Source organism: Phyllobates terribilis, unplaced genomic scaffold, assembly GCF_046119375.1.
Source record: "Phyllobates terribilis strain yellow unplaced genomic scaffold, ASM4611937v1 Scaffold_121__1_contigs__length_5197421, whole genome shotgun sequence".
NCBI lineage: Eukaryota > Metazoa > Chordata > Amphibia > Anura > Dendrobatidae > Phyllobates > Phyllobates terribilis.
The window spans coordinates 4,976,137-5,048,225 of NW_027362881.1; positions in this window are offsets into that span (position 1 = coordinate 4,976,137).

Sequence of the window (72,089 nt, forward strand, 5' to 3'; positions counted from 1 at the left end):
AAGATTTGAGAAGAATCAAATGTGAATCGTCCAGGGCCCCATTATCCTCCAGTGCTGTCATATTCCAGATCTGCAGTCTCCTGAAGGCCCAGAAGTACAAAGTGCTCAGTGTTTAGAGACACGGCCGAGGTAAGGAAGCTGAAACCCGACCACCACTGAACAAGACACAGAAAGGGAAACATCAAGACTGGACCGAGAAATATCTGAAGACGGATTGTTCAAAGGTTTTATGGACTAATGAGATGAGAGGGACTCTTGATGGACCAGATGGATGAACCCATGGCTGGATTAATAACGGACACAGACCTCCACTTTAACTCAGGTGCCAGCGAGGGGGAGGTGGGCACTGATCTGGGTTGGTATTATTAAAGAGGAGCTAGTTAAACCTTTCCAGGTAGAAGACAGACTCAAAATAATCTCTCAGTTTTTAGAAGACACTTTCTTCAAGTAGTGGTACAGGAAAAAGTCTGCATCTTTCAAGAAAATCATAATTCTTCTACAGGACAATGCTCCATCAGAGCACTGAAGTCTCCTTTGCTTGGTGCCACTAAATGCCTTAAAGAATAATGACACGACCCCTTCTTCACCTGACCTAAACCCTATTGAGAACTTGTGGGCCCTTCTGAAATGGGAGATGTACAGGAAGGAAAAACTCTCCCCTGTCTTATAAGTGTCTGGGAGGTTGGTGCCGCCCATGAAGTTGATCGGCAACAGATTAAGAAACTGACTGACTCCAAGGACGGATCTTATGGCTCTTATTGCAAAGAAGGACAGCTATATTACTATATAGGTTACTGATATCATTTTTGAAATGTCAAATATATGTTGTACATTTTGAGTTGTTTGGTTATTATTCTTACTTTAACAGATGAAAAAAAATGAGATGGAAAATATATATTTTTATTTAGTTGCCCAATAATTCTGCACACATTGTTATTCTCCTAAGACAAAACTCTCACTTTTACATTCTTAAATATTCAGGTTTTAGGTTTAGTAACCCTTTGCTCTGACCAACAGCCCTGCAGTTGTTTAATTAAATTAATCATCAAAAATACAAATTGTCTAATAGTTAAGTAAGTTGAAGATGAAATGGTCTAAAAAAAACCTAAAGTTAAAGATGACACACTTCCTTTGCATTTTTGGCTATATATATATATATATATATATATATATATATATATATATAGTAATTTGTTTAATTTTAAAAATTACAAAAAGGGAAATGTGTTGATGCAAAAGTTTGGGCACCCTTGGAGATCTGTGTGCTCAGATAACTTTGACAAAGGTTTCAGACCTTACTTGGCCTGTTAGGGTTATGGCTTGTTCACTATCATCGTTAGGAAAGGTCAGGTGATGCAAATTTCCCAGCTTTATAACACCCAGCCTCCTCTAATCTTGTGCCATAAAACAGCAGCCATGGGTTATTCTAAGCAGCTGCCTAGCACTCTAAAAATGAAAATAGTGGAGGCTCACAAAGCAGTAGAAGGCTATAAGAAGATAGCAAAACATTTTCAAGTTGTCCTTTCCTCAGTTCGAAATGTAATTAAGAAATGGCAGTTACCAGGAACAGTGGAGGTCAAGATAAGGTCTGGAAGACCAAGCAAAATTTCAGTGAGAGTTGCTCGTAGGATTGCTAGAGAGGCAAAACAGAACACCCGCTTGACTGCGAAAGACCTTCAGAAAGATTTAGCAGACTCTGGAGCTGTGGTACATTGTTCTTTTGTTTAGAGACACCTGCACAAATATGGCCTTCATGGAAGAGTCATCAGAAGAAAACCTCTTCTGTGTCCTCACAATAAAAGTCAGTATGCAAAAGTATGCAAAAGAACATCTAAACAAGTGTGATGCATTTTGGAAACAAGTCCTGTGGACCGAAAAGCTTAAAATAGAACTCTTTGGCCACAATGATCAAAGGTATGTGTGGCGAAAAAAGGACACAGAATTTCAGGAAAAGAACATCTTGCCAACCATTAAGCATGGGGGTGGATCAATCATGCTTTGGGGTTGTGTTGCAACCAATGGCACGGGGAACATTTCACAGGTAGAGGAGAAGAATGAATTCAATGAAATTTCAACAAATTCTTGAGGCAAACATAACACCATCTGTATAAAAAGGAAGTTGAAAAGAAGATGACTTCTGCAAATGGATAATAATCCTAAACACACACCAAAATCCACAATAGACAACCTCAAAAGACGCCAACTGAAGGTTTTTCCAATGACCCTCACAGTCCCCTGATCTGAACATCATTGAAAATCTGTGGCTAGACCTCAAAATAGCAATGCATGCAAGACGACCCAGGAATCTCACAGAACTGGAAGAATTTTCCAAGCAAGAATGGATGAAAATCCCTCAAACAAAAATTGAAAGACTCTTGGCTGGCTACAAAAAGCATTTACAAGCTGATACTTTCACAAGGGGACGCTACTAGGTAATAACTATGCAGGGTGCCCAAACTTTTCCATTGGCCCATTTTCCTTCTTGTAATTTTTAAAATGTAAAAGATTAAAATATATATATTTTTTGCCTAAAATACAAAGGAAATTTGTCATCTTTAACTTTAGGCCTTTTAGAGATCATTTCATGTTTTACTTGCTTAACTTTTCACAATAACAGTAAATTTGACCAGGGGTGCCCAAACTTTTACATGACACTGTATGAAAAGTAGCATCTTACAATGACAGGAAAAGAAGAAAAAAATTCTGGAATATAGAAGGATTACATTGGTAAGAGGAAGAGCTAGTAAATTAATAGTATTAATTTTTGTATGTTTTTTTTTTTTTATTCCTGATGTATATGGGAATAGATTTAAAAAAATCACTAACTGTCGCCATGAAGTTCTGTGCCATTGCTCTGGACTCTAAACTGTCACCTCTGACATCACCTGCACACGACCAACTGCCGTTTACTTTCTACTGTCGGCTGAAGCGATCGGACGGAAGTTTGCGGTTTGGAAGAAATTTATGCTAATGGAGTCTACTAGACATGGAGAGCAGAGCATGGAGAATAGAGAAGGCAAGAGGAAGCGAGAAGATGACAGTGATATCACTGGATTCAAGAAGATAATCAAGAAGCGTAGAGGAGTCCACAACAGATTGGAGGCACCAATACCTGGATGTAGCGGAGACGATGGATCATTCAGCCCCTATGCCAGGCTTAACTTCAGCCGCTTCAACATCTACCAGGTCTTGGGTAGGGGCGCCTTTGGCAAAGTAAGTCCCACATCTGGGGGGTCACAGCTGTAGGGGGCGGGGGGACATTGTTTTTTTTACATGCCATCGTTTATATCGGCTCCTATCAGGCGGCCATATTGTAAAGAGATTGGTCACTGTGTTTTTATTAAATCTAGATAGACAAGGAGATTTGGACCACACTAATGCCAACTCAAAGCATGACAGTTGGTGCTGATAGTACTCTATGTAGAAGGGAGAGAGGGAAGAGCTAAATGCAATACTTCTCCCTCCTCCCGCTTACATAGCATATTATCAGCACCAACTGTCATCTCCTCTCAGTAATCTCAATCTGCCTTCATTGAATATTGATTTTACCAGGAAATAGAGAATTTTGAAAACTGAGAATCTGTCCTGGCAGAGAAAAAAGCAGATTTCTCTGAAAAGATTTATTACAAAATTGCTTATTTTCATGTGTATTGTTGATTTATGAAATGAAAATTAAAATGATGATTATTTTTTAACACCTCTCCATAGCCCATCCATGGATCAGGCAGTGCATTATGCTGATAGATAGATTTGTCCATCCGGTCCTGATCACCAGCAGATTGAGCGACCACTCAGTTTTCTCATGTGCCTTGTGTACTATAAAATCCACATCCCTTCCACCCCCTGCAGACACCTTCTAAGTATTCTCCATTTGTCTTTCTCAGGTGGTCCTGGCATCAGTCCCCGGCCGTAACATCAATGTGGCCGTCAAAATGATCACCAAAAAAGAGGACAATGAGGATACCATCAAGAGAGAGCGGCGGATACTCCTGGCGGCCAGAGACTGCCCATTTCTATGCCACCTCTATGCCGCACACCAGTCTCAGCACAGGGCCTTCTTCATCACGGAGTATCTGTCCGGTGGCAGCCTGGAGGACTTGATCAGGATGTGCGGCTGCCTGAACATCGGCAATGTGAGGTGAGAAAGCGGAGAATGTGCCTACAAGAGAGCTAAGGAGATGGAAAAAAAAACTGAGGTCAGGGTGCAACTCAGGGAGCACTGGCAGGGCATATATTTAGGGTTCTAGATGCAGAAGGTGGGGTACCAGGGTATTTGGGGATTGCTAGAGAAGGGTTTGATGACATTGATACTACACTCTGTTCTCTTCACCAGATTCTACACAGCAGAGATTGTATGTGGCCTCCAGTTCCTCCACGGACACAACATCGTCCACCGGTAAGCAGTACTTTCCTCCTTCTCTCTGTCCCCTTTACATTCTGGAGATATGGCCCCCAGCTTTGCTGGTGTTCTGTCCCTTATTCTACCTGATCTTGTAGTGACCCATTTTCCATTTCTTGTTATCAATGGACAGATTTCTTAATTGGTATTCTTCTTTCTTTGCAGAGACATAAAGCCGGATAACATCATGCTGGATGCAGATGGCCACATCCGTATGATCGACCTTGGGCTTGCCCAAGATGGCATAACATCCTCCAAAAACATCTCTGGAGTGACGGGCACTTTCCACTACATGGCCCCTGAGGTGTTTCGTAGGAAACGATATGGCGCAGCAGTGGACTGGTGGAGCCTGGGGATCGTGGTGTCCAGGATGGCAGCAGGACGATCCCCATTTTACAACGGCCCCGTCAAGCAAATGGCTTTCAAAGCTATCATCAACGACAAGCCAAAATTTCCATCTTGGCTTGATGCTGACGTGAAACATCTCATCAAGAAGCTGCTGCGCAAAGACCCTCAGACACGCCTGGGTGTGAGCGGGAACATCCGACAGCATCCATTCTTTACCACCATCGGCTGGGAGGAACTGAAAGAAAGGAGAGCAGTGCCACCATTTACACCATTCAGGCCTGTTCTGGAGAACCACCATCTGCAGTGGCCGGAACATACAGTCCTTCACCCCGTGGCCGGATTTACGTACGTGTCACCAAGTTGGGCCCGGTAAGTATCTCCTACTCTGGGGATAACTCCCATCAGGTGTTCTCACATTGTGGTAATTGTCATCATCCATCTTGTATTTTTTCACTTTCCGGTAATGACTTTATATCTCTCTTTTTCTTAGGTGGATGAAAAGATCTGGACTGTGAAAGAATCCATGACCATCTGGTGAGTGACCGCTGTCCACACAAGACACCTATTATATCAGTACATTGTATCTGATGTTACATAGCGGAATGGTTCATTATAAAGACCATTCCCCTAATAACAGAAGATGCAGTAGACAGAAGATTTCATGTCTTCCCCTTGTGTCTTGCAGGATGAGCCCGTGCCAACTGCCCAGAACTCCATGCCTCCTGACCCGTACCGCGTCTCTGCTGCTGTACGTCACCTCGGCTGCCCGTCAACATCAACTCTCTCTATACCATCTTCATGCCGGACCACTGCCATTGTTTTGCTGCCCCAGACTCTTGATTTGGCCTCCTCCAATCCTGGGCTGGCATCTGACATCCCTCCAGCCCGAAGATCTTCTACCCCAGGAGCGGCCTGTGCTAAGTTTCCATCTGGTGAGTTCAGGAACAATAGTCCTGGGGCAGGAGAATGTACGGAGCGACCATTATCCCTGAACTCACCTTAGCACAGGCCTGGTAAGTACCGCACCCATCACACATCACATCACCCACACTACATGGTCAGTATAGAACCTACACTACATGATCAGTATAGAATCTATAGGCACATACACACAGTAATTTATTTTCAGCACATAGTTCGGCTTTTGATCCTGGGATTTAATCTGATCGCCATATTTGGGGTCAGGAAGGAATTTTTCCCCCTAATATGAGGACAATTGGCCCATTCCTCATAGGGGTTTTTCGCCTTCCTCTGGATCTACACGGCCTTAAATAGGTTTAGTATCAAAAATTAATAAGTAGATTCACACACTGGTAGCGTAACAAAAAAAGTTATAAAAAATAAAATTTTCTTTGTTCAAAAGAAAAATTAATTCCTACAAATATAAATGATAATTAGTCCAAGTAACTAAAAATTATTTGTATTTTTTTTGTATATTAAACTTACATTACGCAGGTTAGGTACATTACACAGGTCACGTACAATACATAGGTTAGGTACATTACACAGGTCAGGTACATTACACAGGTGGGTTTTATCCTTTGATCCTGGGATTCGTTCTGATCGCCATATTTGGGGTCAGGAAGGAATTTTCCCCCCTGATATGAGGACAATTGGCTTATTCCTCACAGGGGGTTTTCGCCTTCCTCTGGATCAACACGGCCCATACATACATTTAGGGTGATAGGTTAATAAGTAGGTACACACTTTGAGAGCATAAGAAATAAGGTATAAAAATACAATAATTTTAATTGAAATTTTTTTTTATTTGAGACATAATCAAATCCAAATAATTGATATAGCTTGTTTTTTATTTGCACTTACATTACATTAGGTGTCAGCCCCTGATCCTGGATTTTATTCTGACCGCTACACTTTATTTGGGGTCAGGAAGGAATTTTTTGCCTTTTCTCTGGGTCAACGTGGCCTTAGTCTGATTGTTATAGTCACAAATTAATAGTGTAATATAGAGATAAAAATAAATAGTAATTTGTATTTTATATAATTTATAACTGACACACAGATATAGAAATAAAAACTCATTAGAAAAAATTAAATTAAATTCTATAAAACTTTTAACAAATTAACTTTAGTCGGTGAAGAATCAGCCCTTGATCCTGGGATTTATTCTGACCGCCATTCTTTATTTGGGGTCAGGAAGGAATTTTCCCCCCTGATATGAGGACAATTGGCTGATTCCTCACAGGGGGTTTTCGCCTTCCTCTGGATCTACACGGCCCATAAATAGGATTATTCTGAGAGATGAATAATTTACACATATATATAATACTATAATATATAATAACCCATCTATAAATAAAATCTTCTCTTTACCCCCTATATCGTTGTGCTTGTCTTTATTCCATTGCTCGTCCGTGTAGTCATTATTATACAGCCCCCTATGTCTGAAGGTCCCATACACATTAGAATGAATATGGTCGAACCCCCGATATCATGACTGTCCTGTGGTGATAAATCAGCTGATTGCTCTGATTCCTGGGAGTGTCGGGTCTGGAGCAGGAGATGCTGTTGCCTTTCTCCATTCGGCTAATAAATGAGAACACTGAGCCGGTTTCTTCTCTAATTCCCATAGGAAAGACTGGGTTTCGAAAACCAGACATTAATTGTACTGGTCATTTAATAGAGGAGAGGGTTTGTTGCAGTGTGTCAGAGCAGTTGGGAACTATTCAGCTTACAGAGCATAGCCTGTTCTGGATACATTGGATGCGGCACAGTGGGGTATAGAGGATCTGCTACAACGCTGCCCCCTGAAGTCAGGACTCCCCCCCACTCCAAGTAATCAGATCCTCCAGAGCAGTGGTCCCCAACCTTTTTTGCACCAGGGACCGGCTTGAAGCAAGATCATTTTTCCATGGCCCAGCAAGGAGGGGGTGGGGTGGGCGGGGCTTTGGTCATATGGGGGCGGGGTAATGGAGGGATTTGGAGTTTAGTGCATACTTATCATATAGTGTAGACCAGGTCCCCGCCAGGAGCTATGCCAGGAGCCCCACATAATGTGCTGTGCCAGGAGCCGCATCACTGAGGCCCCATCACGCCCTGCAGCAGGACAGGGCAGCTGTCCTGACAGCTGCTGTTCAGCTGCATTTACTTCATCCCAGGGGCGGACACAGACTGTAGTGGGCCCCTGTGCAAGAAATTTTTGGGGGCCCCCCCCGCCCTTCATAAGGCAACAAAGTTATGTAAATGACGCGCCCCCTGGGCCAGTGCTGTAGTGCGGCGCACGTGTGCGCGGGGGAATACCCGGAGCCGGATCCAATGGGGGTAGTAGTCTCCGAGTGGCGGGGACCCGGTCCGTGCCCAGGGTGGTCAAACTATGTGTGTGGCAGTCTTTGTAGATGTTGTTTAAGTGTCGACTACGCCACCCGTTGATTTGCGGTCGCAAGGCCGCCGCTGCAGAACAGTCCGCTGAGGCCGGTGGTATGTGTGCAGCAATGGTGGTATAACCCCCAACGGGAGAGGTATGGCCTCAGGGCAGCTGGTGCGGGTGAAGGGAGTGATAGAAAGGGGCGTCCCGGTACCTTTAGTGCTGGTAGTGCGATGGAACACAGAGACTGATTGCAGTTTTCAATGCTTTACTCACAGATGTTATCAGTGTCAGTCCTGCAGGTGATGACGACCCGAGCCGTGCTGCGTCCACCAGGTACGGGGCTCGACCAACCCCCAGGCAGTTCCAGAGTGTGACCTTGAACTCCTTTCTCCGTTCCTTTCTCTGGCCGTCCCCACATGTCCAGCTTCCTCGGGCCTTCTGGTGGCGAAACCTATCTCCGGTTTCCCTGACCCTATGTGGCGTGCCTTCGTGGTGAGTGTAGTGAGTGGTCACGCCAAGACGTGGCCACGACCTCCGGTTCCTGGCTGAGGATAAGTGACCTCCACCAGTTCGGGATCCGGTACCCTGATCTGCCAACCCTTCACCCGTTTTAGTTCACTCGTGGGATCTCAGGGTTCCCTCTTCCTTCATGTCTCTGGGCCTTTCTCCAGGTTCCATTCCTTCCTTGTTCCTCGTTCCTTTCCTCTTGTCTTTCTCTCTCTTGCTCCCTTCAGGAGCAGCACCCAGACAGGGCTGCTGCTCCCTGTCACTACTCTTCTCCTCTTCTTCTGTCTGACTGAACTCCTAAGATGGTGCCCACCTTTTATACTCCCTCTGACACCCGAGCCCAGGTGACTAGCCACCAATGGGCTCCTTCCTATGCCCAGAGTCCCTCCCTTCTCTGCTCCTGCACCACTGGGATATTCCTCCCCCCCTCCCACTCCAGCCAGGGACAGACGCTGTCGTACCTGCACATCTACCTGGTGGGAGTACCGTTGATCTGTCCCCCGGAAATGGGATGTATGTGGTGCATGCAGCTAACTGAGTTCTAGTCCACACTCCATCCTTACCCGGGAGTGGAATACCACACCTCTGGTTCGAGGTGCAATACCCCTGTAGCAGCCGAGCCCTCGGGGTGCTACATTCCCCCCTGGTAAACCACAGCACGTCCTCGGGCTGAAATAGAGTAAAAACAATTTTTAAAGTGTACGTACACATAAAACACATCAACTTTCATCCATCCCTTTATGGGAGGTTTTCTCAACAGCTGGCTAATGCCACCGGAACTCTTTTACAAAAACACTATGTAAAACTTTGGCATCATATCAAATTTCACATTAAGGCATTCTCAAATAAAACATTCTTGAATTCTCGGGTTCTTGGGATCTTGGGATCTGGCCGCTCTCAGTCTTCGGCCAGGTAGAGGGAAGGGATGACCGCTCTCAGTCCTCGGTCAGGTTAGGGATTAGGGCAAAAATAGGCAACAGTTCTCTTTCTGTCCCAACGGGGACCACACTCTTAGTGGAAACAGTCCCACAACAGTCCTTATACCCGGTCGGGTAACTATTTACATCTCCTCTTTTACCGTTTACGATTAACGGTGTGCTCCACACGCTCCTTTCTCTTCCTCAGGTTCAGACCCGTCCGGGCCCTCTTTCTTCTCCTCCTGGTACGATAGCTCCTCCTCCTCCTTGACCCGGTGGACATGAAGGGCGTACCACCCCTTCACTCCCTTATGCCTGGTATAGGTGACGGTATCTCCAGGCACCAGGTCCCGTCCACTGTGCCCCTCCGGTAGGTGGGACTCTACGTCGCTCCTGTTTACAAACACCTGGCTTATGGTCTTCGGGTCTTGGATGATGCCCCAGCCACATGCCATGTGAAACTTAACAACAGTCCCGGTGACTCGGGGACCGTGAGATGTACGGGGGGGTCCTGGCGGGTCCTTGTCTTCTGCTCCACGTTTTTAATGTGGAGCCACTCCTCCTTCACTTTCCTCTCTCTCCGCTCCCGCTCAAACGTTGCCAGTTGTTGGCGGCAGGTTTCATAGCGCCGGGCGGCGCCCGCCCGGGTCTCCTGAGTGAACCCCATCAGGTCTTCTCCAGTGGGGTCCCCCTCGAATTGGGCGGGGTGAAGAGAGGTCCACGGGCTCCGGAGCTGGGATTAGCGGTTCATCTGGGGCCTTTGCTCCTACGGGATGACTCTTCCTGGAGCGGGGGTTGGTGTACTCAGGCGGCCAGACGAATGGTGTCCCATCCGGGCAGGTGTGCTGCTCATACAGGTCTTTCCCCAATGGTGGCACGACTGGGGGCCCCGGCTGGGGTGCAGCGCCCGCGGGCACTCGGCCTTTTAATCAGGCCGGTGACTTTCTGATCGTGCCCGGTGTTGGGGAGCACGGTTCAGGGCGAGGCTCCGCTGCAGAGCTTGCTGCTGGAGGGCTGACTACTGGTGGTGGAGGTACGGTGGGCGGTGCGGCACCCAGAGCTTCGGGTCCCGCGGCGGGAGGTAGGGGCAGGTCCGCGGCCTCAGGGCCCGGAGTAACGGCGTTCCCCTTACTTGTCGTTGCGGCCTCCCCCGCGGCGGCGTCCCCGGCCTCCGGTCCGCTTCTGCTGCCTCTCGGGATCGACGCGGTGCTGGATGGTGGCTGCACCTCCGGTTGGCAGGTCAGCGTGCGCCGGGTCAACTCCTCCTTCCACCCGGCGAGCACGTCTCGTTGCGCCCAGATCATCCTCCTGTTCAGCTCTTCCAGCGCGGCCTGCGCGTACTCCGGTTCTTCCTTCTGGAGCACCGCTAGCAGCTCTGCAATCTGGTATGGCGGCTGTGGCGGTGAAGCTCTCCTCCGTATCCGACATTCCCCTCCCCCCTAGTGGACCGTGGCCTACCTGGCGATGATCCTCTTCCGTAGGCCGCGGCTCCACAGTGGATCGTCAGGGTTGAGGACCTTCCGTCGCGCTCCTGTGACGTCGGCGTCACTGGGCTCCTTCCAGGACCTTACGCAACGTCCGGACGTGAGGCGGGGCTTCAGTTCTCGCGGGCTTTCGGAGTCCACACCCCTCTTCTTCCCGCGCGGCATCCTCAAGATGGCGCCCAATGGCGGGAAAACTCCACGGATGGCGGGAAGAAGGCAGAAGATGGCGTCGGATGGCGGGAATCGGCTCCGGATGGCGGGAAACGACTCCGGACAGCGGGAAACTTCACCACAGGTAAGTAAAAAGTCTCTTTTTCAGGCACGCAGTACCCGGTGGTTACGGGCACGAGATCCTGCCGACTACGCCAAAAGTTGACGCGCCCCCTGGGCCAGTGCTGTAGTGCGGCGCACGTGTGCGCGGGGGAATACCCGGAGCCGGATCCGATGGGGGTAGTAGTCTCCGAGTGGCGGGGACCCGGTCCGTGCCCAGGGTGGTCAAACTATGTGTGTGGCAGTCTTTGTAGATGTTGTTTAAGTGTCGACTACGCCACCCGTTGATTTGCGGTCGCAAGGCCGCCGCTGCAGAACAGTCCGCTGAGGCCGGTGGTATGTGTGCAGCAATGGTGGTATAACCCCCAACGGGAGAGGTATGGCCTCAGGGCAGCTGGTGCGGGTGAAGGGAGTGATAGAAAGGGGCGTCCCGGTACCTTTAGTGCTGGTAGTGCGATGGAACACAGAGACTGATTGCAGTTTTCAATGCTTTACTCACAGATGTTATCAGTGTCAGTCCTGCAGGTGATGACAACCCGAGCCTTGCTGCGTCCACCAGGTACGGGGCTCGACCAACCCCCAGGCAGTTCCAGAGTGTGACCTTGAACTCCTTTCTCGGTTCCTTTCTCTGGCCGTCCCCACTAGGGACCCACCCATGTCCAGCTTCCTCGGGCCTTCTGGTGGCGAAACCTATCTCCGGTTTCCCTGACCCTATGTGGCGTGCCTTCGTGGTGAGTGTAGTGAGTGGTCGCGCCAAGACGTGGCCACGACCTCCGGTTCCTGGCTGAGGATAAGTGGCCTCCACCAGTTCGGGATCCGGTACCCTGATCTGCCAACCCTTCACCCGTTTTAGTTCACTCGTGGGATCTCAGGGTTCCCTCTTCCTTCATGTCTCTGGGCCTTTCTTCAGGTTCCATTCCTTCCTTGTTCCTCGTTCCTTTCCTCTTGTCTTTCTCTCTCTTGCTCCCTTCAGGAGAAGCACCCAGACAGGGCTGCTGCTCCCTGTCACTACTCTTCTCCTCTTCTTCTGTCTGACTGAACTCCTAAGATGGTGCCCACCTTTTATACTCCCTCTGACACCCGAGCCCAGGTGACTAGCCACCAATGGGCTCCTTCCTATGCCCAGAGTCCCTCCCTTCTCTGCTCCTGCACCACTGGGATATTCCTCCCCCCCTCCCACTCCAGCCAGGGACAGACGCTGTCGTACCTGCACATCTACCTGGTGGGAGTACCGTTGATCTGTCCCCCGGAAATGGGATGTATGTGGTGCATGCAGCTAACTGAGTTCTAGTCCACACTCCATCCTTACCCGGGAGTGGAATACCACACCTCTGGTTCGAGGTGCAATACCCCTGTAGCAGCTGAGCCCTCGGGGTGCTACATAAACATAACCCCCCCCATGTGCATCTCTCACCCCCCCATGTGCAGCTCACCCCCGTGCATTTCTCATCCCCCTCCGTGCATCTCTCATCCCCCTCCGTGCATCTCTCATCCACCCCCCGTGCATCTCTCATCCCCTCCGTGTGACGCGCCCCCTGGGCCATATTCTTTTGGGGGAATACCCGGAGCCGGATCAGATGGGGGTTGTAGTCTCCGAGTGGCTGTGACCCGGTCCGTGCCCAGGGTGTCAAGCTCAGAGTGTGGCAGTCTTTACAGATGTTATAAATGTTCTTTGTGTCGACTACGCCACCCGTTGATTTGCGGTCAATACGGCCGCCGCTGCAGCAGGGTCCGCTGAGGCTGGTGGTGTGTGTGCAGCTCTGGTAGTATAACCCCCAACGGGAGGGGTATAGCCTCAGGGGGTCAGGTGTAGAGGAGGGTGGTTGTGTTGGTGCAGTGTGGACGGGAAGAAGACTCAGAGTCGGGCTGTGCAGTTCAGGGTTTTTACTTACTGCTGTTGTGCTGGTCACTCCGGCCTTGAGTGACCACCCGAGCCGTGCTGCGTCCACCAGGTCCTGGACTCGGCCAACCCCCAAGCAGGTCTGGAGCGTGGTCCTGAGCTCCCTTTCTCACTGTCCTTTCTACGGCCTTCCCCACCAGGGATCCACTTATATCCGGCTCCCTCGGGCCTCTTGTTGGGTAAACCTTTTCTCTGGGTTCCCTAACCCTATACTTGGTTTGCCTTCTGAGTGGATTTAGTGAGGGGCTGCTCCACTGGTGATGTTGCAGCCTCCGGTTCTTAGTCGAGTGTAGTTTCTCTCCTCCACTAATTTGGGATCCGGTTCCCTTGCGTGCCAACCCTTCACCCTCCTGCTTGTATTCTGGGCTCTTGGGGTTCCTTCTTCTCCCCCTCTGGGTCCTTCTTTCTCCTCTCTCTCTTCTTTCAGGACTGGCTCTCTGACCTTCCCTCTACAACAGGCTGACTGGTGACTGTCTGCCTGTCTGACTCTACAAAGACTGACCCTGATCTTAGATGGTTCCCACCTTATATACTCCCTCTATGTGTGCGCTCAGGTGACCAGCACCCAATAAGCTCCTATCTTTACCCAGACTGCTCCCCCTATCTGCCCCTACACTACTGGGATGTTCCACCCCCCTCCCACTCCAGCCAGGGACAGACGCTGTCGTACCTGCACATTTCTCTAGTGGGAGTACAGTAGTTCTGTCCCCCGGAAATGGGATGTATGTAGTGCATGCAGCTATCTGAGCTCAGTTCCACACTCCATCCTTACCCGGGAGTGGAATATCACACCTCTGGCTTGAGGCGCAATACCCCTGTAGCAGCCGAATCCTCAGGGTGCTACACGTGCATCTCTCACCCCCCCGTGCATCTCTCATCCCCCTCCGTGCATCTCTCACCCCACCCCGTGCATCTCTCATCCACCCCCCGTGCATCTCTCATCCCCCCCGTGCATCTCTCACCCCCCCGTGCATCTCTCATCCCCCCCGTGCATCTCTCACCCCCCCGTGCATCTCTCATCCCCCCGTGCATCTCTCATCCCCCCCGTGCATCTCTCATCCCCCCCGTGCATCTCTCATCCACCCCCCGTGCATCTCTCATCCACCCCCCGTGCATCTCTCATCCCCTCTGTGCATCTCTCATCCCCCCCGTGCATCTCTCACCCCCCCGTGCATCTCTCATCTCTCCCCTCCCCCCCATGTGCATCTCTCATCTCTCCCCTCCCCCCATGTGCATCTCTCATCTCTCCCCTCCCCCCCATGTGCATCTCTCATATCTCCCCTCCCTCCCATGTACATCTCTCATCTCTCCCCTCCCCCCATGTGCATCTCCCATTCCCCCCACTCCTAGTTAATTGTATTTAAAAAAAAATAAAACTTGTTATACTTACCCCCATGCGATCCCTGCAGAATCTTGGCGCTCGTCCAAATCACTGACACCAGGTTCTCCTGCCTTCCGGTCATGTGACGGCACCGTCACATGACCGGAAGTCAGAGGAATTATGAGATGTCCTGGACCCGGCGCTTTGCATGGGGCCGGGGGCCCCATGAGGAGAGAGACGCACAAGAGGGGGGCTCCGAGGGGGCTCCTACCGGCCGGGCCCCATACTGGAGTCAGGGCAGTCATGCCCTGATGGCGGCCCTGCTGGAGGCTGGAGGGGCCCCCTCTCCCCGCGGACCGGCTGAAAAACCCCAACGGCCCGGTCCTGGTCCGCGGACCGGCGGTTGGGGACCTCTGCTCCAGAGAACATTCACATAGCTCCCAACCATCCCAGATTCAGCGGGACTGTCCCACTTCTATACTCCCCTCTCCGAGGTTTTCATCACTCCGTTGCTGCTCCTCCTCCTCGGGGCAGGGCCGCTTATCTCTGCTCAGTGCATAAATTTAATTATATATTCACTTCCACTCTCTGCTGTGATCGGGTCTCGCCAGGACTTGAACTCGCATCTCAGTTCTTGCAGGCTGCTGCTCTACCAACACACCACACCCCACAATGATGTGGATAGGAGAATTTGGTAATCTTGACCACTATTGCAGGCAGTGAACCAGAAGCAGAGTATACATGGCCATAGAGATACATTGTGTATAACTGTATTTTTATGGTTCCTGTATACTGAGGTGAAGAAAGCACTTGTGGTCCCGAGGCTCTGGGGCGGTTGTTGTGTCATGTGACACCAGCGCCCAAGTCTCCACCGACGTACGGATTGAACATGAAGAGGAATTAAGAGATCACCTGCCGCCTGGACTCTCTCTTCATGTTCAATTCTTACATAGGTGGAGACAGTGACCCCAGCGATGATTGGGCGCCGGCGTCACAACAACTGCACCAGAGTCCCGGGACCAGGAGTGCTGACACGGAGCAGGCACAGGAGGGGAGTATAGGCTTTTTTATTTTATCAGCGCCAAACATTTTGTTCAAGAAGGGGTTTTTCTAGTAGTGCACAACCCCTTTAAGCTGCTGAGCCACCAGCTCTAGTGATGTAAAAGGGAGACTTTTGTTATTGTGTAGTATGGTGAGGACATCAGCAGAAAACAAAAAACACAGTATATATGCAGTGTGTGAACACGGCCTTACAGATACAAGAAAGCCGGATGTCGTATAGTGAAGCTACATAAAGATGAGAAAGTTCTGGTGGCTCCGACTGTGAATGAGGAATAAAAAATAATCCACAGGTCCCAACTAGAGATAAGCAGGACGCACAGATGACGGCGCTCTGCCCAGACTAATCAAAAGCCGCCGGGGACGCTGGAAGGTAAGAGCTTCACGGCCTCCTGTTCAGCCGCCAGGTAGCCCTGAACTGGACACTGGACCAGAGACCCAGGAATCCATCCAGTCATCTCTAGTCCCAACTGTCCCGGATATAGAGGACAGCCCCAGATTTGGATCTACACCCTGCAGTTTCGAGCGTCTGCTGAATGTCCCCCACTACCACCGCCCCTCTGACAACTCCTCTTGCCAGGGGAGAAAGAAATGGTAAATGAGCGTGGATTGGGGTGTGGCCAAAATTTGCTGCAACGCGCGCTGCATAATCTGTCCCTTTTTCGGTCCCTCAAAAGTTGGGAGGTATGTATTCATGAGGAAGGGGAATCACCTGCCTGTTAGTTCTTCAACCCGTAGTAAAAAATGTAAATAATTCTGGATACCCTATTTAAGCCTACCCAGTCTTTTTTGTGTGCCCCCCAAAAAATAATGCCCCTAATGAAGCCCCTTAGTGTTCACACCAAATGTAATAGCTCTTTTATGGCTTTAATGAAGTATAACACCCCAAAGATACTAATGGCCCCCTACAGACTGTATGATGCCTCCACAGTGATCTCCACGCAATGATGCCCCCACATGAGGATTCCCCTAGCGCCCCCACACAATTATACCTGCTCCACAGTGTAATGCCCCCATAGTCCACCACCGCACATTAAAATTCCCTCAGTGACCCCACACATATAATGCCTCATGTGCCCCCACACAATGATACCCCCCACACAGTATAAGACCCCCACACAATGAGACCTACCACACAGTATAAGGCCCCCACAGTCCCCACACACATTATGATGTCACCTACACTTTATGTCCTCAAGGCCCCTCAAATAATGATGCCCCTACAGTCCTACCCCACACAATATAATGCCCCTCATTCCCCCACCAGTCTATTACCAGCGCAGGAGTCTTGATGAAATGAGGCCATTAGGCCGCCTGCGCCAAACCTCAGGCGACAGAGGTAAAGATACAATTGAAATCCGGACATGTACCCTTCTTCAGGACTGCCCTACAATCATAGGACTGTCCAGAGAGAAACCGGATGGTTGGAGGCATGTATTTTGGAGTCATGTAGCAGGAAAGACACTCAAAAAATACATCTGCAATGATCAGCTGTATAGACTGGACGGTTAAATATGGTTGCACATTTAAGGTATTGGTGATTACACTGAAAAAGCAGGTTACTATGAGGCCTCCATCCTCCCTTCTTGTGAGGAACACATGGGTCAAGTGGCAGAAGTAGTTCTTCATAGCTGGCAAGTGAGGACCTACAGCAAGCATGACCTATACTAGATAAGTCCGAGTGTGTCCAGACCTGAGGGTCAAAGTGAAGACCGGCCGGGCTGGGACACATTATCGAAAAAAAGCTATTATTCACATAGAGCAGGATCTCAGATACTTGAAAACCAAAAAACAAACTAAATCTCTAAAATGTAACTTTTATTAATATTTTAAAAGCATGCGGGCTCACAACAAGACATGTAAAATATCCCCATGTGGATTGGTCACATTGCATAAGGGTATCTACATATATATTTAGGTAGTTTAGATTAAAGATGTCCTTAATAATCCTTGGCAGTCACACTACCCTATTGCAAAATATCTATTAGCTAATAATATAACGCCCTCGCTAAATATATATACTCCCGAATACCCTAAAGAACAAACCACCAGTAGTACAAATATAAAGAGAATAAAGCCATAAAACAATAATATACAGTATATACCACCATAATAAGCGATTTAAATATAAAAAGAAACACGGTGTCTCAAAAAATCACACATGATTGGTTCCAAAGGACCAACATGGGGTCAGATGAAGCTACAGAAGGTCAACTGTGCATTGAGTCCTTTAGAGACTCCAACCAATATATCCAACATGTTCCTCGTTGGAGTATTTTCTTGTCCCAATCTCCCTTTCTATCTGGTGGTTTGATAACTTCTATGACACACAATGAAATACATCCCGCGTCACCACCATGTTCAAGATTTACAGTACAGACCAAAAGTTTGGACACACCTTCTCATTTAAAGATTTTTATGTATTTTCATTACTTTGAAAATTGTACATTCACACTGAATGCATCAAAACTATGAATTAACACATGTGGAATTATATACTTAACAAAAAAGTGTGAAACAACTGAAAATATTTTTTTAATATCTTATATTATAGATTCTTCAAAGTAGCCACCTTTTGCTTTGATGACTGCTTTGCACACTCTTGGCATTCTCTTGATGAGCTTCAAGAGGTAGTCACTGGAAATGGTATTCACTTCACAGGTGTGCCCTGTCAGGTTTAATAAGTGGGATTTCTTGCCTTATAATTTGGGTTGTGTTGTGCAGAAGTCAGGTGGATACACAGCTGATAGTCCTACTGAATGGACTGTTAGAATTTGTATTATGGAAAGAAAAAAGCAGCTAAGTAAATAAAAACGAGTGGCCATCATTACTTTAAGAAATGAAGGTCAGTCAGTTTGAAAAATTGGGCAAACTTTGAAAGTGTCCCCAAGTGCAGTTGCAAAAAACATAAAGCGCTACAAAGAAACTGCCTCACATGAGGACCGCCCCAGGAAAGGAAGACCAAGAGTCACCTCTGCTTCTGAGGATAAGTTTATCCGAGTCACCAGCCTCAGAAATCGCAGGTTAACAGCAGCTCAGATTAGAGACCAGGTCAATGCCACACAGAGTTCTAGCAGCATTCACATCTCTACAACAACTGTTAAGAGGAGACTTTGTGCAGCAGGCCTTCATGGTAAAATAGCTGCTAGGAAACCACTGCTAAGGACAGGCAACAAGCAGAAGAGACTTGCTTGGGCTAAAGAACACAAGGAATGGACATTAGACCAGTGGAAATCTGTGCTTTGGTCTGATGAATCCAAATTTGAGATCTTTGATTCAAACCACCGTGTCTTTGTGCGACACAGAAAATGTGAACGGATGGACTCTACATGCCTGGTTCCCACCGTGATGCATGGAGGAGGAGGTGTGATGGTGTGTGGGTGCTTTGCTGGTGACACTGTTGGGGATTTATTGAACATTGAAGGCATACTGAACCAGCATGGCTACCACAGCATCTTGCAGTGGCATGCTATTCCATCCGGTTTGCGTTTAGTTGGACCATCATTTAGTTTTCAACAGGACAATGACCCCAAACACACCTCCAGGCTGTGTAAGGGCTATTTAACCAAGAAGGAGAGTGATGGGGTGCTACGCCAGATGACCTGGCCTCCACAGTCACCAGACCTGAACCTAATCTAGATGGTTTGGGGTGAGCTGGACCGCAGAGTGAAGGCAAAAGGGCCAACAAGTGCTAAGCATCTCTGGGAACTCCTTCAAGATTATTGGAAGACCATTTCCGGTGACTACCTCTTGAAGCTCATCAAGAGAATGCCAAGAGTGTGCAAAGCAGTCATCAAAGCAAAAGGTGGCTACTTTGAAGAACCTAGAATATAAGATATATTTTCAGTTGTTTCACACTTTTTTGTTAAGTATATAATTCCATATGTGTTAATTCATAGTTTTGATGCCTTCAGTGTGAATGTACAATTTTCATAGTCATGAAAATACAGAATAATCTCTAAATGTGAAGGTGTGTCCAAACTTTTGGTCTGTACTGTACATGCCATGGCACTGCCGAAAAACCATACAGTCCAGCTAGTACTAGTATACACGGGACTTGATATTATGGGCACTTATTTTAACATTTTCTAGATGTCATGGTAGCCCCTTCTAAAAAGAACTAATTTGGGTTGAGATGCATACGATCTCCAGATCTGCTATTATTGGTTCAAAATAAATAAATACGATGCATCGGAGATAAGAAAATAACACACAGCCAGTGTCTGTCAGTGTACAATTCGTGTCTGCCCTCAAATCTCAAGCAACAAGTATTTTATTACACCCCCAGGAGAAAGGGGAATGACTAATACATTACCTAAGAAAGTATTTTAATTGGGAATAACAAAATCGTAAATTATGGATCCTGCAGAAGTCCTTGAACTGGCTCCTTCCAATTAACTATACTTTTAAAAACTAAGTGTCATACTAGGCATGGAAAGAACCCAGCACATGCCGATGGGAAAAGGGGGAAAGCCCAGTAACTAGGGAAAGGGAGAGTGGAGACCCCTAAGAAGATCTAAAAACACTCTGACTCCCCTATCGTCTCTAAATAGGTTCCGCACCCATCGCCGAGCAGGATACCTTAGCCCTGGCTGACCCTAGAGCTAGGCCCTAGATAGGGAGGGGGAAGGGTGAGCACTAGTCAGCGCCAATGCAACTAAAGACAAACAAGGGAAACAGACAAGGGGATACACTTAGCTTTGAGAAGACACCAGAGAGATCACGACTACAATCCACAATGGAACTCCAAGGAGAATCTAGCTGACTGCTAGAATACCAGACCTGAACAGAGGAATTTACTCTATCACCAGCAAGTCTGTGGAGAAACTGAGTGCATTTAAAGATCCAGCATGGGTGTGTCAATTAGCAGCAGAAGATGGAGATCACAACTGGGTCCTAGAGAGGGAAAGATGGTGAAAGGATCAAGAAGGTGTCTGCAAGGCCAAGCGTAGCGACCTTCTACGGCCGGATCCAGAATGACTGTCTGTGACACCTGACACACTAGTGACACAAACAAGGAAAACTTTAACACAAAGACACCTCTATATCAGAGACAATGCCCTATGTTATTGCTTTTATCAACACTTATAAAGCTAATACTAAAATACAAAATGATCAAAGATATATAGGTAGATTTAATTGTCTAAATAATAATCAAAGCAAAGTATAAATATTTACCATAAGATAGTGATGGTCCAATTAGAGATGTAATATTATTCCGGTGGTTTCTGACTCTCAGAAAAATATTTGCCGGGCCCCAGTCCAGTGGCTATTTTAGTAGTCCATGGCCACCAAAGTACAGCCGTCCAAAACTCCACACACCTACCAAAATCCCTGGCTGTGAAATTTGATTAGCCAGTCCTGTGAGCTGCAACGATGACGTATAATCGAATGAAGAGCCTGGGATTCTGCACCGCAGGTTTAGTAGTGTCTAGTCTTGGTATTGCAGCTGTGCTCCTTTCACCTGTATATGTCAAAGCCACAAGAACAGTCACTAATGATACAATGATGCTAACAGGTGCACTGAGTTAGGCCTGCCCAACATAGCATTGATAGCATAGATAGGTCATCAATTTTAAAGAATGGGATTATGAACAATCCAATATGGTTGCCTGTCCTGTACCTTGCAATATTCTTTCTACTTCCCAGGCAGGGGCTTATATAGAAACTATAGCAGAAGTCCTAATTGGCCTCTCCATAAACAAAAAAAATTATAATAACAATAATAATATTCGGTGGGGTCAAAGAAGAGCAGATCTCACAACTTTGTAGGACTTACAAAGTCATTTTCCCCCAATTGAAACCCATAGATTCCCCATTCATTGCCCCTATAAAGTATGATGCCAACAAAAGTGTCCCCAGACACAGTATGATACCCCCATGGTGAATTCCTCCACATGTGCAGTATAATGACCCTACTACACCCCACCTCAACTCCACCGGCAAAGTATGGTGACCCAAACACAGTATAATCCCCCAACTGTGACCCCCACACAGCTCTCCGTGCACTATGATGGGCCTACAAACAGTATAATGGACCGCACCAGCGATCCAAACAGTATAATGGCCCCTCTCACCTCTCTACACAGTATTATGATGGCCCCAACACAGCCCTTCACACTGTATAATGGCTCCCACTAGCCCTGAAAACAGTATAATGGCCACAAAAACATAGCCAGGCAGAATAATGACGCCCATAAAGCCCACCACACAGTATGAAGGACCCCACACAAACATTCAAGCGATACAATTGATTGAATATAATATAACGCCCCACATAACCCTCCATATAGTATAATAGCCCCCACATAGCCCTACAAATAGTATAATAGCCCCCACATAGCCCTCCAAATAGTAGAATGGCCCTCACATAGTCCTCCAAATAGTATAATAGCCCCCACATAGTCCTCCAAATAGTAGAATGGCCCTCACATAGTCCTTCACTTATTATAATGCCCCTCACATAGTCATCCCTACAGAATAATGGCCCCACATAGCCCTCCATACAGAACAATGGGCCCACATTGTCCTCCATACAGTATAATGGGCCCACATAGTTCTCCGTATAGAATAATGGCCCAACATAGTCCTCCATACAGAATAATGGCCCCACATAGTCCTCCATACAGTATAATGGGCCCCACATAGTCCTCCATACAGAATAATAGACCCCACACAGTCCTCCATACAGTATAATGGCCTCACATAGTCCTCCATAAAGAATAATAGATCCCACACAGTCCTCCATACAGTATAATGGCCTCACATAGTCCTCCATACAGATTAATAGACCCCACACAGTCCTCCATACAGTATAATGGCCTCACATAGTCATTCAAACAGAATAATGGCCTCACATAGTCCTCCATACAGAATAATAGACCCCACACAATCCTCCATACAGCATAATGGCCTCACATAGTCCTCCATACAGAATAAGAGACCCCACACAGTCCCCCATACAGTATAATGGGCCCCACATAGTCCTGCATACAGTATAATGGCCCCACATAGCCCTCCATACAGAATAATGGTCCCCACATAGTCCTCCATACAGTATAATGGGCCCTCATAGTCCGCCATACAGTATAATGGCCCCACATAGTCCTCCATACAGAATAATGGTCCCAACATAGTCCTCCATACAGTATAATGGTCCCAACATAGTCCTCCATACAGAATAATGGTCCCCACATAGTCCTCCATACAGTATAATGGGCCCCACATAGTCCTCCATACAGTATAATTGGCCCCACATAGTCCTCCATATAGTATAATGGCTCCACATAGTCCTCCATACAGTATAATGGGCCCACATAGTCCTCCATACAGAATAATGGCCCCACATAGTCCTCCATACAGAATAATGGTCCCCAGATAGTCCTCCATACAGTATGATGGGCCCCACATAGTCCTCCATACTGTATAATGGCCCCACATAGTCCTCCATACAGTATAATGGGCCCACATAGTCCTCCATACAGTATAATGGCCCAACATAGTCCTCCATACAGAATAATGGTCCCCACATAGCCCTCCATACAGTATAATGGCCCCACATAGTCCTCCATACAGAATAATGGTCCCCATATAGTCCTCCATACAGTATGATGGGCCCCACATAGTCCTCCATACTGTATAATGGCCCCACATAGTCCTCCATACAGTATAATGGGCCCACATAGTCCTCCATACAGTATAATGGCCCCACATAGTCCTCCATGCAGAATAATGGTCCCACATAGTCCTCCATACAGTATAATGGCCCCACATAGTCCTCCATACAGAATAATGGTCCCCACATAGTCCTCCATACAGTATAATGGGCCCCACATAGTCCTCCATACAGTATAATGGCCCACATAGTCCTCCATACAGTATAATGGGCCCACATAGTCCTCCATACAGTATAATGAGCCCACATAGTCCTCCATACAGTATAATGGGCCCCACATAGTCCTCCATACAGTATAATGAGCCCCACATAGTCCTCCATACAGTATAATGGGCCCACATAGTCCTCCATACAGTATAATGAGCCCACATAGTCCTCCATACAGTATAATGGGCCCACATAGTCCACCAAATATATTTATTGCATTTGTTTCTAGCACTCAGTGCACAAAAGGGTCCGGCCTTCCTTCCTGTGAGCTGGGTATTAGGTTTATGTAGCTTCCTATCCCTGTGTCCATAGTCGGCCCCGCTCCTGCTCGGCCCTCATTCACATTGAGGTAATTTTTTTAATACCAGAGATTAGAACTGTTCTGATTGGGTACTTTTATGGGTGCCCACCTTGTCGTGGTGGGATGACTTTTATGTTTTTTTTTAAATCAAAAATGTTGTGAACTATTGCTTTTACTTACAGCAGGGTATAGGCTCATTTTGTTTCTGTTAGGTTTTGCCTTATGACCAGTGTGAACGTGCGCCTACACGCTGCATGTATACCAACTCCAGCTCATTGCTTTAGGTTGGCTGCAGCACCACAGACTAGACGGTCCCTCTCTCTTGGAGGCAGAGGAGCGAGTTACCACTGCGCCGCTATTAGGCCTTAGGTCTGGGTTCACACTACGCTTATTGCGCATGTCAGGGGCTACATTAGAATCCACTTCAGTAAGAGGGATGTTACCAGACTCATCGTCAGAAAGCATTTGCTCTAGCAGGGCTGCGGGCTGAGCCCGGAAAATAAGCCCCGCCCTCTGACATGTAGAAGACTACAATTCCCGGCAGTCATAGCGTGTCGTACTTCTGCTTCCGCTCGCAGGTCAGAGGGAAAGGTGGCAGTGTTCTCCAGTAAGTGTCGGTCAAGGAGACTCCTGGGATTCGCAGGTGCTGGGCGTTACGGTGCTGACAGGTGTGGGCTCGTGCATGGCCGGGCAATGACGGTCGGGTGACAGGGCTCCGTGACGTCATGTCATTGCCCCGTCCACACTGACAGCAGCCGGGACTCGCTCACCCCAATAGCTTCTTTTTTTGTAATATGTTTATTGGCAGTGAATTATAACACTACTATGATATATATACAGTACAGACCAAAAGTTTGGACACACCTTCTCATTTAAAGATTTTTCTGTATTTTCATGACTATGAAAATTGTACATTCACACTGAAGGCATCAGAACTATGAATTAACACATGTGGAATTATATACTTAACAAAAAAGTGTGAAAAAACTGAAAATATTTTTTGCTTTGATGACTGCTTTGCACACTCTTGGCATTCTCTTGATGAGCTTCAAGAGGTAGTCACCGGAAATGGTTTTCTAACAATCTTGAAGGAGTTCCCAGAGATGCTTAGCACTTGTTGGCCCTTTTGCCTTCACTCTGTGGTCCAGCTCACCCCAAACCATCTCGATTGGGTTCAGGTCTGGTGACTGTGGAGGCCAGGTCATCTGGCGTAGCACCCCATCACTCTCCTTCTTGGTCCAATAGCCCTTACACAGCCTGGAGGTGTGTTTGGGGTCATTGTCCTGTTGAAAAAGAAATGATGGTCCAACTAAACGCAAACCGGATGGAATAGCATGCCGCTGCAAGATGCTGTGGTAGCCATGCTGGTTCAGTATGCCTTCAATTTTGAATAAATCCCCAACAGTGTCACCAGCAAAGCACCCCCACACCATCACACCTCCTCCATGCTTCACGGGGGGAACCAGGCATGTAGAGTCCATCCGTTCACCTTTTCTGCGTCACACAAAGACACGGTGGTTGGAACCAAAGATCTAAAATTTGGACTTATCAGACCAAAGCACAGATTTCCACTGGTCTAATGTCCATTTCTTGTGTTCTTTAGCCCAAACAAGTCTCTTCTGTTTGTTGCCTGTCCTTAGTAGTGGTTTCCTAGCAGCTAGTTTACCATGAACACCTGCGGCACAAAGTCTCCTCTTAAGAGTTGTCGTAGAGATGTGTCAGCTGCTAGAACTCTGTGTGGCATTGACCTGGTCTCTAATCTGAGATGCTGTTAACCTGCGATTTCTGAGGCTGGTGACTCAGATAAACTTATCCTCAGAAGTAGAGGTGACTCTTGGTCTTCCTTTCCTGGGGCGGTCCTCATGTGAGCCTGTTTCTTTGTAGCGCTTGATGGTTTATGCAACTGCACTTGGGGACACTTTCAAAGTTTTCCCAATTTTTCAAACTGGCTGACCTTCATTTCTTAAAGTAATGATGGCCACTCGTTTTTCTTTACTTAGCTGCTTTTTTCTTGCCATAATACAAATTCTAACAGTCTATTCAGTAGGACTATCAGCTGTGTATCCACCAGACTTCTGCACAACACAACTGATGGTCCCAACCCCAGATATAAGGCAAGAAATACCACTTATTAAACCTGACAGGGCACACCTGTGAAGTGAAAACCATTTCCGGTGACTACCTCTTGAAGCTCATCAAGAGAATGCCAAGAGTGTGCAAAGCAGTCATCAAAGCAAAAGGTGGCTACTTTGAAGAACCTAGAATAAAAGACATATTTTCAGTTGTTTCACACTTTTTTGTTAAGTATATAATTCCACATGTGTTCTCAGCCCTCTATGTCTCCACAGTACAGTCCTCTGTCTCCTCCGTACAGCCCTCTATGTCTCCTCCGTACAGCCCTCTATGTCTCCTCCGTACAGCCCTCTATGTCTCCTCCGTACAGCCCTCTATGTCTCCTCCGTACAGTCCGCTATGTCTCCTCCGTACAGTCCTCTATGTCTCCTCCGTACAGTCCTCTATGTCTCCGCTGTACAGCCCTCTATGTCTCTGTCGTACAGGCCTCTATGTCTCCGCCGTACAGCCCTCTATGTCACCGCCGTACAGCCCTCTATGTCTCTGCCATAAAGCCCTCTATGTCTCCTCCGTACAGTCCTCTATATCTCTGCCGTACAGCCTTCTATGTCTCCACCGTACAGCCCTCTATGTCTCCTCCGCACAGTACTCTATGTCTCCTCCGTACAGCCCTCTATGTCTCCACCATACAGCCCTCTATGTCTCCTGCGTACAGTCCTCTATGTCTCCTCCATACCACCCTCTATGTCTCCGCCATACAGCCCTCTGTGTCTCCTCCGTACAGTCCTCTATGTCTCCGCCGTACAGCCCTCTATGTCTCCGCCGTACAGCCCTCTATGTCTCCGCCGTACAGCCCTCTATGTCTCCTCCGTACAGTCTGCTATGTCTTCGCCATACAGCCCTTTATGTCTCCACCATACAGCCCTCTATGTCTCCTCCGTACAGTCCTCTATGTCTCCTAATGGGACTACGCCCCACCACCCCTGGACGTCCACAAAGACTTGCTTTCGAGCTCCCCCACTGGAATTAGGACTGATCATCCCCCACAAAAGCTACGGTAAGTGCACGAGTTCTTTACTAGTGATACTGACCGTTTGGCGTGGTTTCCATGTGGTGCGTGGTTGTTTGCATTATCTCCGGACGTCCTGGTTGGATATAGTCAGAGGTGAGATTATAGGGGTGTAGTCCCATTAGGGCTCTGATATTGATAACTTTTAAAACAATACCACCTCGGATTGACAAGTGAATATTGTATGAAACTTCCTTAACTTCTGACAAAGATCCTTAGGAGACTGAACACTGTTAGGTTCAGTTGCGGCAGGTGATCGAAGATTGGGTAGGACACACACACAGATATAACTATATCTAGTGTCCGGAGAGCTGTGGACGAGAGCTCTCCTCCTTTCATCTGGGCCGTATGTGACTCCCACAACGGGAGGGATGAAGTCAGTGAAACAGCAGCTGAGGCCGGCCGGACTCGTACTGTGCACAAATCAAGGATCTTTTGTCAGTTGAAAGGCAGCAGTGCAGTGATTAATCAATGTTTCCGTGGAGCAGAAAGAGAGTGTCTCTCCCGCAGGAGGGAGAGGATGTGATGACCATCATGGTCGGACGAGAGGGGAAAAGGTCATTGAAGAATGCACCAAAAGTGTTTAAGGTGTTAAACTTTCCCGTGGAAGGGAATCTTCATCCTACATTGTGGGATGAAGGCATCTGGCAGAAAAGGGGTAGATTAATTGACTGTGGATTATTGGAAGACGCTGAAAAGTTTAGGAAAGTTGCACATGAGATTTGTGATGAAGGATATGTTGAAATAGAGGAGGAGATGAAGCCTGGTTATTTCAATTATCTTTATGTAAAGAAGGGAAAATTATCTAGCACTGTAACGATGACTGGCTGTTTTGTGCTACAAAATGAAGCTGATGGGGACAAGATAGAGGAGGAAGTAGGTTCCCCTTCCCGACTTATGTGTCCACAAACCGAATCTGAAGCCCCTAAAGAAGCATCCCATACCCCCACTAATGTAGCCGTACCCCAGCCCCTCAATCCAGAAACTGAGCAATTTTTACCTAAGGAGATTAAATACCCTGCACTTCCCACTGGTGGCCAGCCACCATCATATAACCCAGATGGTTGGCTTTGTGATGTTTGTTGGGCCACTAATCCAGGATGGCGCGAGACGTGCTATAATTGCGGAGCACGCAGACCCGATGCTGCTGCACCAGCCTTCCCATTACTTAACGATGACGGTGGGTATTATAAACCATTGCCCCCACCTGCCCCCGCCATGGTCCACACTCCATTCGGGGAGACCCAGGGTTCTCCGAATTCTACCCTATTCACCCTCTCCCAAACTGGGGAAATAGAACATGGACACAAGTACCAGGAGTTGGAGTCTTTTTAACTGAATGGTCCTTCGGAATTTTCCACTTTACTGAGAATAGGCATAGGGAGCATACCGCAACAGCAAGTTGGGATCATTGTAAATGCAGCAAATACGAGACTACAGCGTGTGGGGGGGGGGGGCTAGCTGCAGAAATATGTCGTCTTGGGGGACCTGCAATACAGATTGCATCCAACGATCACATCCGTGACAACGGTCCGTTAAGAGAAACAGAGGTAATGGCTACAAGAGCCGGACAGCTATCATGTCAGTATGTTATACATGGGGTGGGACCAAGATATGATCCCCTAGATGTACCCAGGTCACAACACCTGCTTACAGAAACAGTTCAGAACACCATAGCATACGTATCACAGCTTCATGCGGTCCCAACCCTAGCCCTGCCATTTATTTCCACCGGTATCTTTGGATATCCAAAACAGGATACGGCCAAAATAATAGTCGAGACTATAAAGCAATACATTGCCACACATCCAACTAAATTGAGAGAGAGAAGACTCTTGGCCATCGACAGGGATCTAGTCGATTATGCCGCTCAACTAATCAAACCCATGATCAGATCCGATATCTGGTCTCCCCCAGCGCTTCCCTACCTCCGAGATCTCCCATCAATCAGTACTCATGCTGATCTTCCCCCTCCCCCTGATTTCCTTCCACCTCCACCCCCTCTCACAAAGTTGGAGGAAATGGAGGAAGTGGACCAGAATACCAGCCCACTCAAATATACCCCGTTAACCCCAGCACAGACAGATACTTTGTGTAATCATCTCCCGGATCCTGAACATTCGCCCATGGCTTTTTACAGGGGCATGGCCGCAAATAGAGAGATATATTCAACAACAAGGCAAGATCTTTTACACCTGCTTTGTGTAAAAGCCGGTGAAGGATATTATCCGATGATAGAGACTGCTATCCCATATAACAGAGCATTAGACTCCAATACGTATGAGAGTGGGATTGACTTCCGTCGAGCCCTTAAAATATGAGCTCAGGATAAGCTGGCTGATCAATCCACCACCCTCACAGATGTCACTCAAGAGAAGGGAGAGTCGGTTAAGAAGTTTTATGAGCGCCTTTTGCAGGTCTATAAGGACCTTGGGTTCTCCTTACATACTAAAACTCATTGCCAGCTGTTAGTGTCCGCCTTTATCCAGGGTTTACGTACTGAAATCAAGGACGCGATATTGGCTGTACGGCCAAATGTTGAGTAAACCACCCCAGGAGATGCCCTAAAAGTAGCAAAAAGCTTCCAGAAGAGTGTCGCCAGGACCGCTTCTGCGGTTAAGTCTAAATCCAAACCCGCTGCAGTGGCAGTTGCGGCACCCACAGAACCCGTAGCACAGTATCCCACCTTGTCCCCCCAGCATCCTCCCTTACAGCCCCATTACAGTACCTGATCAGCGAGTAATGTATCCCGGGAGAAGACCAGTAACGAATTCCCGTCTTCTGTGTTGGAGGTGTGACCGGGCAGGACACTTCCAAAGGCACTGTCACACCCCTGCCAGCCAGTGCACCACCCAAGCCCCCCTATCTAGAAATAGGACGCCCGGCCCACGAGACTCATGAGAAAATGTCCCCCAGGACCGTCCATTCTGAAATGGAAGCCAACCAGAGTCTGCCATCGTGATGCCCGTAACCACCCCCGGGTTCTGTTCATCTGTAGTTCTCCCAGTAGGAGGGAATCCGGTGAATTTCATGGTAGCCAATGGGGGGGCCAACTCCATTTTAAAATCCACTGAACTGCCCCAGGGTCTCCCAGTCCAATTTTCTAATGACAATCTAATATTGATCGGTGTATATGGCAGACCTAACAAACACACTCTTACCAAACCTATTCCGATTTGCCCATTTCCAGAAGTAATGGCACAATTTGTCATATCCCCGACCTGCCCGGTAAATCTTTTAGGGGCAGACCTCTTGTCTAAATTCCGATCCCGAATCCAATACCAGAACAATGGTCAGATGATCCTTACTTTAAAGGATCCAAACTCTGATGCACACATAGAGGAGGTCTGCATCTTATGGGCGCTACCCACGGTTATGATTAACATATCAGATACGAGTGGAAATCTCCCAAAAGATCCAAGGTTAGCTCCATACATAGAGGAAATCCCTTCTCATCTGTGGTCACAAGGCCCAGATGACAATGGGAGATTGCCGGTAGAACCAATACAGGTGTACCTCAAGCCTGAAGCGCCCTTTCCCAAGGTTCGCCAGTACCCACTCACACATGCACAAGAACAAGGTCTACACCAGCAAATCCACACCTTGTTAGAGAAAAGGGCACTAATCCCCTGCGTCTCCCCGTGCAATACGCCGTTGCTCCCCGTAAAGAAAAGATCCCAACTGGGGCAGCCGCCCGCTTATCGATTGGTGCAGGATTTGAGGGCAGTAAATTCAGCGAAAGTCTTGAAAACTCCTGTGGTGCCTAACCCACATACACTTCTCTCACAAATACCATCTACCGCAGCCTGGTTTACACTAATTGATTTAGCAAACGCCTTTTTTAGCATTCCATTACACAAAGACTGTCAGTTTCTGTTTGCATTTACATATGAGGGCAGGCAATTAACTTGGACGGTGATGCCGCAGGGTGCGCAGAATAGCCCTATTCAGTTTGCAAAGAACATATCTAGCTGTCTGCTGCCGTGGCAGCTGGACAACTCTGAGGTAGTACTATTACAATACGTGGATGATCTTCTCTTGTGTGCCCCCATGGAGCAAATGTCCATCAGGGCCAGTGTTAGCCTCCTTAAGCATCTGGAAAAACTGAATTGTCGAGACTCAGCCTCGAAACTTCAGTTTTGCCTCGGTCAAGTGGTTTTCTTAGGCCACTGCCTTACTCGGGGTGCCAGACATCTCACAGAAGAAAGAAAGACGGCCATCTACCTGCTACCATTCTCAAAAGATCCCATAGAGCTGCAACGGTTCCTTGGACTATGCACATACTGCAGACAATGGATCCCAGACGCCTCACGTCTGATGCAACCCCTATATGATGCATTAAAAGAAGACACTCTGGCTGATGTAAGCAACAAGGACCACCAAGAACTGCTGCAACAAGCCTTTGAGCAACTAAAATCAAGGATGACAGCCCCTGCCCTTGGAAATCCGGACTATGCTCCACCTTTCCATTTGTATGTCTCTGAGACGGGAGGGCATGCAGCCGGGGTACTCACGCAGAGACACTGTACAAACCAGCGCCCGGTCGGTTATTACTTAGCACATCTGGACCCGGTAGCCAGGGCCTCCCCCAGCTGTCTACGAGCGGTTCACGCCACACAGCAGTTACTTGAGAAGACGGTGGACATTATCCTTGGACATGAGACTCACATTTATGCTCCACACGATATTGCAGCTGTTTTGGCTTTACAGCAACCTAAACATTTGTCCACACAGAGACACCTGCGGCTGCAGTGTTCGTTGATTTTGCCAGAAAATGTGAAGTTACACCGGTGCACCACCATCAACCCGGCCACCCTGCTACCAGCACCTGAACGAGAGGGGAAAGAGTCAACTCCACTTGTTTTAGTGGGGGAAGTACCCTTGGATGATCCAGAACTTACGTTATATACGGATGGATCCAGATATGTTGACACCTCTGGCAGGCTTCATACTGGATATGCTGTCACAACTGAAGATACATTGGTAGAGGCTGCAGCTTTACCACCACTAAGAAGCTGGTCTCTGAAGTTGTTTGCCGGTATGGAGTCCCAGAAGTTATCGAAAGTGATCAGGGACCAGCCTTTTCCTCATGCGTATATCAAGAAATACTTACCATGATCGGATCAACAGTGGCGTTACATACTCCTTACCATACACAGTCAAGTGGCAAGGTGGAGAGATTGAATGGCACACTGAAAAGGCAATTGACCAAAATGATGCAGGAGACTACGGCCCAGTGGCCTGAGCTCCTTCCCATTGCACTATATCACATATGCACCACCCCCATAGGGAAACACAAACTGTCACCCTATGAGATACTATTTGGGTCGCAATCAGCTGTAGCTCGATTTACTCCACAACAATTATCAGAAGAAACAGATCGTGTTGTGCAATATGTGATTCAGCTTGCCAAAGCCTTAACTAACACCCATGCGTTAGTATCATCTTCTATTCCAGATACAGCTGATGCAGAATGTTGTCATATCCTCAAACCCGGAGATTACGTGTATGTGAGGAAGCATGTTCGGAAACAAGGACTAGAACCATTGTATGATGGACCATACCAAATGCTCCTTACAACCCCAACAGCAGTAAAACTTGAAGGGAAGTCAGCATGGATCCATGCTTCACACTGTAAACGCCAACCATCCTGAGATGTTTTATGATAATATGTATGGTCAGATTAGTCATTTCTATGCATAGATTATCTATGCACCTAAAGTGGCATAATCCTTTATGAATTTTCCCCCCCGGGCTTCCACAACCTTCCACAAGCCCAGTGGTGCCTTAGCTTTGCAGCTTTTGGTGGATCTAGTCAGGAGTGGAGTAAAAATGCTATAAGTCACAACATTTTTGTGCTACTTCGAATTGCGCCAAAATTTTGTAACTTTTCAAATTGTTTAACACTAGATAACTGTCAAAAAATGTGATGAATCGGGCCCTATATCTCCAGCAGTACCAATAAATGAATGGGGCAATGAATGGAGTCAATGAATGGAGTAATGAGGCTTGTGCAGGACTATCCCGCCATTCAAATGGGACACTAGAACCCCATATTTGGGCAATTTTTGGAGTGTGGAGGTCCCAGTGTGGGATACCCAGTGGTCAGCAAGTATTTACTCTTCTGGTGGAAAGGTGATCACTTGTAATCTTTGTAGCACACCTTTAAGGGGTTATTCTCAACTCTTCTTCAAGAGATCGCTGCTCCCCTGTCTTCCAGTTTCCTGTTCGGCAGGGAGAAGCGTGCTCCTGACTGACAGTTTGGAGAAGTATTATGGTTCCTCTATATGTTCAAATTTTGCTCCCATGCCGCTATATGAGGCACCTTTGCCTCTACAGCATCGGAGGATCACAGAAGCACTGAAGATGGTTGGATCCACTGATCTGGCCAACTTCAGAGCAGCGCTTGTAAGCTCTATAGCAAAGAGGACAAAAAATTCAATAATGTTCAATAATTATCTCCGATCTATATACATCATTTTCTGGGATTGATTAGATCGTGTATGTCTTCTGCCATCTTAACAGTCTGCAGGAGCACTTTTGTTTTCTTGGATTTTGGGCAATCATGTAACACTTGTAATTATTATTTATCTGGGTCATCTTAGCACAGTAATTTCTGTGTATTCATTTCCATTTATTATATCTGTATGTCTTTTTAATATTGATATTAATTATTGAACATTATTGAATTTTATCATTTGGGCTTGCTACTTCATTTTTTTTGTAGGCTTTTGTAATTTTTTGAAGTGCCTCTTACCCTTTGTCCAAAATCATAGGAATCTATAGCAAAGATCTTGTAACTGCTGTGCGTCTTACCTTGGAGAATGATCATCAAAATGAAATGTAAAAGACATAGAAAACCGTATCTCCAAGTAATGCAGTAATGTTTGTTTTTCTTTATATACAAACATGTTTAAAATTCCATATATTCAATATAATTAAATCTCATTCTGCCTCTATGAATGTACATGAGCAGAAAAAAGAATAAAACGCTCTTCTTTATTAATCTCTGCATCTATTTGATGGTCTATGTATGAAAATAGAATAATTACAACTCTGAGAGTAATTTATCATTAGTATAACAGTACAAGATAACAACATAAGACTTATGCAGAAGACGACCAGTCCAGTGGGAACAGATATTACAATTGTATCCAAATTTATACAATATATTCTTATTCATAAAAACACAGATGTCTCTGCCGGGTTCTCAAAATACTATTAATTGATTTACAAAGTTCTGTTTCTAACAATCCTAACGATACAATAGCTGCAAATATACAGCAGGTGAAATAAGTATTGAACACGTCACCAATTTTCTAAGTAAATCTATTTCTAAAGGTGCTACTGACATGAAATTCTCACCAGCTGTTAGTAACAGCCCATCCAATCCACACAGGCAAAGATATCACACCATAGATGTACATATATTAAAATATGTGTAATTAAGAAAAAATACAGAGGGAAAAAGTATTGAACACGCTTACTGAAATCTATTTAATACTTCGTACAAAAGTCTTTGTTGGTGATGAAGTTTCAAGACGCCTCCTATATGGAGAAACTAGTCACAGGCATTGCTCAGGTGTGAGTTTGACCAATTCTTACACAAACACTCTTTACTTCCTGAAGGTCCCGTGGGCTCATTCTATGAACTCTGAGCTTTAGTTCCTTCCATAACTTATGCAATTTTTATTGAACATGGCAGTATATATAATATAACATTTTGTTAGTAAAAATTAGCGGCAAAAGTTTCAGTTACACGAGGGTAAATAGGTGGAACTGGACCCCAAAATTTATTGTGCATTTCTCCCAAATGCGGTGATGGCCCATATGTCGTCAGAAATTACTGTTAGCCAACATGTCAGGGCTGGGAAGGAAGGGGCACTATTTGGGATTTAGATCACAGAGTTTGCTAGAATAGTGTTCGGACGCCATTTGCGGAGCCCCAAAGGTGCCAGAACAGCAGAAAAAAAACAAAAGTGACCCCATTGTAGAAATTGCACCTCTCAATGAATTCATCTACGGCTCAATGACTATTTTATAACATCCACGCTGTGCTTTATTCTGGGGAATTGCAAATCTGCCAGTTTAGTGCCCATACATTGTGCACCTATAATTGTCGTGCCCCCATATATTGTAGTGCCCCCATACATTGTGCCCAGCTTGTTCTATTGGGGACTCCCCGTAAATTGTTAAGTGTGCTCTCCCCGCTACAATAATGCCAAACATGTGGCCGCTTACTACGGTTTAGGCACAAGGATGGGGCTTTTGGATTTAGGGGCACAGATTTCATTGGATTTTATTTGAGGGGGGAGCCGTTGCATTTCCATAGTCTTTGTTCTACCAGTAACGTGGGACCCCCTATAGTTCCACTGACAGATGACGGACCTGAGTGGGGGATGGTATTGTGTAGGATAAGTTAGGGTTTATTGGTAACATTTTGGGGTACATGATATTTTTTGATTGCTTTCAGTATAAGGCTGGATCATATTCTTATGTTCTACGCTGAGCGCTTAAATTGGGATTTCCGTGTAAATCCCACAAAAATGTGATTCAGATGAAACCCCTGCTGGTACTACTCACTATAATAACACCTTGGCTCCGTTTGCTGTCCTTTCCGGTGGTATCCATCTTTTTAGGTCTTTACATAACTGTGGTCACCCACACTTGTGCGCTAAAAAAACATCTAAAATAATGTGACACTGCTGGAACACAGACCAAATGGGGTCCACAGTGCCCCCATCTGCCTCTTTATAGTGAGTGGTTCCATTGGGTTTTTGCCTGAATCGCGGTTTTTCTGTTTTACATGGAAACCCCGATGTAAGCGCTCAGCGGAGAGCACAGGATAAATGTGACCTGAACCTTATTCCGATTTTTGGGAGGTAGAATGAGCAAATACATAGAAGCACAAGAACAGTTTGTATTATTATTTTTGCGCGGTTAACCGTGCGGTACAAGTGATACCTGATTTTATATAGTTTTTTTTATATTTTGCTACTATCACACACTAAAATGCTTTTTTTTTATAAAAAAATTGTTTTTCTTGTCACCAAATTGTGAGAGCTATAACTTTTTTATTTTTTTTTTGCCAACAAAGCTGAATAAGGGCTTCATTTTTTCGTGACTATTTGAATATTTTTTTGGACCATTTTGGGGTATATAACATTTTCTGATTGTGTTTTATTCAGATTTTTCAGACACAGAATGATCAAAGACCAGCAATTCAGTTATTGTTATATATTTTTTTGCAGGTAAAAGTGATGACAGATTTATTCTTCGGGTCGGTACAATTACAGCGATACCAGATTTATATAGTTTTTTGAATGATTTGCTACTTTTATATACTAAAAACAATATTTTACAATTATGAATTTGTTTTTACATCGCCATATTCTGAGAGCTATAACTTTTTTTAATTTTTTGCTTGTTTTTTGCAGGACTATTTGTCGTTTTCATTTATACCCTTATTTTACATACGACTTTATCGTGACATTATTGGCCTGTTTTTTATTATTCTTTTTTTACAGTATTCTCCGTATAGAATAAATAATGTGACAGTTTTATAATTCGGGTCGTTCCGGACGCGGTGATACCAATTATGTGTACGCCAATTGTTTAGTTTCGTTTTAACACAAAGGCTGCGTTTCTAGTAGTGAAAATGAATTTTGTAATTTGTGTGATCTCTTTTGTGTGTTTTTTTATTTTTTCTGCATTTTATTTAACTTTTTTTTTACTTTTTCACTTCGTCCCACTGTGGGACATGTATATTTTGTACTTTGATCACTGCTCTCATACATTGTGATACTCGTGTACTGCAGGGCCTGAGACCTGTCAGTGTCTCACTCACTCAGCCCGTTAGACTCTGCTTCAATCGGCCCCGGTTAGTTCCAAAACCGGTCGTGGCCGATGCCGCAGGGTGTCAGCTGTCATATACAGCTGTCAGCCGGATTGTCCTCATTGCTGTTTTAAAACGGTGGTTTGGATTAGGGCCCCTTTACGGCTGCCATTACAATGCGTATTGATGGTCATTAAGCAAATTCATGACTGCATTTCGAGTTTAGTTTTTGCGGCGTTTATTGTGTGTAATAATGACCCGACAATATGTTTCTCCAGCTCAGTACGATTACACCAATACTGTAAGGATTTTACTGGAAAAATAAGAAAAAATTAGAACTTTGTAAAAATTAATTGGTTTGTGTTGCAATTTTTTTTTTTTTTCCGTTAGAGCCATGTGACCGCTTATTTTCTTGTGCACTCCTGTAGTTTCACACCCTCTTGATCACTTTTTTTGGGGTGGAGACAAAAAAAACGTCAATTCTAAAATTTAATGTATGGGTCGAGTAGCCTTCGATTTTGATTTTGCTTCTTTTTGGGACATGATAATAATAAAAAAAAAAAAAAATTGGTCTTTAGGATTTTTCTTACACTTTTTATTAAATTTACGTTATTTTCGTTGCCCCCTTAGTACCTGAACCTGTGATCATTTGGGCTGGGGTGCAAAAGTGATTGCGCCATGGAAGTTATATTTTAGCTGTGTGAGAGTGCCAGCGGCATTTAGATGGTTAAATCAGCAGCAATCTAAGCTAGCTCTGATTGCTGCTCTTCGCACAGGCGCTGACTGTATAACACAGACGACACCTGCAGAGTACGGAGCAGGTTCAGCTCCTGAGCCCGCTCCCAACATATGTAACCACTACATCCAATGGTGGGAAAGGATCAATGGTGTTTGGCCATTCACTCACTGTTATATCTGTTTCCTAGGAGGGATGAAGGTGACCATACAAAGATTGATAGATGTGAACTATTAATTCACAAATTACATACCAAGCTCTTGTAGCAACATCTCATGATGCCATTTGCAAGGAATGATCAGGAAGCCTCTCTCCGATAGGAACATTTGCAAGTATTGGAATATTTAGAAGAAACATCCAAAAAATGGTATTAAATACAGGTTTACCCTGCACCAAAATAAGAAGAACCATTGCTCAGGTGATGTGTATTTGTGTAATGAGGGGGGTGCGGACTAAGGATGTGAGGCTCTTTACCAAGGTGTGAAGAATTATTAGTCACTTGTTTTCCTCAGACAAAATGGCCAAAAAAAGAGACTTACAGAGGATGCAGCACTCCTGAAATTGCTAAGATATTGAGGCGCTGTAGAACGAGCAAGAAAGCTTGTAAAAGAACTTCAACATGACGTTTCAAGGATGGAGCGAGACTGCCATCTACTGGCCAGAGGCAGTCAAGCGGAACCAAAATATACAAGGGAAGTTGCAGGGAGGGCAGATTCACACGCTGGACCCGATCAGGTGACTTCCAGGAAGGAGTTCAGAGAGATAAGAGGCCAGCGCGCCAAACCTGAGGGGTCTTTGGCGTCAAGCAGCAGATAGGAGCAGACGTGTTCCCTGCGTCCTGAGAAACCCCGCGTGACAGGCCAAATCCAGAGGCCTGAGAGGTGCTCCAGCCGGGCACTGGTAAAAGAGCTCCGGATCCCTCACAGTTGTGACTCGAGTGCTCTGCCTGCTGAGGATACTAGGAACCTGATCGCGGTGCTGAGTGAGTTCGCGGAACCCGACGTCGCCCACCGACAGACGAGGCCTGGACCCCCCTATCCAAGGCTCGGGAGACTGCCTCCAACGGCCAAGCAGAGAGGAGCTGCATATGTGAGCAGGGCCGTCACTTCCACTGCTCACCCACGGTACAGGGGACAATTGGGTTCAAGTACTCAGGTTGGGAGGGGAACGGTTGGGGCTAAAGTAGCACAACGTGATTTAATTGAATTCATCCGGAAAGAGACTCACGGCCTAGCGGGAATAACCGGTAACCCCCGCTAGGGCCAAATTCACGGTTAAAGAACTTGTGTGGTGTCTCTCATGCTTGAGGGCATCACCTTACTTTAAGAGACTGCGCCTTATTTTAAGAGACTGAGCCTTATTTTAAGAGACTGCGCCTTACTTTGAGAAATTTCGTATTTTTCTGATATTTCAAACCACTGTTCATTACCCTTGTTGCTAATCCCTTGTTTCAGTATACCTGTTGTATAAAACTGTTTACAAACATCTCTGACTGCTCTCGCCTTGTGTCTCTGTGAATTGCATTCCGGCACCTGCATTACATTTGGCGTATTCGGCAGGATGCAACATTCAGACGCAGAGATGGCGGATCAGTCTGTGGCTGGGTCCGGCCTGAGCCATATACCCCTGGGGGCTGTGCTCAGCCATCTTCCCAAGTTTACAGGGGATGGCATGTCACTTTGGGACTGGGCAGAAAGACTGAGAAGTATGCTACGTATGTATCCCCTTGACCCTCTAGCCCAGGCGGAGCTGGCCCTCCTAACCCTTGATGGAGAGGCCCGACAGACTGTGATGTACCGCCCATCTCGGGACCGTGACACCGTGGATAAAGTGATAAAAATTCTAGAGGACATGCACGGTGACACTACAGATTTGAGACACTTGCGCTTACGGTTGTTTCAGCGGGTCCAAGGGGAAAATGAGACAGTAAATCAGTATGTTAATGCATTACAGGAAGTGACGGCCCATATCACTAAGAAAACTCGAGATGGGAACCGAGGACTGGGACCATTGGATGAGGTGTTGCGTGATCAACTGATTGCTGGCTTGAAAGACCCTTCACTGAGGCAGATCCTGAAGGAGCGGCTGCGATTGAGCCCTGATATGGGCTTCCTGGAGCTAGGGGCTGAAGCTAGAGTCCTGGAGAGAGAAGTTCCTGTTCTCAAAGCCACAGTTAGAAGTCATGAGGCAATTGCTCCTGGATTCACCAACCAAGAGCCTGATTGGGTACGGGAAATACGTCAGGAAATTCGAGACATTCGGGGTGAGCTGAATTCTATTAGGAAGACTCCTACTGCCCCCCTGCCGATGGACCGTACTGCTCAACGAGGACGGAGACCAGAACGAGAAAGACGTTCCTATCCGGCCCCAGCACGACATGTACCCGACTTATCGGCAGAACGAGGACCGGAGTGCTGGACCTGCGGAGGTAGGGGGCATATCTGCAAAGACTGTCCCAACCGAGAAAGGAGGAGGACGGGACAGCCGTTAAACTAAAATGCCCCACAGTTGTGGAGCATACCGTGGGGTCTCGAGCTTCAGAGAGTAGAAGAGGGAGCTCTGAAGACATTGTCTCCGAGAGGCCCATTATCTGGGCTGAATTCAATGGGCAGCGGATCCGCTGTTTGATGGACACCAGGTCTCAAGTGACCACTATGCCTGAGACGTACTTCCAAAGTCACTTTCCTGAAGTCGCTCGTTCCTGCCGGGAACCCACTGTCAAACTGGTGGCGGCTAATCAACTGCCTATCCCAGTAGCGGGAGTAGTATGGATGTCCGTGCGGGCATGTGGAAAGGACCTCGGTCGAAAAGGGATCGTACTGACCACCAGGCCCGGAGGCGATGGGCCCATTGTAACCCTGGGCATGAATGTGCTGAAAGAAGTCGGACAGTTCCTGGCTGAGGGCTGTAGCAAAAACAACTGGACCCGCGCCACTCGAGACCCAGCTAACAAGAGAGTGTTCCAGCACCTCGTGCGGGTCAGTCAGATTCAAAAGTTGCCCACTACCTCCCAGTACCTTGGTAAGGTATCGATACCGCCCGAAGCCACAATGACACTGCCGGTGGGACAGACTGTACTCACTTTACCGGTGATGGCACATGTGTCCTTAGAGGGCGTGGACATTCAAGTTGAACCAATGGAGGGAGAATAAGCTCCCTCTGGACTCCTGATTGCTTGAACTCTGGCCACCGTGCGGCACGGTCGAGTACCCGTGCGCTGCATCAATTTAAGTGGCACAAGTTTACAGTTGTTGCCCCGACAAGAGGTGGCGCGAGTGTGCGTAATGCCGGAGGCCCTTACTAGAGCTGACGCTATAGGGCTGGCACCTGTGGAAGGAAAACCATGGACCCTAGAGGTGTCCCTCAATAGCCAGGAACATGGAAGAGAACCGTTGGCTGGACGCCACCTCCTGGAAGAAATGGAAGCTAACCTGACTGAGTTTTCTGCTGGACAAGTAAGGCAGATCGAACAACTTCTACAGCGATATCAGGGAGTGTTTGCACAGCATGAAGATGATTTCGGGTGCACTCGGGACATTCAGAACGAAATACCCACCGGAAATACTGCTCCCATCCGAGAGAGATATCGGCAGATCCCGCCTCAAATGTACCAGGAGGTGAAAGAGCTGTTGGCCCACATGTTGCGGAACGGTGTGATCCGTGAAAGCCAGAGCCCCTGGGCGGCTGCGATCGTGCTGGTCCGAAAGAAGGACGGTACCCTGAGATTCTGCGTGGACTATCGGAAGCTGAATGCCTGTACAGTACGGGACTCCTATCCACTCTCCCGAATCGAAGAGTCTCGATCTGCACTAGGGAGCGCCAAATTCTTCTCCTCCCTCGACCTGGCCAGTTGCAGGTCCCAGTAGCTGAGAAGGATTGTCCGAAGACAGCTTTTGTTCTCCCTATGGGCCTGTTTGAGTTCAATCGAATGCCGCTCGGACTAACAAATGCGCCAGGAACCTTCCAACGGCTGATGGAGAGATGCTTGGGGGAACTCAACTTTGAAGCCACTTTAATATATCTGGACGATATAATTATCTATTCCGCAACGTTTGAGGATCATCTCCGCCGGTTGGAACAAGTGTTAGATCGGCTACAAAGGCCTGAAAATTAAGCCTTGTAAGTGTCGTCTCTTCAAACGAGAAATTGAATATCTGGGGCACACTGTGTCCAGTGCAGGGGTGCACCCCACTGCAGAGAAAGTAGCTGCCGTGCAGAAGTGGCCCACGCCCGCTAATCTAAGGGAACTAAGGGCATTCCTGGGGCTTGCTGGATACTACCGCAGATTCATTAAAGACTTCGCAAAGATTGCGATCCCGCTCAATGAATTGCTGAGAGGAACAGCCGGGGGAGCCAAGCGGCAGCCCATTCAGTGGGGCCCACGACAAGAAGAGGCATTCCGAGCATTGAAAATGGCGCTAACAGATGCCCCGATACTGGCCTACGCTGACTTTTCGCAGCCTTTCATGTTGTACACTGATGGAAGCTTGCATGGGCTGGGAGCAGTGCTGGCTCAAGTACAAGGAGGAAAAGAGTGAGTGATCGCGTATGCCAGCAGGTCACTCCGAGATACGGAGAAGAATCCGGACAACTACAGTTCCTTTAAGCTGGAGCTATTGGCACTGGTGTGGGCCATGACCGAGAAATTTGCTGAGTACCTGTCAGGGTCAGAAGTACAAGTGCGGACAGATAACAACCCTTTGGCCCACTTGGAGAACGCCAAACTGGGCACGTTAGAACAGCGGTGGGTCGCAAGGATGTCCAAATTCCAGTATAAAATCGCCTATCGGTCCAAGGCCCTGAACTCACGTGCAGATGCCCTGTCCCGGGTCACTCACGCGGGGCCGAAGAAGGACAGAGATGAGGAGCTCGAAGGCGACGAGATCCCGGATTTCAGCCAGTTCGCCGCTGCTGTGGTCGACGCCCAAGAGACCAGAGAGGAGCCGAGGCCCACTCAGATTCTGGGCCGTTCAAGAGACGAATGGATACATCTGCAGCAATCCGACCCGGAGCTAGCAAAGTTGAGAGAATGGGTCGCCCTTAATCAGAGACCCGACCAGGAAACCAGAGCCGCTTCACTTCCAACTACCCTACAAATCCTGGGCCAGTGGGAGAGGCTCCTCCTGAAGGACGGCTTGCTATGCCGAAGAATCCAGCTGCCTCGAGAGTTTGATGTTACCTGGCAAGTGGTAGTTCCAGGAGCGCTAGTAACACAGCTAGCCCAAGATGCTCATAGAAGAGGTGCTCACTTCGGAGTAGAAAAGACCTTCCGGTGGTTGCAACGGCTGGTGTATTGGCCTCAACTGCGACAAGAAGTCGAGGGGGTCTGCCGAACATGTCGCCAGTGTGAGTCGAACAAGCCCCCGGAGCAAAGAGCTCCCATTCAGACCATCCGAACTTCTGCCCCCTTGGAAGTCTTGATGATTGACTACTTGATGGTAGGAACTTCATACAACGGTTATGGACACTGTTTAGTCATGACTGATCACTTCACCAAGTTTGCAGTAGTGACGCCCACTAAAGATCAGACGGCAGAAGCCGCAGCCAAGGCCATCTGTCAAGATTTCATCCGGATTTATGGGTGCCCGAAGCGAATACATTCTGACCAGGGGGCCTGCTTCCAAGGACGAGTGATGGATGAGCTATACCGCATCTATGGGATCGACAGTTCCCGGACAACGCCCTACCACCCGCAAGGGAACGGTGCATGCGAGCGCTTTAACCGAACCCTGTTGCAAATGTTGTGAACACTGGAAGCGGACAAAAAGATGAAGTGGCCCAAATTCGTGTCCGAGCTGGTGTGGGTGTATAATAATCGAGTTCATGCAACCACTGGCTACACCCCCTACATGTTGCTGTTTGGAAGAAGTGGCCGAGAAATCACCGAACTGGAGCTAGACTCAGAAGACCCCGGTCCAGGCAGTAGCCCAAGTACCTGGATTCGAGAACACCAGCGTCGACTCCATACCGTGAGAAGACTGGTTGCTCAGAAGTTTCAGAAAGTAGAGCATGCAGTTCGGCCCCCGACCACAGGTGGATCGCTTCAGCCAGGAGACCGAGTGCTGGTGAGGGCTAAACGATTTGGGAGTAAGCTGGACCATCGTTGGGAGGCAATCCCATATCGGGTGGTGAAGAAAGTTCACCAAGACAACCCCGTCTACGAGGTTAGGCCCGAAGGGGATGATGCCGCGACATCCAGGGTGTTGCACCGTAATATGTTGCGACCTTGCTCCTCTGAAGCAGAAGTCTGTAACGGGGCTGGGCCCTCAGACGTGTTGGCTGAAGTGCCACATACAGGAACCTTGGGGGATGAAGAAGGGTGGGCCACAATGCAGTTGGGCCCGTCAGAACCGTTGGTGCCACTCCCGAGTAGAAGTCAGAATGAGTCAGGAAATGATTTGCAATCCCCAGTAGTTGATTCCTCGGATCTCCCGGAGTCTCCTCCGCAAGAAGAGCCCCGCAGAACTGAGCGGGCTAATGCCGGAATTCCTCCTAACCGGTATGCTCAGGAGGAGTTTATCTGGTCTCGAATCCAACAGAAAACGCAGGAGTGTGCCCAACTCCTGTCTGAGCTTGCACTGCCTGGAAGGAGACATCAATTCTGCGAGGAATCCACTCGCCCGAGGACTGGCGAGGAAAAAGGAGGGAGGAATGTAGAACGAGCAAGAAAGCTTGTAAAAGAACTTCAACATGACGTTTCAAGGATGGAGGGAAGATTCAGACGCTGGACCCGATCAGGTGACTTCCAGGAAGGAGCTCAGAGAAATAAGAGGCCAGCGCACCAAACCTGAGAGGTCTTTGGCGCCAAGCAGCAGAGAGGAGCAGACGTGTTCCCTGCGTCCTGAGAAACCCCGCGTGACAGGCCAAATCCAGAGGCCTGAGAGGTGCTCCAGCCGGGCACTGGTAAAAGAGCTCCGGATCCCTCACAGTTGTGACTCGAGTGCTCTGCCTGCTGAGGATACTAGGAACCTGATCGCGGTGCTGAGTGAGTTCGCGGAACCCGACGTCGCCCGCCGACAGACGAGGCCTGGACCCCCCTATCCAAGGCTCGGGAGACTGCCTCCAACGGCCAAGCAGAGAGGAGCTGCATACGTGAGCAGGGCCGTCACTTCCACTGCTCACCCACGGTACCGGGGACAATTGGGTTTAAGTACTCAGGTTGGGAGGGGAACGGTTGGGGCTAAAGTAGCACTACGTGATTTAATTGAATTCATCCGGAAAGAGACTCACGGCCTAGAGGGAATAACCGGTAACCCCAGCTAGGGCCAAATTCACGGTTAAAGAACTTGTGTGGTGTCTCTCATGCTTGAGGGCATCACCTTACTTTAAGAGACTGCGCCTTATTTTAAGAGACTGCGCCTTATTTTAAGAGACTGCGCCTTACTTTGAGAAATTTCGTATTTTTCTGATATTTCAAACCACTGTTCATTACCCTTGTTGCTAATCCCTTGTTTCAGTATACCTGTTGTATAAAACTGTTTACAAACATCTCTGACTGCTCTCGCCTTGTGTCTCTGTGCGTTGCATTCCGGCACCTGCATTACAGCGCGATCACAGAACCAGCAAAAGTTTTGGTGCAAATAATCGACGGGATCACAAAAAAGATGTTGAGAAAAAAAGTCTCACATTAACTGTTAAAGATTTGAGAAGAATCAAACGTGAATCGTCCAGCGCCCCATTATCCTCCAGTGCTGTCATATTCCAGATCTGCAGTCTCCTGAAGGCCCAGAAGTACAAAGTGCTCAGTGTTTAGAGACACGGTGTAACGGGTCTGGGAGGCGGAACCTCTGAGCTACTATACAAGGGGGCGACCCATGTAAGGGAGCGGGTGGCGACCAGGGAAGACGGGCAGGCAGTCACAGCAGGTGACTGGGACAGTCTCTGAGTGAGCGGGCTGGAGGTCACGGCAAGTGACCGGGGCAGTCTCTGGGTGAACGGGCAGGAGGTCACGGCAAGTGACCGGGGCAGTCTCTGGGTGAACGGGCTGGAGGTCACGGCAAGTGACCGGGGCAGTCTCTGGGGGAACGGGCAGGAGGTCACGGCAAGTGACCGGGGCAGTCTCTGGGTGAACGGGCTGGAGGTCACGGCAAGTGACCGGGGCAGTCTCTGGGGGAGCGGGCTGGAGGTCACGGCAAGTGACCGGGGCAGTCTCTGGGTAAAGGGTAGGTACGACCTGTGATGGCAGAGCCTCCGGGTAGGCTAGCAGGCAGATGGTTGATGTATGCTCCCAGGTGAGCAAGCGAGAGTCTCTGGAATGGCAGGTGGTCACAGCACATGACGGCGGAGCCTCCAGGTAGGCTAGCAGGCAGGTAACAGGTGTGCGCTCCCAGGTGAGCGGGCAGGAGTCTCTGGAATGGCAGGTGGTCACAGCACGTGACGGCGGAGCCTCCAGGCAGGCTAGCAGGCAGGTAACAGGTGTGCGCTCCCAGGTGAGCGGGCAGGAGTCTCTGGAATGGCAGGTGGTCACAGCACGTGACGGCGGAGCCTCCAGGTAGGCTAGCAGGCAGGTAACAGGTGTGCGCTCCCAGGTGAGCGGGCAAGCTGGTCCATAGACAGACTGACTGGAGTTGGAGGGCAGACCGTCGGACCTCAGGCTAGCAGGCAGGTAGAAGAGTAACAGGCAGGAATAAGACAGCAAGCTGGCAGGAAACTGGCAGGAATCTGGCAGGTAACTGGCAACGGGACCTGAGGGCTGAAGCAGAGCAGTGAACAGTGCTACAACATTGCTCGGGCACCTCCATTTTGGAGGAGGTGCCTTTTATATGGGAGGTCCTCCGGCAATTGGCCGGGGACTCCTTAGGACGGCGCGCGCGGTCCCTTTAAGAGAGGGGAAGCGCGCGCGCGCCCTAAGCACACTGCCGGGGAAGGAGCGCGCGCCGGAAGCAGCGGGGAGAGCAGCGCTGGAGGACGCTGCGCCAGGAGCGGGGAGGTGAGAGGGGCGGCGTCTCTGCCTAGAACGGGGCAGAGACGCCGATGCTACACACGGCCGAGGTAAGGAAGCTGAAACCCGACCACCACTGAACAAGACACAGAAAGGGAAACATCAAGACTGGACCGAGAAATATCTGAAGACGGATTGTTCAAAGGTTTTATGGACTAATGAGATGAGAGGGACTCTTGATGGACCAGATGGATGAACCCATGGCTGGATTAATAACGGACACAGACCTCCACTTTAACTCAGGTGCCAGCGAGGAGGAGGTGGGCACTGATCTGGGCTGGTATTATTAAAGAGGAGCTAGTTAAACCTTTCCAGGTAGAAGACAGACTCAAAATAATCTCTCAGTTTTTAGAAGACACTTTCTTCAAGCAGTGGTACAGGAAAAAGTCTGCATCTTTCAAGAAAATCATAATTCTTCTACAGGACAATGCTCCATCACAGCACTGAAGTCTCCTTTGCTTGGTGCCACTAAATGCCTTAAAGAATAATGACATGGCCCCTTCTTCACCTGACCAAAACCCTATTGAGAACTTGTGGGCCCTTCTGAAATGGGAGATGTACAGGAAGGAAAAACTCTCCCCTGTCTTATAAGTGTCTGGGAGGTTGGTTAAAGTTAAAGATGACACATTTCCTTTGCATTTTTGGCTATATACATATATATATATATATATATATTGTAATTTGTTTAATTTTAAAAATTACAAAAAGGGAAATGTGTTGATGCAAAAGTTTGGGCACCCTTGGAGATCTGTGTGCTCAGATAACTTTGACAAAGGTTTCAGACCTTAATTGGCCTGTTAGGGTTATGGCTTGTTCACTATCATCGTTAGGAAAGGTCAGGTGATGCAAATTTCCCAGCTTTATAAAACCCAGCCTCCTCTAACCTTGTGCCATAAAACAGCAGCCGTGGGTTCTTCTAAGCTGCTGCCTAGCACTCTAAAAATGAAAATAGTGGAGGCCCACAAAGCAGTAGAAGGCTATAAGAAGATAGCAAAACATTTTCAAGTTGCCCTTTCCTCAGTTCGAAATGTAATTAAGAAATGGCAGTTACCAGGAACAGTGGAGGTCAAGATAAGGTTTGGAAGACCAAGCAAAATTTCAGTGAGAGTTGCTCGTAGGATTGCTAGAGAGGCAAATCAGAACCACCGCTTGACTGCAAAAGACCTTCAGAAAGATTTAGCAGACTCTGGAGCTGTGGTACATTGTTCTTTTGTTTAGAGACACCTGCACAAATATGGCCTTCATGGAAGAGTCATCAGAAGAAAACCTCTTCTGTGTCCTCACAATAAAAGTCAGTATGCAAAAGTATGCAAAAGAACATCTAAACAAGTTTGATGCATTTTGGAAACAAGTCCTGTGGACCGAAGAGGTTAAAATAGAACTCTTTGGCCACAATGATCAAAGGTATGTGTGGCGAAAAAAGGGCACAGAATTTCAGGAAAAGAACATCTTGCCAACCATTAAGCATGGGGGTGGATCAATCATGCTTTGGGGTTGTGTTGCAACCAATGGCACGGGGAACATTTCACAGGTAGAGGGAAGAATGAATTCAATGAAATTTCAACAAATTCTTGAGGCAAACATAACACCATCTGTATAAAAAGGAAGTTGAAAAGAAGATGACTTCTACAAATGGATAATAATCCTAAACACACACCAAAATCCACACTAGACAACCTTGAAAGACGCAAACTGAAGGTTTTTCCAATGACCCTCACAGTCCCCTGATCTGAACATCATTGAAAATCTGTGGCTAGACCTCAAAATAGCAATGCATGCAAGACGACCCAGGAATCTCACAGAACTGGAAGAATTTTCCAAGCAAGAATGGATGAAAATCCCTCAAACAAAAATTGAAAGACTCTTGGCTGGCTACAAAAAGCATTTACAAGCTGATACTTTCACAAGGGGACGCTACTAGGTAATAACTATGCAGGGTGCCCAAACTTTTCCATTGGCCCATTTTCCTTCTTGTAATTTTTAAAATGTAAAAGATTAAAATATATATATTTTTTGCCTAAAATACAAAGGAAATTTGTCATCTTTAACTTTAGGCCTTTTAGAGATCATTTCATGTTTTACTTGCTTAACTTTTCACAATAACAGTAAATTTGACCAGGGGTGCCCAAACTTTTACATGACACTGTATGAAAAGTAGCATCTTACAATGACAGGAAAAGAAGAAAAAAATTCTGGAATATAGAAGGATTACATTGGTAAGAGGAAGAGCTAGTAAATTAATAGTATTAATTTTTGTATGTTTTTTTTTTTTTATTCCTGATGTATATGGGAATAGATTTAAAAAAATCACTAACTGTCGCCATGAAGTTCTGTGCCATTGCTCTGGACTCTAAACTGTCACCTCTGACATCACCTGCACACGACCAACTGCCGTTTACTTTCTACTGTCGGCTGAAGCGATCGGACGGAAGTTTGCGGTTTGGAAGAAATTTATGCTAATGGAGTCTACTAGACATGGAGAGCAGAGCATGGAGAATAGAGAAGGCAAGAGGAAGCGAGAAGATGACAGTGATATCACTGGATTCAAGAAGATAATCAAGAAGCGTAGAGGAGTCCACAACGGATTGGAGGAGCCAATACCTGGATGTAGCGGAGACGATGGATCATCCAGCCCCTATGCCAGGCTTAACTTCAGCCGCTTCAACATCTACCAGGTCTTGGGTAGGGGCGCCTTTGGCAAAGTAAGTCCCACATCTGTGGGCTCACAGCTGTAGGGGGCGGGGGGACATTGTTTTTTTACATGCCATCGTTTATATCGGCTCCTATCAGGCGGCCATATTGTACATACATTGGTCACTGTGTTTTTATTAAATCTAGATAGACAAGGAGATTTGGACCACACTAATGCCAACTCAAAGCATGACAGTTGGTGCTGATAGTACTCTATGTAGAAGGGAGAGAGGGAAGAGCTAAATGCAGTACTTCTCCCTCCTCCCGCTTACATAGCATATTATCAGCACCAACTGTGATCTCCTCTCAGTAATCTCAATCTGCCTTCATTGAATATTGATTGTATCAGGAAATAGAGAATTTTGAAAACTGAGAATCTGTCCTGGCAGAGAAAAAAGCAGATTTCTCTGAAAAGATTTATTACAAAATTGCTTATTTTCATGTGTATTGTTGATTTATGAAATGAAAATTAAAATGATGATTATTTTTTAACACCTCTCCATAGCCCATCCATGGATCAGGCAGTGCATTATGCTGATAGATTTGTCCATCCGGTCCTGATCACCAGCAGATTGAGCGACCACTCAGTTTTCTCATGTGCCTTGTGTACTATAAAATCCACATCCCTTCCACCCCCTGCAGACACCTTCTAAGTATTCTCCATTTGTCTTTCTCAGGTGGTCCTGGCATCAGTCCCCGGACGTAACATCAATGTGGCCGTCAAAATGATCACCAAAAAAGAGGACAATGAGGATACCATCAAGAAAGAGCGGCGGATACTCCTGGCGGCCAGAGACTGCCCATTCCTATGCCACCTCTATGCCGCACACCAGTCTCAGCACAGGGCCTTCTTCATCACGGAGTATCTGTCCGGTGGCAGCCTGGAGGACTTGATCAGGATGTGCGGCTGCCTGAACATCGGCAATGTGAGGTGAGAAAGCGGAGAATGTGCCTACAAGAGAGCTAAGGAGATGGAAAAAAAAACCTGAGGTCAGGGTGCAACTAAGGGAGCACTGGCAGGGCATATATTTAGGGTTCTAGATGCAGAAGGTGGGGTACCAGGGTATTTGGGGATTGCTAGAGAAGGGTTTGATGACATTGATACTACACTCTGTTCTCTTCACCAGATTCTACACAGCAGAGATTGTATGTGGCCTCCAGTTCCTCCACGGACACAACATCGTCCACCGGTAAGTAGTACTTTCCTCCTTCTCTCTGTCCCCTTTACATTCTGGAGATATGGCCCCCAGCTTTGCTGGTGTTCTGTCCCTTATTCTACCTGATCTTGCAGTGACCCATTTTCCATTTCTTGTTATCAATGGACAGATTTCTTAATTGGTATTCTTCTTTCTTTGCAGAGACATAAAGCCAGATAACATGATGCTGGATGCAGATGGCCACATCCGTATCATCGACCTTGGGCTTGCCCAAGATGGCGTAACATCCTCCAAAAACATCTCTGGAGTGACGGGCACTTTCCACTACATGGCCCCTGAGGTGTTTCGTAGGAAACGATACGGCGCAGCAGTGGACTGGTGGAGCCTGGGGATCGTGGTGTCCAGGATGGCAGCAGGACGATCCCCATTTTACAACGGCCCCGTCAAGCAAATGGCTTTCAAAGCTATCATCAACGACAAGCCAAAATTTCGATCTTGGCTTGATGCTGACGTGAAACATCTCATCAAGAAGCTGCTGCGCAAAGACCCTCAGACACGCCTGGGTGTGAGCGGGAACATCCGACAGCATCCATTCTTTACGACCATTGGCTGGGAGGAACTGGAGGAAAGGAGAGCAGTGCCACCATTTACACCATTCAGGCCTGTTCTGGAGAACCACCATCTGCAGTGGCCGGAGCATACAGTCCTTCACCCCGTGGCCGGATTTACGTACGTGTCACCAAGTTGGGCCCGGTAAGTATCTCCTCCTCTGGGGATAACTCCCATCAGGTGTTCTCACATTGTGGTAATTGTCATCATCCATCTTGTATTTTTTCACTTTCCGGTAATGACTTTATGTCTCTCTTTTTCTTAGGTGGATGAAAAGATCTGGACTGTGAAAGAATCCATGACCATCTGGTGAGTGACCGCTGTCCACACAAGACACCTATTATATCAGTACATTGTATCTGATGTTACATAGCGGAATGGTTCATTATAAAGACCATTCCCCTAATAACAGAAGATGCAGTAGACAGAAGATTTCATGTCTTCCCCTTGTGTCTTGCAGGATGAGCCCGTGCCAACTGCCCAGAACTCCATGCCTCCTGACCCGTACCTCGTCTCTGCTGCTGTACGTCACCTCGGCTGCCCGTCAACATCAACTCTCTCTATACCATCTTCATGCCGGACCACTGCCATTGTTTTGCCGCCCCAGACTCTTGATTTGGCCTCCTCCAATCCTGGGCTGGCATCTGACATCCCTCCAGCCCGAAGATCTTCTACCCCAGGAGCGGCCTGTGCTAAGTTTCCATCTGGTGAGTTCAGGAACAATAGTCCTGGGGCAGGAGAATGTACGGAGCGACCATTATCCCTGAACTCACCTTAGCACAGGCCTGGTAAGTACCGCACCCATCACACATCACATCACCCACACTACATGGTCAGTATAGAACCTACACTACATGATCAGTATAGAACCTATAGGCACATACACACAGTAATTTATTTTCAGCACATAGTTCGGCTTTTGATCCTGGGATTTAATCTGATCACCATATTTGGGGTCAGGAAGGAATTTTTCCCCCTAATATGAGGACAATTGGCCCATTCCTCATAGGGGTTTTTCGCCTTCCTCTGGATCTACACGGCCTTAAATAGGTTTAGTATCATAAATTAATAAGTAGATTCACACACTGGTAGCGTAACAAAAAAAGTTATAAAAAATAACATTTTCTTTGTTCAAAAGAAAAATTAATTCCTACAAATATAAATGATAATTAGTCCAAGTAACTAAAAATTATTTGTATTTTTTTTGTATATTAAACTTACATTACGCAGGTTAGGTACATTACACAGGTCACGTACAATACATAGGTTAGGTACATTACACAGGTCAGGTACATTACACAGGTGGGTTTCATCCTTTGATCCTGGGATTCGTTCTGATCGCCATATTTGGGGTCAGGAAGGAATTTTCCCCCCTGATATGAGGACAATTGGCTTATTCCTCACAGGGGGTTTTCGCCTTCCTCTGGATCAACACGGCCCATACATACATTTAGGGTGATAGGTTAATAAGTAGGTACACACTTTGAGAGCATAAGAAATAAGGTATAAAAATACAATAATTTTAATTGAATTTTTTTTTTATTTGAGACATAATCAAATCCAAACCTACAAAAATAATTGATATAGCTTGTTTTTTATTTGCACTTACATTACATTAGGTGTCAGCCCCTGATCCTGGATTTTATTCTGACCGCTACACTTTATTTGGGGTCAGGAAGGAATTTTTTGCCTTTTCTCTGGGTCAACGTGGCCTTAGTCTGATTGTTATAGTCACAAATTAATAGTGTAATATAGAGATAAAAATAAATAGTAATTTGTATTTTATATAATTTATAACTGACACACAGATATAGAAATAAAAACTCATTAGAAAAAATTAAATTAAATTATATAAAACTTTTAACAAATTAACTTTAGTCGGTGAAGAATCAGCCCTTGATCCTGGGATTTATTCTGACCGCCATTCTTTATTTGGGGTCAGGAAGGAATTTTCCCCCCTGATATGAGGACAATTGGCTGATTCCTCACAGGGGGTTTTCGCCTTCCTCCGGATCAACACGGCCCATAAATAGGATTATTCTGAGAGATGAATAATTTACACATATATATAATACTATAATATATAATAACCCATCTATAAATAAAATCTTCTCTTTACCCCCTATATCGTTGTGCTTGTCTTTATTCCATTGCTCGTCCGTGTAGTCATTATTATACAGCCCCCTATGTCTGAAGGTCCCATACACATTAGAATGAATATGGTCGAACCCCCGATATCATGACTGTCCTGTGGTGATAAATCAGCTGATTGCTCTGATTCCTGGGAGTGTCGGGTCTGGAGCAGGAGATGCTGTTGCCTTTCTCCATTCGGCTAATAAATGAGAACACTGAGCCGGTTTCTTCTCTAATTCCCATAGGAAAGACTGGGTTTCGAAAACCAGACATTAATTGTACTGGTCATTTAATAGAGGAGAGGGTTTGTTGCAGTGTGTCAGAGCAGCTGGGAACTATTCAGCTTACAGAGCATAGCCTGTTCTGGATACATTGGATGCGGCACAGTGGGGTATAGAGGATCTGCTATAACGCTGCCCCCTGAAGTCAGGACCCCCCCCACTCCAAGTAATCAGATCCTCCAGAGAACATTCACATAGCTCCCAACCATCCCAGATTCAGCGGGACTGTCCCACTTCTATACTCCCCTCTCCGAGGTTTTCATCACTCTGTTGCTGCTCCTCCTCCTCGGGGCAGGGCCGCTTATCTCTGCTCAGTGCATAAATTTAATTATATATTCACTTCCACTCCCTGCTGTGAACTCGCATCTCAGTGCTTGCAGGCTGCTGCTCTACCAACGCGCCACAGTCCACAATGATGAGGATAGGAGAATTTGGTAATCTTGACCACTATTGCAGGCAGTGAACCAGAAGCAGAGTATACATGGCCATAGAGATACATTGTGTATAACTGTATTTTTATGGTTCCTCTATACTGAGGTGAAGAAAGCACTTGTGGTCCCGCGGCTCTGGGGCGGTTGTTGTGTCATGTGACACCAGCGCCCAAGTCTCCACCAACGTATGGATTGAACATGAAGAGGAATTGAGAGATCACCTGCCGCCTGGACTCTCTCTTCATGTTCAATTCTTACATAGGTGGAGACAGTGACCCCAGCGATGATTGGGCGCCGGCGTCACAACAACTGCACCAGAGTCCCGGGACCAGGAGTGCTGACACGGAGCAGGCACAGGAGGGGAGTATAGGCTTTTTTATTTTATCAGCGCCAAACATTTAGTTCAAGAAGGGGTTTTTCTAGTAGTGCACAACCCCTTTAAGCTGCTGAGCCACCAGCTCTAGTGATGTAAAAGGGAGACTTTTGTTATTGTGTAGTATGGTGAAGACATCTGCAGAAAACAAAAAACACAGTATATATGTGTAGCACCCTGAGGACTCGGCTGCTACAGGGGTATTACACCTCAAGCCAGAGGTGTGGTATTCCACTCCCGGGTAAGGATGGAGTGTGGAACTGAGCTCAGATAGCTGCATACACTACATACATCCCATTTCCGGGGGACAGAACTACTGTACTCCCACTAGATATATGTGCAGGTACGACAGCGTCTGTCCCTGGCTGGAGTGGGAGGGGGTTGGAACATCCCAGTAGTGTAGGGGCAGATAGGGGGAGCAGTCTGGGTAAAGCTAGGAGCTCATTGGGTGCTGGTCACCTGAGCTCACACATAGAGGGAGTATATAAGGTGGGCACCATCTAGGAACAGGGTCAGTCAGTCAGTCAGCCTTTGTAGAGCAGTGGAGAAAAGCAGAGAAGCTCAGCCAGCTCCAAGGTCAAGAGTGAGAGAGGAGAGAGAAAGGCCCAGAGAGGGGAGAAGAGGGAACCCCAAGAGCCCAGAATCAGAACACAAGGGTGAAGGGTTGGCAACACGGGTACCGGAACCCAAACTGGTGGAGGCCACTAATCCTTAGCCAGAAACCGGAGGTCGTGGTTAGGATCTGCCACGACCCTCACCAAATCCACCCGGAAGGCACACCGAGCATAGGGTCAGGGAAGCCGAAGAAGGTTCAACCAACAGGAGACCCGAGGGAGCCGGACATAGGTGGATCCCTGGTGGGAACGGCCAGTAGAGAGGGAAAAGTCAGAAAGGGAGCTCAGGATCACGCTCCAGAATTGCTTGGGAGTTGGCCGAGTCCAGGACCTGGTGGACGCAGCACGGCTCGGGTGGTCACTCAAGGCCAGAGTGACCAACAGAACAGCAGTAAGTAAAAACCCTGAACTGCACAGCCCGACTCTGAGTCTTCTTCCTGCACCTCCACAACCACCATCCTCTACACCTGACCCCCTGAGGCTATACCCCTCCCGTTGGGGGTTATACTACCACAGCTGCACACACACCACCAGCCTCAGCGGACCCTTCTGCAGCAGCGGCCTTATTGACCGCAAATCAACGGGTGGCGTAGTCGACACAAAGAACATCTAATAACATCTGTAAAAACTGCCACACACTGGGTTTGACACCCTGGGCACGGACCGGGTCACCGCCACTCGGAGACTACAACCCCCATCTGATCCGGCTCCGGGTATCCCCTAAGAACATGGCCCAGGGGGTGCGTCAACTTTGGCGTAGTCGGCAGGATTTCGTGCCCGCAACCACCGGGTACTGCGTGCCTGAAGAAAAGTACAAGTTTACCTCAAAAAGAAGTCTCCCGCCGGTCCCGGAGGGTCCCCGCCATCGGACCCCGTCACAGATCGATTCCCGCCGGTTGTCCGCCATTTACAGCTTTTTCCCGCCATCCACGGAGTTTCCCGCCACTGGGAGACGTTTCCCGCCATCAGAAAAGATTTCCCGCCTTGGAAGAGCGGACGCCATTATGGGTGTGCCAGAGGGTGGCAAGAGGCCACCTCCCATCGTGGGCCAGGTCGAAGAATGGCGCCAAAAGCGGAAACCGCCCCCACCAACAGAGATTGTGATGCTGGAAGTGTCCATCAGCGTGAAGGAACTGCCCCTGGAGCTGACAATCACCAAGTTGCCCCGGGACCACCCTCAATGTGGGCGTATACAGAACAAAAGAGCGAAGATGGGTGCCGCCTGGAGGAGTCTGGAGAGAGCGCACCCGGAGACAAGAAGTCTGGAGAGGAGTATGGAGAAAACACACCCGGAGATGGAGGGAGAGCCAGGCAGCACCGACCCAGTGGTCAGGAGCCTGCTGCAAGCAACAACCCCACAAGGCCTAGTGGAGGTCCTGGCGCAGCTCCCCCGAGACCGGGAGTGTGTACAGACCACGCTGGAGGGCCTCGCAAGGAGGATGGCCCAGGTGCAGCGAGAAACGCTGGCGGAGTGGAGCCGAGAGATGGCCCAGCAGACCGGAACCCGTCAGCGGAGCACGCCACCCGAGACGAAGAGACAGACCGCCTCTGAGGATGGTGCAGGAGGAATCGAGGCCGGAGACGGCGCCGAGGAGGGAGCTGAAGAGACGGAGGCAGGTAATGGGGACGTCACTACCCCGAGCCGAGAAACCGTGAGCCTGCCCCAGCTCCCCGTCGCAGAGCCCGAAATTCCCCCTGCCGTGCCCGTCGCTGCATCGTCACCGCCCCGGACTAGGCCTCAACCGGAAACCGCGGCCGCGACCCCTGTGACGTCACGCGCTTCGACCCTGAGCGCGGCCAAGCAGGAAACACCATCGGCCTGGTCGCAAGGTCTAGTGCTCCCGGGCGCTGCAGTGCCAACAGCGCCTTCTACTTCCACCGAGCCACCGGCCTGGTCGCAGGGCCGAGTAACCACGGGCGCCGCCGTTCTTACGGTGCCCTTTTCCTTTAGGGTGCCCCAAGCCTGGTCGCAAGGCCTGGTCAACCCGGGCGCCGCTGCCACCACCGCGCCCATAACATCTAGAGTGCCGCACCTGGGTGAAGACCTATTTACCCAGCATACGTGCCCGGATGGGCAGCCCTTCATATGGCCCCAGGAGTACTATGAACTGGAACTCCAAAAGGCAAGGCCCCTGTGCGAGCCCCTGATTCCGGCTCCGAAGCCCGTTAAGAGGACCCTGCCCCCGCTGGAGGAGGCACAGTTCGAGTGGGACCCCACCAGAGAAGACCTAATGGGGTTCACTCAGGAAACTCGGGCGGCCGCAGCGGAGCGTGCAGAGTGCTGCCGGCAGCAGCTAGAGGTTTTTGAAAGAGAACGAAGAGAGAGGCGGGTCCGTGAGCAGCAAATGCAAATACGGAGCGTGGAGCAGAAGAGCCGGACCAGGAGAGACCCCCGTGCAGCTCATGGTCCCCGTACCACCGGGACTGTAATTAAATTTCATATGCAGCACGGGTGGGGCTTCATAAGAGACCATCATACCCCCGGCGACGTCTTTGTCACTCGCAGAGACGTAGAAAGCCATCTGCCGGAGGGACACAGAGGTCGTGACCTATACGTAGGGGACGAGGTCACGTTCACCCGGCACAAGTGTGCCAAAGGACCCTACGCCCTCCATGTGCACCGGCTGACGGAGGAGGAGCTGCGGTGCGAGGAGGAGCAAGAGGACCCGGACGGGTCTGAAGCCTACCAGCAAGAAGGAGCAGGAGGACGCCGTCACTAGAGTACGGTATTGTGAGACTGTATATAGTTACCCGTCGGGGTACCAGAACTGTTGCTGATTTAAAATATGTTCCCCGTTGGGACAAAGTGTGAACTGTAACCCGTGTGTCCCCTATCCATTACCAGGCTGAGGACTGTGAACAGCCATTCCTAATCCCTAATACCTGGCCGAGGACTGAGAGCGGCCACCTCCCCCTTGTATATAGTTGCGCTTCCTAAGGTGCCCCCTACTGGTTTTATAGGAAACTAGAAGAGACTGTCGCACTTTACCCGGTCACAAGTTGCACCGTGGCCGGAGGAACCAGAAAGTTTATTAAGAAAAAGTCTATTGCTGCTAATGTATATATAATGTTTATATGTTTTATATGTTTATGTTTTATGAAAAAAAAATTGTATGTTTGGTATGTTTTTATTCTCTTACAGCCCGAGGACGTGCTGTGATTTACCAGGGGGGAATGTAGCACCCTGAGGACTCGGCTGCTACAGGGGTATTACACCTCAAGCCAGAGGTGTGGTATTCCACTCCCGGGTAAGGATGGAGTGTGGAACTGAGCTCAGATAGCTGCATACACTACATACATCCCATTTCCGGGGGACAGAACTACTGTACTCCCACTAGATATATGTGCAGGTACGACAGCGTCTGTCCCTGGCTGGAGTGGGAGGGGGTTGGAACATCCCAGTAGTGTAGGGGCAGATAGGGGGAGCAGTCTGGGTAAAGCTAGGAGCTCATTGGGTGCTGGTCACCTGAGCTCACACATAGAGGGAGTATATAAGGTGGGCACCATCTAGGAACAGGGTCAGTCAGTCAGTCAGCCTTTGTAGAGCAGTGGAGAAAAGCAGAGAAGCTCAGCCAGCTCCAAGGTCAAGAGTGAGAGAGGAGAGAGAAAGGCCCAGAGAGGGGAGAAGAGGGAACCCCAAGAGCCCAGAATCAGAACACAAGGGTGAAGGGTTGGCAACACGGGTACCGGAACCCGAACTGGTGGAGGCCACTAATCCTTAGCCAGAAACCGGAGGTCGTGGTTAGGATCTGCCACGACCCTCACCAAATCCACCCGGAAGGCACACCGAGCATAGGGTCAGGGAAGCCGAAGAAGGTTCAACCAACAGGAGACCCGAGGGAGCCGGACATAGGTGGATCCCTGGTGGGAACGGCCAGTAGAGAGGGAAAAGTCAGAAAGGGAGCTCAGGATCACGCTCCAGAATTGCTTGGGAGTTGGCCGAGTCCAGGACCTGGTGGACGCAGCACGGCTCGGGTGGTCACTCAAGGCCAGAGTGACCAACAGAACAGCAGTAAGTAAAAACCCTGAACTGCACAGCCCGACTCTGAGTCTTCTTCCTGCACCTCCACAACCACCATCCTCTACACCTGACCCCCTGAGGCTATACCCCTCCCGTTGGGGGTTATACTACCACAGCTGCACACACACCACCAGCCTCAGCGGACCCTTCTGCAGCGGCGGCCTTATTGACCGCAAATCAACGGGTGGCGTAGTCGACACAAAGAACATCTAATAACATCTGTAAAGACTGCCACACACTGGGTTTGACACCCTGGGCACGGACCGGGTCACCGCCACTCGGAGACTACAACTCCCATCTGATCCGGCTCCGGGTATCCCCTAAGAACATGGCCCAGGGGGCGCGTCATATGCAGTGTGTGAACACGGCCTTACAGATACAAGAAAGCCGGATGTCGTATAGTGAAGCTACATAAAGATCAGAAAGTTCTGGCGGCTCCGACGGTGAATGAGGAACAAAAAATAATCCACAGGTCCCAACTAGAGATGAGCAGGACGCACAGATGACGGCGCTCTGCCCGGACTAATCAAAAGCCGCCGGGGACGCTGGAAGGTAAGAGCTTCACGGCCTCCTGTTCAGCCGCCAGGTAGCCCTGATCTGGACACTGGACCAGAGACCCAGGAATCCATCCAGTCATCTCTAGTCCCAACTGTCCCGGATATAGAGAACAGCCCCAGATTTGGGTCTACACCCTGCAGTTTCGAGCGTCTGCTGAATGTCCCCCACTACCAGCGCCCCTCTGACAACTCCTCTTGCCAGGGAAGAAAGAAATGGTAAATGAGCGTGGATTGGGGTGTGGCCAAAATTTGCTGCAACGTGCACTGCATAATCTGTCCCTTTTTCTGTCCCTCAAAAGTTAGGAGGTATGTATTCATGAGGAAGGGGAATCACCTGCCTGTTAGTTCTTCGACCCGTAGTAAAAAATTTAAATAATTCTGGATACCCCATTTAAGCCTACCCAGTCTTTTTTGTGTGCCCCCCAAAAAATAATGCCCCTAATGAAGCCCCTTAGTGTTCACACCAAATGTAATAGCTCTTTTGTCGCTTTAATGAAGTATAACACCCCAAAGATACTAATGGCCCCCTACAGACTGTATGATGCCTCCACAGTGATCTCCACGCAATGATGCCCCCACATGAGGATTCCCCTAGCACCCCCACACAATTATACCTGCTCCACAGTGTAATGCCCCCATAGTCCACCACCGCACTTTATAATTCCCTCAGTGACCCCACACATATAATGCCTCATGTACCCCCACACAATGATACCCACCACACAGTATAAGACCCCCACACAGTGAGACCTTCCACACAGTATAAGGCCCCCACAGTCCCCACACACATTATGATGTCACCTACACTTTATGTCCTCAAGGCCCCTCAAATAATGATGCCCCTACAGTCCTACCCCACACAATATGATGCCCCTCATTCCCCCACCAGTCTATTACCAGCGCAGGAGTCTTGATGAAATGAGGCCATTAGGCCTCCTGCGCCAAACCTCAGGCGACAGAGGTAAAGATGCAGATACAATTGAAATCCGGACATGCACCCTTCTTCAGGACTGCCCTACAATCATAGGACTGTCCAGAGGGAAACCGGATGGTTGGAGGCATGTATTTTGGAGTCATGTAGCAGGAAAGACACTCAAAAAATACATCTGCAATGATCAGCTGTATAGACTGGACGGTTAAATATGGTTGCACATTTTAGGTATTGGTGATTATGACGCGCCCCCTGGGCCTGTGCTGCTGCTGCTGTGCAGGGGGAATACCCGGAGCCAGATCACTGGGGGTTGTAGTTCTCCGTGGCGGTGACCCGGTCCGTGCCCAGGGTGGTCAAACCAGTGGCAGTCTAAACGTTGTAATAAGTGTCCGACTACGCCACCCGTGGATTGCGGTCAGTGGGGACCGCCGCTGCGCTGCCGACCGCTGAGGCTGATGTTGGTTGCGCAGCCGAGTATGGGATAACTCCCCACGGGAGGAGTATTGCCTCAGGGCAGCTAATGTGGATGATGATGGGAGTGATGGTGTGAGGGTCCCAGTGCTAATGGTGCTGGAGCGGCAAGGAATCACAGAGACGTGAGATGCGGTTCAGGGTCTTTACTGATGGTACAAGGCGGACCCTCCCGGGAGTACTGGCTAGTATAAGGGGCCTGGTCAGTCTGCGAGCAAGCAGGAATTCCCCTGGCCAGGTGGAGTTGTAGGCCTCCCCGTTAATCTGCACTCTTCCTGGCTACCTTGCTGTCAGCGGTTACAAGTAGCCCACGTCCCTGAGTATACCGTGTGGTGCTCACCCGTATGGCTGGTGACTTGGGGCCTTCTGTTAGCCTCCGCTCCTGGATGGCGGCGCTGGTCCCTTGTTTGTGACTGAGCCTCCGGGCTTCTATGGCCAGAGGACCTGGAATCCCCTGCCGGCTGGTTTCTGCTGCTGGGTGTATATCAGTCCCCACAGCCTCGGACTCCTGTGTCCGGTTTTAGTGTCTTCGTCCAGGGCGAACTCTGCTCAGCTCCAGCCCCTGGACTTCTGCTACTGCTCCTACAGAGCTCCTGTTCTTGCTTTCCCTGTGTCTGGACTGAACTCCAGGCTCTGACTGCTCTAACCCCGCCCCAGACCCAGTTTAAAAGGGCAGATTCCTCCCCTCCCAGGTCTGGGCGGACCGTGTTGCATGCTTAGGGATCCTGACCAGAGAAACCTCCCACTTGCTCTCAGACATAATATCTCTATTACTGCGGCAACCAGACCCCTGGGGTGTCGCAATTACACTGAAAGAGCAGGTTACTATGAGGCCTCCATCTTCCCTTCTTGTGAGGAACATATGGGTCAAGTGGCAGAAGTAGTTCTTCATAGCAGGCAAGTGAGGACCTACAGCAAGCGTGACCTATACTAGATAAGTCCGAGTGTGGCCAGACATGAGGGTTAAAGTGAAGACCAGCCGGGCTGGGACACATTATCGAAAAAAAACTATTATTCACATAGAGCAGGATCTCAGATACTTGAAAACCAAAAAACAAACTAAATCTCTAAAATGTAACTTTTATTAATATTTAAAAGCATGCGGGCTCACAACAAGACATGTAAAATATCCCCATGTGGATTGGTCACATTGCATAAGGGTATCTACATATATATTTAGGTAGTTTAGATTAACCCCTTAATAACATCTGACGTACTAATACGCGTCTGTGCCCTGGGACTTAAGAGCCAGACCCGTATTAGTACGTCATCGCGATCGCGCGCGCACACAGGCTGTGCGGGCGCGATCGCCGCCGGGTGTCAGCTGATTGTCACAGCTGACACCCGGTACTATGTGCAGGGAGCAGTCCTGCACTGCTCCCAGCACATTAACCCCCGCTATGCTGCGATCGAAGTCGATCACGGCATTGCAGGGGCAAGGGGAGGTGATCGGCGATACTCACCTCCTCTTCCGGCTTCCAGCGCAGTCTGCAAAGGCTTCCCGGGTGTTGCCATGACGACCCGATGTCGTCATGACAACATCCGGGTCACCAGAGAGCAGGAAGATTGCTTGGACATGCGCAGTGCATCTCCAAGCAATCTTCACACTGTGCACTTCTGACAGCCTTCATGGCATAGGGATGGTGCTCCATTCCTGTGCCATGCAGGCGATCAGAAAAAAAAAAGTGAAAGTCCCAAAGTGGGACAAAGTAATAAAGTGTATAAACTGTGTGAAAGTGGAAAAAAAAAAAAAAATGTGCAAAAATATTATAAAAAAATAAAAAAAATAATACACCAAAAATAAAAATATAATGTACCCATCAATAAATATTATTATAAAAAAAATAAAAAAAAAACAATAAAAGTACACATATTTGGTGTCGCCGCGTCCGGAAAAACCTGACCTATAAAACTGTCCCACTAGTTAACCCCTTCAGTGAACACGGTAAAAAAAAAAAAAAACGAAGCAAAAAACAATGCTTTATCACCATACCGCCAAATAAAAAGTGGAATAACACGCGATCAAAAAGACGCATATAAATAAAAATGATACCGCTGAAAACGTCATCTCGTCCCGCAAAAAACAAGCTGCCATACAGCTCCATCAGCTGAAAAATAAAAAAGTTATAGCTCTCAGAATAAAGCGATACTAAAAAATATTTTTTTCTATAAAACAGCTTTTATTGTGTATAAGCGCCAAAACATAGAAAAATGATACAAATGTGGTACCGCTGTAAACGTACTGACCCGAAGAATAAAGCTACCTTATCAATTTTACCACACGCGGAACAGAATAAAAAAAAAAAAAAACAATTCCTGAATTGTTGGTTTTTGTTTATTCTGCCTCCCAAAAATCGGAATAGAAAGCGATCAAAAAATGTCACGTGCCTGAAAATGGCACCAATAACAACGTCAAGTCAACCCGCAAAAAACGAGCCATCACATGACTGTCTGCCAAAATCTGGAAAAATGATAGCTCTCAAAATATGGCAATGCAAAAACTAGATTTTACAAAAAATGCGTCTTATAGTGTGTGACAGCTGTCAGTCATAAAAACCCCATATGATTCTGGCATTGCTGTAATCACACCGACCCGAAGAATAAAGTCGTCTAATCACTTATACCGCACAAGGAACGGCGTCAAAAATAAACTCTTGGGTTAGGATTGGGCTAGGGTTAGGGCTGGGTTTGGGGCTAGGGTTGTGCTGGGGCTAGGGTTGTGCTGGGGCTAGGGTTGTGCTGGGGCTAGGGTTGTGCTGGGGCTAGGGTTGTGCTAGGGTTAGGGCTGGGGTTGGGATTTTTTTCAAAAGTAAGAAAAAAAGATGACGATATGGCGACTAGTGTTGAGAGCAAGTGCTCGCTACTTGAGTTTGCATCGGGTGCTCTGGTATGCATTGAGTCGCTCGAGTCTCTGCCCCATATGCTTCGCGGCCAAAAAACTTTACGGGGATTGCCTGCCATGCACGAGTGATCCCCGCATGTTTTTTTTTGGGTGTCTAATAACCGTGAAACATGCGGAGCAGGGACTCGACCATGTCACTCGAGCACACGCTGTACATGGTGCATACCTGAGTACCCGATGCAAACTCAAGTAGCGAGCACTTGCGCTCAAGAATAATGACAACTTATTCAATATGATGACCTAATGTAAACAAATTCTGTGCCGTACCTCTGGGTTCAAAATGTTCACTATACACCTTAATAAAATCCTTGAGGGGTATAGTTTCCAAAATGGGGACACTTGTGGGGGAGCTCCACTGTTTAGGCACATCACGGGCTCTCCAAACGCGACATGGTGTCCGCTAACAAATTGAATGGAAAATCGGCTCAAATTGTTAGCGGACGCCATGTTGCGTTTGGAGAGCCCCTGTGTGCCCAAACATTGGAGCTCCCCCACAAGTGACCCCATTTTGGAAACTAGACCCCCCAAGGCACCTTTCTAGATGCATAGTGAGCACTTGGAACCCCCAGGTGCTTCACAAATTGATTCGTAATAATGAAATAGTGAAAAAAAAAACACTTTTTCATTTTTATGAATCAATTTGTGAAGCACCTGGGGTTCCAAGTGCTCACTATGAATCTAGATAGGTGCCTTGGGGGGGTCTAGTTTCCAAAATGGGGTCACTTGTGGGGGAGCTCCAATGTTTGGGCACACAGGGACTCTCCAAATGCAACATGATATCCGCTAACAAATTGTCGGCTCAAATTGTTAGCGGATATCATGTTGCATTTGGAGAGTCCCTGTGTGCCCAAACATTGGAGCTCCCCCACAAGTGACCCCATTTTGGAAACTAGACCCCCCAAGGCACCTATCTAGATGCATAGTGAGCACTTGGAACCCCAGGTGCTTCACAAATTGATTCATAAAAATGAAAAAGTGTTTTTTTTTTCACTTTTTCATTATTACGAATCAATTTGTGAAGCACCTGGGGGTTCCAAGTGCTCACTATGCATCTAGAAAGGTGCCTTGGGGGGTCTAGTTTCCAAAATGGGGTCACTTGTGGGGGAGCTCCAAAGTTTGGGCACAGAGGGGCTCTCCAAACGCAATGTGGTGTCCGCTAACAATTTGAGCCGATTTTCCATTCAATTTGTTAGCGGATACCATGTTGCATTTAGAGAGTCCCTGTGTGCCCAAACATTGGAGCTCCCCCACAAGTGACCCCATTTTGGAAACTAGATCCCCCAAGGCACCTATCTAGATGCATAGTGAGCACTTGGAACCCCTAGGTGCTTCACAAATTGATTCGTAAAAATGAAAATGTGGTTTTTTTTTCACTTTTTCATTATTACGAATCAATTTGTGAAGCACCTGGGGGTTCCAAGTGTTCACTATGCATCTAGAAAGGTGCCTTGGGGGGTCTAGTTTCCAAAATGGGGTCACTTGTGTGGAGCTCCAAAGTTTGGGCACAGAGGGGCTCTCCAAACGCAATGTGGTGTCCGCTAACAATTTGAGCCGATTTTCCATTCAATTTGTTAGCGGATACCATGTTCCATTTAGAGAGTCCCTGTGTGCCCAAACATTGGAGCTCCCCCACAAGTGACCCCATTTTGGAAACTAGACCCCCCAAGGCACCTATCTAGATGCATAGTGAGCAGTTGGAACTCCCAGGTGCTTCACAAATTGATTCGTAAAAATGAAAAAGTGTTTTTTTTTTCACTTTTTCATTGTTACGAATCAATTTGTGAAGCACCTGGGGGTTGCAACTGCTCACTATGCATCTAGATAGGTGCCTTGTGGGGTCTAGTTTCCAAAATGGGGTCACTTGTGGGGGAGCTCCAATGTTTGGGCACACAGGGGCTCTCTAAACGCAACATGGTGTCCGCTAATTATTCAAGCAAATTTTACAATCAAAAAGTCAAATGGCGCTCCTTCCCTTCCGAGCCCTACAGTGCGCCCAAACAGTGTTTTTTCCCCAAATATTGGGTATCTGCGTGCCCAGGGGAAATTGCACAACAAATTTTGCGGTCCATTTTTTCTTGTTACCCCTGTGAAAATAAAAAAAATTGGGTCTAAAGTAACATTTTTGTGAAAAAAGTTAAATGTTCATTTTTTTCTTCCACATTCAAAAAATTCCTATGAACCACCTGAAGGGTTAATAAAGTTCTTGAATGTGGTTTTGAGCACCTTGAGGGGTGCAGTTTTTAGAATGGTGTCACTTTTGGGTATTTTCTGTCATAAAGACCTCTCAAAGTGACTTCAAATGTGATGTGGTCCCTAAAAAAATGGTTTTGTAAATTTTGTTGGAAAAATGAGAAATCGCTGGTCAACTTTTAACCCTTATAGCTCCCTAACAAAAAAAAATTTTGGTTCCAAAATTGTGCTGATGTAAAGTAGACATGTGGGAAATGTTATTTATTAACTCTTTTGTGTGACATATCGCTCTGATTTCAGGGCTTAAAAATTCAAATTTTGAAAATTGCAAAATTTTCTAAATTTTCGCCAAATTTCCATTTTTTTCACAAATAAACGCAAGTGATATCGAAGAAATTTTTCCACAATCATCAAGTACAATATGTCACGAATAAACAATCTCAGAATCAGGGGGATCCGTTGAAGCGTTCCAGAGTAATTACCTCATAAAGTGACAGTGGTCAGAATTGTAAAAATTGGCCCGGTCATTAACGTGCAAACCACCCGTGGGGCTTAAGGGGTTAAAGATGTCCTTAATAATCCTTGGCAGTTACACTACCCTATTACAAAATATGTATTATCTAATAATTAGTGTTGAGCATTCCGATACTGAAATATCGGGTATCGGCCGATATTCGCGGTATCGGAATTCCGATACTTAATTCCGATACTTTTGCAATATCGTATACCGGAATCGGAAGTTCCCATAATGCAATGAGCCAGTTTCATTTTATTCAGCCAATGAGGATCCTAAGAAGTGTGGGCACATCCTGTTAGGCATGTAGGCATCTTAACTAATGGCATGGCTGTGATTGGCTGCTGAAATGATGTCATGATGCACTATAAAAGCCGCCGCCGCCATTTTGAGCTCACTCTGCTGTGAATTCAGTTAGGGATCGGACGCTGTTGTTCTGAGGGACAGTTTTAGCTACCTATTTGATCTATTTTGCTTTACCCGAGTTACTTTATAAAATCGCTGTGCCTTGCAGTGCTAGTGCACAGTTCTCTGTGCTGTTCACCGCTGTCTGCAAGGTCTGGTGTGTGAGTGCAGCTCACCCTGTAGTGTGTGTGTAGCACCCTGAGGACTCGGCTGCTACAGGGGTATTACACCTCAAGCCAGAGGTGTGGTATTCCACTCCCGGGTAAGGATGGAGTGTGGAACTGAGCTCAGTAAGCTGCATGCACTACATACATCCCATTTCCGGGGGACAGAACTACGGTACTCCCACCAGATATATGTGCAGGTACGACAGCGTCTGTCCCTGGCTGGAGTGGGAGGGGGGTGGAACATCCCAGTAGTGTAGGGGCAGATAGGGGGAGCAGTCTGGGTAAGGCTAGGAGCTCATTGGGTGCTGGTCACCTGAGCTCACACATAGAGGGAGTATATAAGGTGGGCACCATCTTAGGACAGGGTCTTTGTAGAGCCAGAGGAGCAGAGCAGAGAAGCTCAGCCAGGAGGGCTGACAGGGAGCTGTGGCTCCGGCTGGGCCCAGCTCCAGAGCAGAGCCTGCAGAGAGAGAGAGAGAGGAGTGAGAAGGACCCAGAGAGGAAACAAGAAGGGAACTCCAAGATCCCGGAATAAGGACAGAAGGGTGAAGGGTTGGCGGACAAGGGTACCGGAACCCAAGCTGGTGGAGGCCACTAATCCTCAGCCAGAGACCGGAGGTCGTGGTCAAGATTTGCCACGACCCTCACCAAATCCACTAGAAAGGCACACCAAGTATAGGGTCAGGGAACCCAGAAGAGGTTTGACCACTAAGAGACCCGAGGGAGCCGGCCAAAAGTGGATCCCTGGTGGGAACGGCCAGAGAAAGGGAAAGTCAGAAAGGAGCTCAGGACCACGCTCCAGAATTGCTTGGGGGTTGGCCGAGTCCAGGACCTGGTGGACGCAGCACGGCTCGGGTGGTCACTCAAGGCCAGAGTGACCAAAAGAACATCAGTAAGTAAAAACCCTGAACTGCATCTCCCGACTCTGAGTCTTCTTACTGCACCGTCACAACCCCCATCATCTACACCTGCTGCCCTGAGGCCATACCCCTCCCGTTGGGGGTTATACCATCACTGCTGCACACACACCACCGGCCTCAGCGGACTGCTCTGCAGCGGCGGCTTCAAAGCCGCACTCAACGGGTGGCGTAGTCGACAATCAAAGTAACATTTACTGCTTTAGACTGCCACTTAGTTTGACACCCTGGGCACGGACCGGGTCACCGCCACAAGGACTACTACCCCCATCAAGATCCGGCTCCGGGTATCCCCTGAAACATGGCCCAGGGGGTGCGTCAACTTTGGCGTAGTCGGCAGGATCACGTGCCCGCAACTACCGGGTACTGCGTGCTTGAAGAAAAGTTCACATTTACCTCAAAAAGAAGTCTCCCGCCGGTTCCGGAGGGTCCCCGCCATCGGACCCCATCACAGGTCGATTCCCGCCGGTTGCCCGCCATCTGCAGCTTTTTCCCGCCATCCACGGAGTTTCCCACCACTGGGAGACGTTTCCCGCCATCAGAGAAGATTTCCCGCCTTGGAAGAGCGGACGCCATTATGGGCGTGCCAGAGGGTGGCAAGAGGCCACCTCCCATCGTGGGCCAGGTCGAAGAATGGCGCCAAAAGCGGAGGCCGCCCCCACCAGCGGAGACTGTGATGCTAGAGATGTCCATCAGCGTGAGGGAACTGCCCCTGGGGCTGACGGTCGCCAAGTTGCCCCGGGACCACCCTCAATGTGGGCGGGTACAGAATAAAAGAGCGAAGATGGGTGCAGCCTGGAGGAGTCTGGAGAGAGCGCACCCGGAGATGAGAAGTCTGGAGAGGAGTCTGGAGAAGTCGCACCCGGAGATGGAGGGAGAGTCAGGCAGCACCGACCCTGTGGTCAGGAGCCTGCTGCAAGCAACCAGCCCACTAGGCCTAGTGGAGATCCTGGCGCAGCTCCCCCGAGACCGGGAGCATGCACAGACCGCACTAGAGGGCCTCGCACGGAGGATGGCCCAGGTGCAGCGAGAAACGCTGACGGAATGGAGCAGAGAGATGGCCCTGCAAACTGGAACCCGCCAGCGGAGCACGCCACCCGAGACGAGGAGACAGACCGCCTCTGAGGATGGTGCAGGAGGAGTGAAGGCCGGAGACGACGCCGAGGAAGGAGCTGAAGAGACGGAGGCAGGTAAAGGGGACGTTAATACCCCAAGCCGGGAAACCGCGAGCCTGCCCCAGCTCCCCGTCGCAGAGCCCGAAATTCCCCCTGCCGTGCCCGTCGCTGCACCGTCACCGCTCCAGACTAGGCCTCAAGCAGAAGCCGCGGCCGCGACCCCTGTGACGTCACGCGCCTCAACCCTGAGCGCGGCCAAGCAGGAAACACCATCGGCCTGGTCGCAGGGCCGAGCGCCCCCGGGCGCTGCAGTGCCAACAGCGCCCTCTACCTCCACTGAGCCACCGGCCTGGTCGCAGGGCCAAGTAACCCCGGGCGCCGCCGTACTTACGGTGCCCTTTACCTTTAGGGTGCCCCAAGCCTGGTCGCAAGGCCTGGTCAACCCGGGCGCCGCAGCCACCACTGCGCCCTCAACATCTAGAGTGCCGCACCTGGGTGAAGACTTGTTTGCCCAGCACACTTGCCCGGATGGGCAGCCCTTTGTATGGCCACCGGAGTATTACCAACTTCAACTCCAAAAGGAAAGGCCCCTGTGCGAGCCCCTGATTCCGGCTCCGAAGCCCGTCAAGATGACCCCGCTCTCGCTGGAGGAGGCGCAGTTTGAGTGGGACCCCACTGGAGGAGACCTCATGGGGTTCACCCAAGAAACTCGGGCGGCCGCAGCTGAGCGTGCGGAGTGCTGCCGGCAGCAATTGGAGGTCTTCGAGCGAGAACGGAGAGAGAGGCGGGTCCGTGAGCAGCGGCTGCAAATACAGAGTGCGGAACAGAAGAGCCGGACCCGACGGAACCCCCGTGCAGCTCATGGTCCCCGTGCCACCGGGATTGTAATTAAATTCCAACTGCAGCACGGTTGGGGCTTCATCAGGGATCATCACACCCCCCGGCGACGTCTTCGTGACCCGCAGAGATGTCGAGTCCCACCTACCGGAGGGACACAGAGGACGTGACCTATACCTGGGTGACGAGGTCACCTTCACCCGGCACCAATGTGCCAAAGGACCCTACACCCTTCATGTACACCGGCTGACGGAGGAGGAGCTGCGGTGTGAGGAGGAGCAAGAGGACCCGGACGGGTCTGAAGCTTACCCGCGAGAAGGAGCAGGAGGACGCCGTCATTAGAGTACGGTATCGTGAAACTGTAAAATAGTTACCCGTCGGGGTACAAGAACTGTTACTAGTTAAAAATATGTTCCCCGTTGGGACAAGTGTGAACTGAAACCCGTGTGTCCCTATTCCCACTGACCGAGGACTGAGAGCGGTCATTCTTCCCTTATCCCCACTGGCCGAGGACTGAGAGCGGCCACCTCCCCCTTGTACATAGTTGCGCTTTCTAAGGCGCCCCCTACTGGTTTTTTAGGAAACTGTTTTTTCTTCTAAAGACTGTTGCACTTTACCCGGTCACAAGTTGCACCGTGGCCGGAGGAACAAGAATGTTTATAATGAAAAGTTTTATATGAAAAAGTTTTATGCTGCTGATAATATATATAGTGTTTTATATGTTTATCATGTTTTTGAAAAAAATTGTATGTTTTTGTATGTTTTTGCTCTCTTACAGCCCGAGGACGTGCTGTGATTTACCAGGGGGGAATGTAGCACCCTGAGGACTCGGCTGCTACAGGGGTATTACACCTCAAGCCAGAGGTGTGGTATTCCACTCCCGGGTAAGGATGGAGTGTGGAACTGAGCTCAGTAAGCTGCATGCACTACATACATCCCATTTCCGGGGGACAGAACTACGGTACTCCCACCAGATATATGTGCAGGTACGACAGCGTCTGTCCCTGGCTGGAGTGGGAGGGGGGTGGAACATCCCAGTAGTGTAGGGGCAGATAGGGGGAGCAGTCTGGGTAAGGCTAGGAGCTCATTGGGTGCTGGTCACCTGAGCTCACACATAGAGGGAGTATATAAGGTGGGCACCATCTTAGGACAGGGTCTTTGTAGAGCCAGAGGAGCAGAGCAGAGAAGCTCAGCCAGGAGGGCTGACAGGGAGCTGTGGCTCCGGCTGGGCCCAGCTCCAGAGCAGAGCCTGCAGAGAGAGAGAGAGAGGAGTGAGAAGGACCCAGAGAGGAAACAAGAAGGGAACCCCAAGATCCCGGAATAAGGACAGAAGGGTGAAGGGTTGGCGGACAAGGGTACCGGAACCCAAGCTGGTGGAGGCCACTAATCCTCAGCCAGAGACCGGAGGTCGTGGTCAAGATTTGCCACGACCCTCACCAAATCCACTAGAAAGGCACACCAAGTATAGGGTCAGGGAACCCAGAAGAGGTTTGACCACTAAGAGACCCGAGGGAGCCGGCCAAAAGTGGATCCCTGGTGGGAACGGCCAGAGAAAGGGAAAGTCAGAAAGGAGCTCAGGACCACGCTCCAGAATTGCTTGGGGGTTGGCCGAGTCCAGGACCTGGTGGACGCAGCACGGCTCGGGTGGTCACTCAAGGCCAGAGTGACCAAAAGAACATCAGTAAGTAAAAACCCTGAACTGCATCTCCCGACTCTGAGTCTTCTTACTGCACCGTCACAACCCCCATCATCTACACCTGCTGCCCTGAGGCCATACCCCTCCCGTTGGGGGTTATACCATCACTGCTGCACACACACCACCGGCCTCAGCGGACTGCTCTGCAGCGGCGGCTTCAAAGCCGCACTCAACGGGTGGCGTAGTCGACAATCAAAGTAACATTTACTGCTTTAGACTGCCACTTAGTTTGACACCCTGGGCACGGACCGGGTCACCGCCACAAGGACTACTACCCCCATCAAGATCCGGCTCCGGGTATCCCCTGAAACATGGCCCAGGGGGCGCGTCATGTGCTTCAGCCACTTCTTGTTGTAGTGCACTCAGTGTGTGTCACTGCCTCATACATTGTCCTTTTTTGCCAATTCATAATTTTTCCTGATTTCTCCTATTAGTGTGGTGGTTCCATCTGTATTCAGCTAAATTGGTTCCAAACACACTATATAGGAGTAGATAGAGAAATTTTTTTGGTCTTGCAGCGCTAGTGCACAGTGCTCTGCATCTGCACTGTTCACCGCTGTCTGCGAGGTCTCTGTGTGTGAGTGCAGCTCACCCTGTAGTGTGTGCTTCAACCACGTCTGGTTGTAGTGCACTCAGTGTGTCTCACTGCCTCATACATTGTCCTTTTTTGCCAATTCATAATTTTTCCTGATATCTCCTATTAGTGT